Consider the following 72,089-nt stretch of genomic DNA (forward strand, 5'->3'; position numbering starts at 1 on the left):
AAACGCCTGGCCTCCATATAAGCTAGCTTTGCTTTCAGGAGTAAATGAGAAATCAATAAAAATTAATAGCAGAAACATAGAGCCTCTAAAAAGATTTTGAAGAGATAGTAAACATTGCTCTATATTCAAGGAAAATGAATATCTCTGAAAATTATTTTCTTTTGGAGTTGAATAGCCATGCCAGATAATGTAGCCTTTATGACAAAGGAGGAGGAAGCTATAAGAGTATAAACTAATATTAAAAGTAAATTTTTAAGCATATAAGTCCTGAAAGAATTCACAATGGAAATGATAGATATATTTGATATTATAAAAATTTAAAAATTATAAAAAACAGCACTTACATATAGCATGCTGTATGTCAGTGTTTTAAAAACTTTACATTGATTAACTCATTTAATTTTCACAACAGCATTATGAGCAAAGCACTGTTATTCTCTTCATTTTACAGATGAAAACACTGAGGCAAAGAAGCATCAAATAACTTGCAGTTATTTTTTTTTTAAGATTTATTCATTTAGTTTAGAAAGAGAGGGAGAGAGTGAGCAGAGGGGAGGGGCAGAGGAAGAGGGAGAGAGAAACCCAAGCAGACTCTGTGCTAAACCCTCCACGGGGCTCAATCTAACGACCTCGAGATCAGACCTGACCTGAAACCAAGAGTCAGACATTTTAATCAACTGTGTCACCCAGCTGCCCTGACCAGCAGTTATTAAATGGTGGAGGTGAGATAAAACAGAGGCAGTGTGGCTCTTGGTAATGAAAGAGATAAAAATTAAAGCAATAATAATTGATAGTAATCTTCAATGTTGCTGAAAATAGAGGGACAAGAGCACTCAAACTCTGAAAAAAATGAACTCAAAAGCTCAAACTCAATATATATATATATATATATATACACACACATATACATTGACCTACCCTTTCTGACAAGATTCATATTATGATTTACATATGATGAAAATTGCATAGCTGTTATCATTGTTTCTGGACAAATTCTCAAGGTAAAATGTTAAAAAAACAGAGATTAAAAACTGTGTCTTTAGTATACTCCCAATTTTGACAAAACCATCAAAATTGGGAATGTATGTATGTATGTATGTATATATTTTCATATGTATAAAACCAGAAGAGACTATAGAAGAAAATAATACATTTATTATAGAATTAAAATTTCTTTTAAAAAATACTCCTCTCCTGTTTACTTTTCCCATGAGGAAGTGAGGATCACTTATCAGGAAAAAAATTAAATGTAATTTTAAGAGAAATATATTGAAATACTGATTTTACAATATTAATTTTATAGCATTACTTAGGTTGCTTTTCCTATTTTCTAGTGGAAAATACAGTCTAATCTTATAAATCACAGGTATGGGCAAGCCACTTTGAAATTTTCACCAGCCTATTAAATAAAGCTACTTCTACCTACAATGTGGAAGGCACTATGCAAGATGATGTAGGGATTACTAATGAGATTATAGAAGGATCTTGCACTGGAATAGTGCCCATAGCATAGCAAGGCTCAGAAAGTAATTGAGGGAGGGATGGATGAAGGTGGGGGCTGGTGGCAAGAAGACAGGAAAGGAGGAGGGGGAGAGGCAGAAAGGGAGGCAGGGAGCAATGACTTCCTGAAAAAGAAACAGAGGTCTTATTCACGCATGGTCACGTGAAAAAGACAGTGGCTCTGTCTGTAACACAAGGATTACAGGGGAATGAACCGGGATAGTTTATGAGGATGATGGCTGTTTTTTCTTTTTGTGTCAAAACTGAGATTCTGGCAGGAAATCCAGTTTTGAGATATCCACAGGTGTTTGGAATTAAGAGGCAGATGCTCAGGAAGGGCTGTAAATTAGAAATCAGTTGGATACTGAGCACTGAACAAGTGAAATGCCCTTAAAGGTAACTAATGTAGTTTAATATGACTCTATTAGAGTTCAAGAAACAATACCCACTGGCTTGTATAGAATTACAGGCTTATAATATTTCTGATCCGGTTGACTGACTCTAGAAGTTCTGTGTGTTAATATGTGTATATGTAAAAACATCACTTTTAAAATTATTTTTTGCATTTGCTTTGGCAGGAAATATGGGAAAACTGAAATGTTTACGTTAGCTATTCCTAAAAAGTTGGATTTGAGTTAGAGGATTTGGTTTAATGCCCACATATCATCTTTCTTATTCCCTTTTGCCAATCTATGGATAAATGAGTCACTCTTCAAAACTGTTCAAAAGCTGACAGTAGCGCTTGCCAAAGAGATATAAAAAGATGAAAGACTAAAGATGCTATGTTATGCACTAGTAACAAGGAAAGGGCATATGTTAATAGTAAAATGAGTAAAATGTGGGCTCTATTAGGGGATAATTGAGGTCAACAAAGTCAGCTTGCTTCAGAGTATGGCAAGGACCTGGGAGTTCCCGCTGCTTCCTGAAGATACGTCAGACTCAGGAAGAAAATTCTATGCATTTTGAATGTTCTTACAACTCAGCGAAGCCCATTTTCTTATGTAGAGCAGTTCTCCATCTTGTTGAAAAAAACTAAGATAGAAGGGACCAGAAAGAGCGGTTTAAGGAGGAAATTACAACAGAAAAGGAAAGAGCAAAGAATTTGGCACTCATGGAAGACCACCTCTTTCCTGTGTAATCCATTTTGCACCAGCTTTGTCAAAACTGAATCACCATATGTAACTGGTAGGTACAGAGTTGAGAGTGCCTTTTGTGTGAGTTTGCTAACATAAAACTAATTTTTGTGGAGCCAGGTGCTGTAGGGCACCTGCTTACATTTATTAATAACATGTAACTCACTTGGACATGGGTAAAATAACATTTTTCTCTCCTTTCTTGTTAGGCTTATTAATTCAGGTCCAAAAGAATGGTCTTGTTTATATTCTGTGCTTGCTGATATGCATGAGCAGACCATGTGTCGCATTTTTCCTCTACCTGACTTTTTTTTTATATAACTGAAACTCAGTTAAGTAAATGTGGTTTGTTTGCCCTTTCTTATTACTGTGAAGTCCTTTCTGCCCCTGAGTCTGTTAAAATATTTTCTCTTAATGGCTCTTCCCTGTTGTAACTAGCATATCCCTCCTGTGTACCTGATACTTACATTTTTTTTTTCCCCTTTGAACTCAACAACTCCGAGGGTTGGAATGCAACTGAACTGCACTAAAGGCCATATTTTCTTCACCCTTTCGATACATTACATCTGACCGTAATTCTGCAAGGCAATATGAAAGCACCTTGCAAGTTATTTAAGCTCAACCCTAAGATAAGATATAGATGTCAGTTTTCTTTTGCTTTATTCTTCCTTCTTTCTTTCTCCTCTGTACTTAGATCTTTATTTTATGATCTCACTTTTCTTGGAGATTAAGCCTACTTCATTTTCTTTTCTTAGAGATTAAAACCTTTGGATTCTACATACATATATATTTTTTTCATTGTTATGTTCTTAACTCATTGTCCAAGCATTCAAATTGAGGCACATTCCATTCCAGCCAACTCATGACAGGGGCCAAACAGAAAATGTTGTTCTTGGTTTTGACGGTTAGTTTATATTTAGAAATATAAATATATTTGGATAAATATAGGGATAAATGGAAGTCTTTTGGAGAATTTTATCTAATGCCCTCAACTGAGGCTTCTATACTTGTTTAGCCCAGTTTTATCCCTCAGTGAACAAAATCTAAGTCATCTTCAATAGAAGCCTGAAAGTCTCATGAATTCCATACATGTTATGCAAAGAAATCTGGGGCTCAGGGTTTAGAACTCCTCCTGAGGCTAATAGCCCCAGCGGGTTTCATAGTGTTATTATATTTTAATAAATGTTCTGTTATCGTCATCATTTTTCAATCCAATTTTTTTCCACAACTGTTCTGCTTTCTCACCACCTTACTGTCACATTATTTTTCCACAGTTAACTTCCTGGACAAATAAATATGGTGGATTTATGCAATTGTGCTTTGGAGCAAGACCGGCCATTTTGGCTATGACTATACCCTGTACTCACTCCTCATTCTGTGAGAAATGGCGTATTCTTTGGCAGGGGTTTCTGAGGCTTTTGTGATTCATCGCTCTGACTCAGTATGGTCTCCATCACCCTGATTGCTTTCTGATGATATAGAATGTTGAAATGGAGAAAGAAACAGATAACTAGGGGAAAAAAATGACAAATTATAGAACCCTGTACAAAAAGCCTTATGCTTATGACACTTCCATATTTATTATCATTTAATTAAGACTATTTCACTAATAAAAAATCTTTTAAAGGTGGTCTCAGTTGGAAAATACTTTCAGCAAGCATTTTGGGAAATCTTTGGCATTATCATTATTTAGAGAAAAATTAACCAGGGCATGGATTTAGGAGATAGAGTGTATTCCATTTACATGGTCTAAAGATAAAACATCTGCAAGATCATTTTCTAGTTTTCTTGAATGTCATTGCTCGAGACCCTGCCAAGGTTTAATATAAATTTCTTTTAAGACAGAGGGGCCTTAGCTCTACCTCAGAAAGACATAAATTGAGCTACATCATTTAAAAAAAAATCAAGGAATATTTTTCTATTCAGATCTATTATCCATTACCATGGATTTGTTTTGATTTTTATCAAGTAAGAAAAAGTCTATCATGAGGCTAGACAAATTTCAAAACATTGCAGTGGTTCTTCATCCTTAATATGGACCTGGGAACATGTGTTGCTGGAGCCCTGATGGTGACAGTTTGCACTATGGGAAAAGATTAATGACACTAGAACCCGCCAGCATGGTGCTTGCTGTGCATTTTCTGTATTAAGGGACAAACCATTTGTTTTCCCTTTTGCATTACTCTCTGCTTCTTGATTTCATTGACAGCATAGTGAAAACAGGATTTGAAATAGCTGATGTGACTACCATTTCTCCTTCATGACAGATGTCCAGTAAACACAATATTTTCCCTTGAAGGGAGTAAAAAATTTCTATTCCCTGGGAATCTTTAGGAACATGTCTTCTTATCTTCCCTTATAAACCAGATCATGAGTAATCTCTGAAGGTACCTTTGAAATCAGAGAGAGGAATGAGACAAGGCTAGCCTTACACAAAGATGCTAGACCCAGTCTATCCTTCAGTAGACGCAACCAAATGGGTTTGTATCCCTAAGAGAGTTCCTATGGGAATTAGTTTTGTTTTGTGTTTTGTTTGTGTGCCACACTGAAAATAAGGTAAGATACAAAGGGGTCAATGGGAGCAGATAATCATTGGAAAGAAACGTGGAATGTTGAGTTGTGTTCAATATAAAGTTACAGGAGATGCTCTCTAAAACATTCTGGTTATTGGCTGCACTCATGTCTAAAACAAACGCTGGCCCATTTAGCCACATATTTGCACTTGTAATGGATTTGGTGAGCAGAACAGCATTCCATCTGTATAAACTGACTAGCTTGACAAAACACTGCACACTTGTCACTAACCACCCTTCAGAATTGTAATTGGGAGAGAAGGTTGTAAAACCAACATGACTTTAGATGTCTTAACAGCCAGAAGATGACTGTGACATACTTTATAATAAAGTGTCATCTTCCAAGATACATAAAAATCAGTTGTATTTACTGTGCACCAAATCTTTTTTTAGAACCAGCTAAATGACAGTGTCATGCCTGTACCACTGCATGCATAATTCAAATCATTTTCCACAATGCACTCCTCTAGTCAGCCCGAGGTGGGTGGTCCCTCAGGGAGCACTGCTCTCTCTTTGACCTTGGCCATGAATTACCTATCAAAGGTGAGACTTGATATTTTAGCAGAGATTGCACAAGCTTTTCCACAAATAAGATCTGGAGAAATTGAAACCATGCCTTTGCATTTCTAAAGCTTTCTGTAAATTGAATTTGGAATTAATCAAAAGGATCATCAGAGCTTCTATAGATAAACAAGAGAATGCTGTGCTCTGGGGAATTTTTAATACATATATGGATCACACTGAATGTCAGTGGCCTGTACAACTGTAGAAAAGAAAATTGGAAAGGAGTGTAACTTACCTTAACGTTATTCTGCTCATTTCCTCGTTTTTCTCATTAGTTGTACAAGAGAGTGTTAAATGAAAGTAGGCAATGTTAAATGACCAACTGGTTGCAAATAGTGTAGTTCTGATATAAAAGTCCACTGCATGAAAACAAAAGATTTTCATTAGTATTCTTGATGACATATTTTGGCTTTTAAAAATTTTATTTGTATTTTCAAGAATTTAACAAATTCTTTGTTGTTCCTGAGTGTTTGATTGATGATGACATGGAAACACTTGGTACCAGAAATCCTAAAGATAAGTGGTCCCAAGGTAATGGTACCTTTTGACAGGTATCTACCTCCTATATACTACTAGTCCAAACTGTTTCCTAAAATGTAAGAATAGGAGTTTAAAAATTCGTTGTAGATTAAAAGGACAGTACCTTATTTTTTACCTGAAAATGTTATAACATCATATTAAAATTTTCAATTAATATAAGTTAAATGTAATTTTTAAATATTTTAAGTGCTATGAGATTACACTAATAAAAGGATTAGAACTACTGTATCTATATATAATGACCTGATGACTGATATATGTTTTTTTTTGATATATGTTTTGATGTGTGTTCATGTTAATATTATTCCATTGTTAATAATTTTATTGGTTGGAAAATATCCATATGGATTAATTAGTAGAAGATTCACACTTCTGTGTTTAACAAATTAGGTTATAATGAAATAGCATTTGAAAGTTCAGGTTTGTAAAGAAAAAGACACTATGTGAAAAGCTGCTCAACCCCACAGGTTATAAAGGAAATGTGAATGAAATTAAGGCAATGCTTTCACCCATGAGACTTGAAAAATATAAAAAGTATATATGACAGTACCAACTTTTGATGACTAGGAAGAGAAGATCTTTCATAAACCAGAAGAGTAACTTTAGAGAGCAATTTGTGAAATTCATAAAGTTAAAATTTTGCATTCACCACTTAACCCATAGCAATTTTAATTGTCCATATATAATATTATCAATTTTTCCAATCTTGCCCAATTTGATGGATGAAAAGTGATTTTACAGACTAAATGCTTATAATGACCCCCCCACATTCATATGTTGAAACTCATATGATTGTATTAGGAGGTAGTAAAGATTAGTTAAGGTCATGGGGATAGAGTCCTCATGAATAGGATTAGTGTCCTTCTAGGAGTCATGAGAGAGCTTACTTTCTTTCTCTGTCTCTGTCATGTTAGGATACAATAAGAACTCAACCTTCTGCAAGAGGTTCCAGAAGAGGACTCTCACCAGAACCCAACCATGTTGGCATCATGATCTCAGACTTGAAACCTCCAGAATTGTAAGAATATAATGATTCTGTTTTAGATCTCTTAGTCTAAAGTAAGAATATTAATTTTACACATTTGTCATATATTAGTGTTTACTCTTATTTTTTGTCCATTTTTATATTGAGCTTTGCTTATAATTTCTTAATCTTTTTGAAAATTTCTTTTCATAAAAAAATAGCAAGGAGCAATCTGTCAGATACACACACATTTTCTTTTTTTTTTTTTTAAGATTTTATTTATTTATCTGAGCGAGAGAGAATGAGAGATAGAGAACACGAGAGGGAAGAGGGTCAGAGGGAGAAGCAGACTCCCCACCGAGCAGGGAGCCGGATGCGGGACCCGATCCCGGGACTCCAGGATCATGACCTGAGCCGAAGGCAGTCGCTTAACCAACTGAGCCACCCAGGCGCCCCACACACATTTTCTTGTGATCACCTTGAAAACTTAGTTACACTGTATCTTTTTCATTCAGAATCTTTATTTTTTTAAAAAAAATTTTATTTTCTTTTTCTAGAAAATCTTTTCTAGAAAATCTTTCTAGAAAAATTCCAGGCATGAAAAAGTGATGTATTATTTAGAATTTTACATAAATAGAAGCACACTGTATTTTCTCTGTTTTTGCCTGATTTCTTTTACTCAGCTGAAGTATTCTCAGATTTATCTATTGTCCCATGCAGCAATAATTCATTCCTTTTTATTGCTGAGAAAAAGTCTGTTGCATGGATGTATGACTCTTCGTTTACTAGTTCAGGTGTTACTGAACATTTGAGTTAGTTTTGGTTTCAGGCCATTACGAATAAAGCAGCTATCAACATTATGTACAAGTCTTTGTATGGACATATACTTTTATTTCTCTTGGATAAATATATAGCAGTGAAAGGACTACATCAGATAGAAGGTGAATGCTTAACTTTTAAAGAAACTACTATTCCAAAGTGATTGTACCATTGTATGAGCAGTGTATGAGGGCTTGAGTTCCTCCAAATCTTTGCCAACATTTGTTATGGTCCTTATTTATCTGTAAGCATTCTGATCAGTGTGTGTTACATAATAGTTTTAGTTTGCATCTTTTAAAATATTGAGCATATTTTCATTTGCTTATTTGTCATCTGTGTGTCTTCCTTGGTGAAATGTTGATTCAAATATTTTGCCCATCTTATTTATTGGCTATATGCTTTCTTATTGTTGAATGTTAAAGTTCTTTATATATGCTGGATACAAGTCTTTCATCAGATATGATTCATAATTTTATACCCCAGTTAGTGAGTGGCTTGTCCTTCCATTCTCTTAATAGTGTCCTTTGAAGAGCAGATATTTTTAATTTTGATGAAATCAAATATATTCTTTTTTTATGGATAGTATTTTTGATGTCTTAAGTACTTATCCAACACATGATCACAAAAATTTTATCCTAAGTTTTCTTTTAACAATTTTATAATTATAGGTTTGACACTTAGGTCTATGACTCATTCTAAGTTAATTTGTGAATATGACATGTGTATGGATTAAAATTCATTCATTCTTACGTGGAGACCAAATTATTTCAACACAGTTTTTATGCTTTCTCCATTGAATTGCCTTTGCACCTTTGCCTAAAATGTTATGTATAAATATATTGAACCTATTTCTGAACATTCTATTCTCTTCCATTAATTGATGTATCCAGCTTGTCTCCTATACCACACTGTCTTTATTACTGCACTTTTATAATAAAACCAATCCAAGAGCACATTAAAGTGATCATACACCGTCACCTAGTAGGTTTTATCCATGGGATGCAAAGAGGTTCAACATATGAAAATCTTGAAACCAGGTACTATTAATTCCTCAACCTTATTATTTTTCAAAGTCGTTAGGCTATTCTAGGTCTTTTACATTTTCATACGAATTTTAAAATCAGTTTTTCAATTTCTACAAAAAAGAAAGCCCACTTGGATTTTTATTTGAATGGTATTGATTCTATAAATCAACTTATAAAGAACTGACCCTAATAATATTGAACCTTCTGATTCATGGTTTTGATATACCTCCCCATTTATGTAAATCTTCTGTAATTACTCTTAGGAATGTGTTGTAGGTTTCAGTGAACAATATTTGCACAACTTCTGTCAGATTTATCTTTAAGAACAGTGAAAAGAAGTGACGGAAGAGAGATTACAACTGATGCCTAAGAAGTCCAAAGGGTAATAAGAAATGGCAGTGAATAAATTTATACCATCAAACTAGATAACCTAGAAGACATGGATGCATTTCTAAAAACATACAACCTACCAAGACTAAATCGTGAAGAAAAAGAAAGTCTGACAGACCTATAACTAATATGGATATTGAATCAGTAATCAGAAACCTCCCAACAAAGAAAAGCCCAGGAACAGACGGCTTCACTGGTGAATTTTATCAAAACTTTAAAGAAGAATTCATGCCAATTTTTATCAAAATCTTCCCAGAAATCAAAAAGGAGCCAACATTTTCAAATTAGTTTTACGGGGCCAGCATTATTCTGGTACCAAAGCCAAACACACTACAAGAAAACTACAACCTCCCTTATGAACATTGATGTAAACACCTCAACAAATTGCAAAACTAAACCAATAGCACATGAAAAGGATCAAAGACCGTGACCAACTAGGTTCTATTCATGGGATGCAAAGATGGTTCAACATATAAAGATCAATTAATGTGATATACCACATTAAAAGAAAAAAGGATAAAAATGGCAGAATTTTTTTCAATAGATACAGAAAAACCATTTAACAAAACTCAGCACTTTCTTATCATGCATTTCTGGATATTTATCCAATAGAATTAAAATCAAGATCTCTAAGAGATATTAGCACTCCTGTGTTCATTAATGCACTGTTCACAGTAGCCACGATGTGAAAACAACCTCAATGTCCATTGACAAATGAATGCATAAGAAAATGTGGTATATGCATACAGTGGAATACTGTCCAGTCTTTAGAAAGAAGGAAATTCTGCAATAGGCAACAACATGGTTGAAACTTGAGGACATTATGCTAAGTGAAATAAGCCAGTACGGAAAGACACATATTGCATGATTTCACTTATATAATTTATCTAAAATAATCAAATTCATACAGAGTGGAACTGGGGTTTCCATGGGCTGGGAAAGATAGATGGGGAATTACTATTCAATGGGCACAAAGTTTCAGTTAAGCAAAGTAAATAAGCTCTAGAATTCTGTAGTCAACAGTACTGTATTGTACACTTGAAAATTTGTTAAGAAGGTAGATTTCATGTTAAATGATCTTACCACAATAAAATTATATAAAAAATAATTCAGTAATACCTTTAAAAGAAGTATATAAGGGGTACCTGGGTGGTTCAGTTGGTTGGGGTTGGGTGGCCGACTCTTGATTTTGGCTCAGGTCATGATCTCACGGTTATGGATCAAGCCCCGTGTTGGGCTCCATGCTGGGTGTTGGGACTTCTTGGGATTATCTTTCCCTCTCTGTCTGTCTGCCCTTCTGCCCCTGCTCATGCTCTCTCTCTCAAAAAAATATATATATATAAATTAAATCATACATCATGTGACATTATAAGATTGGCTCTTTTCACTTAGCACAATGCCCTTGAGATCCATCTAAGTTGTTGTGTGTATTGATAGTTTGTTACTTTTTATTGCTGATGAGTATTCTATGGTATGAGTATGTCATTTTTTTTCAGCCATTTACCTGCGGAGAGCCATTTAATTTTTTTTTCCAATTTGTTATTACAATTAAATGGCTGTGAATAATTATGTACACATTTTTGTGTGGATGTTAAGTTCTCATTCCTCTGGAATAAAGGTCTAGGAGTGTAATTGCCAGATATCATGGTAAGTGTAGGTTTTGTTTTTCTTAGAAATTGATAAACTACATTCCAGAGTCACTGTACCACTTCACATTCCCACCAACAGTGTATCCAAGATCCACTTTCTCCACATCCTTTGGTATTGGCCAGCATTTTGTATTATCACTATTTTTATTTTAGCTCTATCTGGTTTTGATGTCAGGATAATTCTGGCTTTACAAAATGTTTTGGAAGGTAATAACCTTTTATCTGTTTTCTGGAACAGATTATAAAAGTGTAAAATTGTTAATTCTTTAAATATGTGATAGAATTCCCCCATGAAATCATTGAAGTCTGAAGAAATTGAATTCACTTTTTGAAAAGTCCAGAAAAAATATTTTTTACACCAGGTGACTATTCACATCTTCTATTTCATGTTGAGTGAGTCATGTAGTTTTTACTTTTCAAGAATTTGGTTTATTTTAACTAAGTTGTCACATTTATATGTATAGAGTTATTCATGGTATTCTCTCTTACTATGTTTTAATGTCTGCAGAGTTTGTAGAGTTATCTGCTATTTCATTCCTGATATTGGTTATTTGTGTCCTCCTTATCACTACTGGGTGGGGTTGGGATCCCTATTACCCATTAGGACTCTGTGGATACCACCCTATCTGGGAAGGGCAGGGGTGATGTGTTACTCTTCCCACATGGCTTCCACTGATAAAGTGGGGGTATCTTTGTTACTACTCAATAGTGGTGCATGTGCTGACTCTCTACTGAGCTTCTTCTGATACTACTCCAGTGTGGGAGGAAGAAGTGTGCCTTATTATCACCAGGTTGGAGTAGAAGTCCAGGTTTCCCACATGATCTCCAATGACATCATGGTGTAAGAGGAGGTAACCTCACTAAAACTGAGTGGTGACAAATGTACTCAACCTTCTCTGACATCATCTTGGAAGGAGGGTTTTGGTACTTGGTTACAGCTTGGAAAAGGAGGAAATCATCCTTTCCTGTCAGAAGGATCACAGTCTCTTCTGTGGTGTTTGGCTGATATAGAATGGTTTTTATCTAAAACTCTTATTAGGCTTTTCATTTCCTAATCCTTTAACTACCTGAGGTAAGTAGAATTTTCTTGGGACTTCTTTATCTGCTGCTGTTTGCATTTCAAGATTGGTGTTGTTTTTCAGTACCCACCCTATCATTTATGAGGCCAAAGGAAAATACAGATATTATCACTATGTCTTTCCTCTGGTCCCAAGGTCCCTAGCCAATCTTCCTCCTTTTCTCTCCCTTTAGAATCTTCTTATGCTTGTTTTATGTATAATGTACAAAGTTTTTAGCTGAACTGAGAGATAGAAATAGGGAAATACATATCTACTTCATATTTCCCTAATGAAATTCTTCTCTATTATTTAATTCTTCTTTCTGTGTTTTATTTTGGGTAATTTCTATAGCTGTGTCTTCAAGGTCATTAATCTTTTCTTTTGTAATGGCAGTTCTGTTATTCTCAACTAGTATATATTGTAGTTTTTTATTTCTTAAAGCTTGACTTGGATCTTTATAAAACATTTTTCATGTCTCTACTCAGCTTTTTGAACATGATGTACAATTATAATTGTTTTATTTTGTGTATTTTTGACATATATAATAATTCTGTTCAGTTAGTTTTTTCTCCTCATTATGGGTCATATATTCCTATCTCTTTAATGAGTGGTGATTTTCATTAAATGCTTGACACGGTGACTTCAACTTTGTTGGATCCTGAATATTTTTGTGTTCCCATAAATATTCTTGAGCTTTTTTTGGAATTCATTTAAGTTACTTGGAAACAGTTTGATAATTTTCTGTCTTATTCTTAATAACAAAACCAGAGCCACGTCTGATCTTCAGCTAGTTATTCTCCACTACTAAGACAAAACCCTTTAGAGTACTCTCTCCAGTTGTGGCTGCTGGGAACAGGCACAGTTCCATGTCTTTGTTGATCTGTATGATTTTGAGAGCATGTCTGGTGATAGTTGGATTTAGGTGGCATTCGTTGTTCTACAGAAACATGGTTATTATTTTGTGGTGGAGAATATTGATTTACAATATTTTTTTACAGGGACATGTGCACAATGAGATGCCCTAACTTGTGGTTTCTAGTAGTTGCAATTGTAGTATTTTAAGGATATACAGATTGTGTTTATTTGGATTTTATGTATTTATTTGTCAAAGAGAGAGACAGAGAGAGAGAGAGAGAGCTAGCACAAGCAGAGGGAGTGGCAGAGGAAGAGGGAGACTCTCCACTGAGCAAGGAGCCTGATGAAGGACTCGATCCCAAGACCCTGGGATCATGACCTGAGCCAAAGGCAGATGCTTAACAGGCTGAGCTACTCAGGCGTCCCAAGATGTGTTTAAAATATACGTATTTACAGACGGCTAACAGACATAGGAAAAGATGCTCAACATCACTCATCATAAGGGAAATACAAATCAAAACCATGATCAGATACCACCTCACATCTGTCAAAATGGCTAAAATTGACATAGGAAACAACAGATGTTGACAAGGATGCGGAGAAAGGGGAACCCTCTTACACTGTTGGTGGGAATGCAAACTGGTGCAGCCATTCGAAAACAGTATGGAGTTTCCTCAAAAAGTTAAAAAATAGAACTACCCTATAATCCAGCAATTGTATTACTAGGTAGTATCCCAAAGGATACAAAAATACAGATTTGAAGAGGCACATGAAACCTGATGCTTATAGCAGCATTATCAACAATAGCCAAACTATGCAAAGAGTCCAAATGTTCATCAACTGATGACTGAGGAAAATGCGTATGTATACATACATATATATGTATACACACACGAAATGGAATATTAGCTATTAAAAAAGAATGAAATCTTGCCATTTGCAATAACATGGATGGAGCTAGAGTGTATTATGCTAAGTGAAATAAGTCAGAGAAAAACAAATGCCATATGATTTCACTTGTATGTGAAATTTAAGAAACAAAACAGACGAACATAGGGGAAGGGGAAAAGAGAGGGAGAAAGAGGGAAGCAAACCATAGGATACTCTTAACTATAGAGAACAAACTGAGGGTTGATGGAGGGAAGTGTGCGGGAGATGAGATGAATGGTTGATCAATGTTAAGGAGGACACTTGTGATGAGCATTGGGTATTATATATGAATCACAAAACTGTACACCTGAAACCAACTTTACCATGTATGTTAACTAACTTGAATTTAAATAAAAACCTGGAATTAAAAAAATAAATATACTTATTTAAATACTATACATATTTTAAAACACACACACACATACACACACACACACTTGGCCCTTGAACAAATGAGTTTGAATTGTGTGGGTCCACTTTTATGCAATTTTTTCAATAAATACAGTACAGTACGTAAATATATTTTCTCTTCCTTATGATTTTCTTGACATTTTCTTTTCTCTAGCTTACTTAATTGTAAGAATACAGTATTTCATACATATAACATAAAATAAGGGTTAATCTATTGCTTATGTTTTCAGTAAAGCTTCTGGTTGACATTAGGCTACTAGTAGTTAAGTTTTTGGAAGTCAAAACTTATACATAGATTTTTGACTGTGCAAAGGGCTGGTGCCCCTAACCCTGTGTTGTTCAAGGATCAACTGTAAATATATATTTTTAAATGCTTTTATGTTCTGCTGTAAATATTAGGGGGCACCTCCCTTCTGAAAATGGGAGATATATATACATGAGCCTAAGCAACTTTTTGTTCTAAGTCTTTGATAACATTTAAAGAAGTATTTGATTTTAAAAGTCATTATTATATAAAGTTCTCAGGTGGTAAAGATCCCACCACTTTATTTGGGAGATTATTGCATTTTATTGGGACAATTTCTGTTATCCAGCTTAATTTTGTCTTAATTTCTTTTCCAGAACATTATGCTACCTCAACCATCATAAATCATTCTGCTCCCTGCTGAGCATTTAATGCTTTCAATATAGGTAGAAAATTATATCTCTTCTTAGTTTTAGCAAAACTAGTATGTAGTTCTTTTTCACTTAACTGTCAAGTCTAGTGCCTTAACCTGTATCACGTGGAATTCTAGGTTATTATTTATGTGCCATCTGCTTATATTTTTATGTCTCTATTTTTTAAAAGGTGGAATACTATTTTAATAAGTGTTTTTTAATGATTTATAATTCTAAAATTTCGTTTTTATAAGTAATCCACATATATGAAGATTTCTATTTTTTATGTGAAATTGAATTTACTGATTAGATTACCAACTGGCATGAATATATTAATCTCTGGCTTATTGCTAGTTGCTCTAAATTGTTTACCATAATTATATTACACTGTTATTTTAATGCCAGCAAGCAAATTTTAAAGGTCTATGATAAAATAGTTGTATTAGTTTTCTAATGTTGCTGTAAGAAATTACTGCAAATTCAGTGGCTTAAAAGAACACAATTTTATAGTTTCGTAGTTTATAAATCCAATACTTCCTGGACTAAAATCATGTGTCAGGAGGGGTGCCTCCTTTTCTGGAACTCTAAGGATAAGTTGGTTTTCTTACCTTTTTTACCTTGTTAGAAGCAATCCACATTCCTTGAAAGGTAGCACCTCTCCTCCGTCTTCAAAACAAGTAATATTGACTCTGTCTGACCCAGCTTCTGTTATCAATCTCTTTGTCTGACCCTCTTCAGTCTCAGTCTTCCACTTCTCAGGACCCTTGTGATTTTACTGGGCCCGTGTGGGTGAACCAGGATAATTTCTCTATGTTCAGGTCAGCTGATTAGCAACTTTGATTCTGTATACAACCTGACGCCCCTTTGCCACCTAACCTATTCACAGGTTCTGAGGATTAGGGCATGGCTCTCTTGGGGGGGGTGCATTATCTTGTCTATCAATAACTAAATAGAAAACCATTGTTTGAAGAGTATTGGTGAATCAGGAAGCAGCCTATATGTAGCAATTTATGAGAGATTAATGCTGTGGAAATTTCTTTTGTTCTTAGGTATACGTAGTTTTGTTTTTTTGCTTTATTTAGTTTTAGTTTTATTATGAATGAACTCTAGTTTATTGCTTAATGATTAAGCTATATCAGATCAATTCTTAGTATTAAAATAAATCTCAGTCAAGTTAAAATAAAACTTCTGGGGGCAGAGCTTACCTTTTTACATGATTCAAATGTGCAGCCAGGGTTGAGAATTGAACTGTATGATAAATAATATGGTGGTGCTTCTCTATTTATCCAGTCTTACCCTTTGCATCAAAGGAGAAGTAATAGCATAAGTATACAAATGAAATATATTATGGTCCCCAAATGTGTAGAGTATAGATGAAATTAGGCTAAGGACTGCTGTATCTACCTTGACATATGATTCGTGAAACTGTAGAATTTTCTTTTGGATTTCGTGGCAATGCCGTAAGATGTTTTGATATTTTGGGGAGATAAGATGAACAAAATCACAGTCGAAGCATAAAATTTTAGAGTGAAAAGAATCACTTTTTTGTGTTTTTGTTTTTGTTTTGAATCACTGAACGTCAGTAGAAACGTCAGCTTTACCTATATTACTTTCCTTATCCAGGAGTCTTTGCTTCCTCCTTTAGAAAAATTTTACCTACCAGTATATCTTTTTCCTTCCTTGTTTGACAAACAATAAGGAATTACACATGCAAATGTGAATCTATTGTAAATAGAGATCTCTGGAAGCTTTCAGAAATCAAACATGCAGGATAAGGTATATATGGTTCAAGACGAAAACAGGCAGCCTACCAACATGCAGCCAAGAGAGCTGGCAGTCCAAATGCTTGATGGAAGGGTGCAAGTGAGAGGAAATCTTGCCTGTGGTAGACAACTGAATGGTCAGCAGATTAAGGCAGAACAGCATTATGTGATGTGATGGGGAAAGTATGTTGGCTATGAGGCAGCGATTCTTTTTTTCCATTTTAAAATTTCTTATAATATGGAGGGGTTCTCTGTCTCCTGTACACAGAGGGAATTCGGAATGGAAATTTATTTCTAAAATATCTACATTTAATAATCTCCATCATCTGAATATTTGTATACTTCTTACAATTTTTTTTGTTCAGTTATTTTGGTTTGCTTTAGAGCCCTAGGAATACAGGAAATCATTTGTGAAGAATACTTTTTTTTTCTTTTTAAACTTTTATATAGCTATGTGAGTGCTTGTACCTCTCCTCTGATTTTCTTCGTTTTAAAATTGTTATCGAGTCTCCTGGGAGTAAGTTAGATTTTAATATGTTTACTTTTCCTACAACCAGGTTTGTGTGTAGCAAGCACAGAAGTTATTTCTACAATGTAGGGGAGAGTTTCTCCCATGAGGTTTACGACAGCTCAACTCACCAGCAGAAAGGTGGTTGTTCTTGAGATTTTCTACAGAACAAATGGATATATATATTAGTGTTTGGCACATATCTTTTCTTGGCGTTGAGAAACCTAGCGGGATGATGAAAAAATTTGAGAAAGTAAGGAAATGTGGTGGACCTCAACACATAGACACAGAGCTCAAAAAACAAAACAAAAAACAAACAAACAAAAAAACAAACCCAACCAAACAAACCAGCAAAATTATATATATATAATACATGTGTATATATGTACACACACACACACACACACACACACACACCCACCCCTCTCTCTAGGTCTCTAGGTATAGATATAGATGATAAAGATATGATTAATCATCTCCTAGCTGAATATTTCTTATTCTTTATGGATAACCATACTTGTTTTCAAGTTATAGACTAAAAAATCAAAAATTAATGTGCAACCCTTATTATATATGACCCCTGGCTTAACTTTAGGTCCTAAATCATGGTATCTTAGCTTACCTGCTGGGAGATACCTTAGCTCTTTCCTTTCCTTTTATATCCACATTTTCTGACCTTGGCACTCAGGAAGGATCCAAGATTATCCCACTCTTCTCTTCCTTTTTCTTGTTTCAGTGGGAAGAGCTCAGAGAGTGGAGTGAGGGATGGCAGCTCTTCATTTCAATGCAACTCCTGCTAATTTCACATCCCTAAAATTGGTAGTATTGTGCAAAGAAAATGCAGATTCAGTTAGAATGCCTGCAGCTATGGGTCAGGTAGGGTTATTACATTAATATTAATACAGATTGGAGAAGTAGATAGAAAGCTTGCAGCTGAATGTCAAAGAAAATCTATCTGAGCATAATTCTAATCATCACTTTTTACTCATTGCAAGGAGAACATGGTTTCTTTAGGATTACAGGCACAGTCAGTAATGGAATTCTGAATGTCACATATATCTTCGTAATACTAGCTTTGTGTAATCTCTTTAATGGATAGATGAATGGATGGATAGAGGATAGATAGATACATAGATTGATAGATATCAGTTATGGCTAGATAAATTGAAAGTTAGAGCTTTTATGATATGAGCTTATTTTTATATATTCTTTAGCTTAAAAAAAGTTAATTGGGTTACGAATTTTTCTCTACCCTATCTCACATATAATGATAGTTTTATACTGCCAATAATCAGAAAAACTTTAATCTCCTTTCTCTCTTAGTCAAATAATATACAACTTTGAAGAAGATCAGATTTACCTGTGGGTCAATTCTCCAATTGTCAATTCATCAGTTTCGGGATTGACTAGAATTCCCACATGATGAATGTATAGTTTTGGTTGTTTTCTTAGTAGGCAAGTTGGAGAATGATCCTCTCTTCTGCCTGAGGTGTGAGCAGCCTCTGTCCCTTTCATCTGACCCCACCTCTCTCGGAATGCCTCAGGTACCCTGAGAAAGAGGGTGCAGGTCTACACTCTTAGGCATGGTTCTCTCAGCTGATGTGCCTGGATCTGGAGAAGATCACTAATCTCTCTATCACACATGCATCACATCATTATCAAGGCGGGTGGAGAAGCCTACAAAATCTCAGTAATACAATGCTTAGAATTTTCCAGGAAAAAAAAAGAGGACTTAAATTATTTCGATGTATTTTACTTTTTTTTCTTTTTTTGTAGTCTGATCTAATCTTCAGACCCTAATCATGTTAAAAATTGTGATATTTTAACCTGTGGGTTCCAGGTAAGAATGGATTCTAAATGAAATACATATGGATAAGAAAACAAGAAATACTTATTAAGTAACCATGACATACAAGCTATCTATATTTAGTGCAGTTTTCTGAAGTTTTTTGGTTCTCAGTGTAAAGCTGTATAAAGCCTGTATGTGAAACATTGACTGTAATGTGAAAGTAGTAAATGTCTTCTATGTGTATGTTTCCATTAGGACTATATTCTGATCTAAATGTTAAGCTATGCTTTTGTTGGATCTGAGATTCACTAGAATATAGGATGTTGTGTTACTTTCAGGACTATTTATGTAAGATCAGGGTATACGTGGCATGGGGAGACATAAAACAAGATCAGCTTGGTCGATGGGAAAATCACCTTTGTATCTTCAACAAACTCATTTATTAAGAAAATGTCCATTGTTTGTGGTCCTACATGCTAGGAACATTACAGAAATGTCTAAGAATCCAAAATATCACATTTTTAGTTTTAATTAGGAGGCAATGACATTTCCTTTCTCTACTATTTATATGAAGTGTTCTCAATTTTGTATTTTTGGTTCACACATCACACATATAGCTCTAATATTTTTTATTTTATTTCATTTATTTCTCAATAGCCCTTTTAAGTATTTCTGGGATAGTCATCCTGAAGGAAACCAGTTTAATGAGTAAGCAAACTGGTATGCTCCAATAGCATGGGACTTTCATGCAACAAGAATTTATCGACCAGCAGTTGTCCTGAATGCATTCGAGAAATTGTGATTGGGAAAAGATGGCACCAAGAAGACAGCAATCACTAAGTTCAGGGAAAGTTGCTCAACAAATAAGCGCAGTTAAACATTTTTTTTTGTTTTATTGGTGAAGAAAAAATTATATTTAAATGTCAATGAGAACTTCTCAGGGCCAGAGAAAAAAAATTGTTTGATTAATGTTTAACATCTGAAGCCAAACAAGTATTTCATGAGTGACTATCTTTACTCACAAGCAGAATATGTATAAACACCAACTATATTTTACTGACAGTAGATGAGTCATTTTATCTTTATTAATGAAGGCTATCATGTTTATATATCACTTTGTGGACCATTGTAGCATTCTATGCAGAGCTAGAATTCCAGGCAAAAGGTTTATCCTAATACGATTATTCCAGAGGATTTGCTACATTGTGCTTTAGAATTTTTATTATCTGACTTAATTCTGAAGGGAATGCAATTGTGCTACCTTGTGCTAATTCAAGCTTGCAGACAAATTCAAAGTTTATGTAATTATTTAATTGTCAGGTATTTTCAAAAAAATTCTCATTAGAAAGAGTTGATTAATATTTTCTCATTGAGTTTTTATTTCTCTGAAGAAACATCTTTGAACAGCGATGTTTTCATCCTCTCATACACATTGATTGAGATGTATAAATGTGAATTCCTCTCAATATTATTGCTGTTTTTAAACAAAATAGATTTTAATGGTAAATCTCTGCTGCAAAATGTCAATGGCCTCATCATACACTTTTTAATAATATTTAAAGTGAAAGAAATGAAGCTCTATTTATTTTGTCCTAGGAAAAATGCATTAATTCATGTCATATATATTTATAAGACATTCTGCATGCCGGTCATCATGCTAGGTGCTGTGGTGATGATTTATTTCATCCAAAAACTTGAAATTAAATAGAGGTCTTAAGATATATATGCAAATAATTATAAAGCGGACTAATATGTTATAAATGATATATTAGTTGTACTGAAGTAAGTTCTAAAGCAGCTCAAAGAAAACAATCTGTAAGGACTTCAGACATGGGGAGGCACTTTGACTAGACTTTGAAAAATGGGTGGAATTTACATTCAGACTGTTGTATGTGGAGCGGAGTGTTGAAAAAATAAAAAAATAAAAAATAATGAGTATGAGGAAAGTCATGGAGGTATAAAAGCAAATCCATGATGGTGCCTGGCAAATAGCTTGTTTGAAGTGGTGAACTATCAAAAAAAAAAAAAAAAAAGCTAAAAATTAGACATGCTTTGCTTGTCCTTGAATGTCAAATATAAGAGTTCTGTTCTTCCTCAAAGTCATAGTAAGTGACAAAAGTTTTTGAGGAGGAGAATAAAATAATCAAAGCAGCATTTTAGGACAAACAGGTGGCATCATGAAATATTAACTGGATGGGATGGAGGCTTTGGTCAGAGAGGCCAGCCAGGGTGATACTATAGTAGCCCAGATAGTAAGTAAAAACACACAAAGCTAAGATAGGAGTTAGGAAGAATAGAAGGGCATTTGTAAAAAACAAAACAAAACAAAAACAAAAACAAACACAAATATCATGAGAGGTTTTTTGTTTTGTTTTGTTTTGTTTTTTTTTTTTTGAAAATGAAGGATTTGGGAAAGGGCATTGATTCATAAATCATAAATCATAAATTCTGTTTGCAGAATAGTTTAGGAATCACTTTATACTTCATTGAATTAAAATCTCTAATTTTCCCTTTCCAATAACTGAAAAGGAAGAAACTAAATCACATGCCAGGGTCACACAACTTATGCTAAAGTTAGATTTGAGAACAATTTTATTTTTTGTAACAATCTTTTGATTCTCATTTTAGGGTTAATTCCATTACACTATAACATTTCCCAATGGTGATAAGACATTAAAAGCAAAAAAAAAAAAATCAAGTGGAACTATGAAGGAGGCAGATGGAAATATTGAACCCGAAGTTAGGAGACATCAGAGATGAAAATAAAGATTTTGTGATGACTCACAGGAGGTGAAACTTGACAGCATGAAAATTAATGATAGCTCTAAAAGACTGAGCATAGCAATATATTAGTAATAGCTAGCATTTATGAAACAGCTAGTATGTGTCAGTCACTATCTTAAATCCTTTATGTGCATAGCTCTTAACTTAGAAGAAAACTGCAAGCTATTAGCATACCCATTCTAAAGATGAACAAATATAGATTTTGGATGAGTATATAACAGGGGCAGAGAGGCTGTACCCTGGAGTTAGTTCAAACTGCAATTCAACCTTGGCATGGGTTTCCGTACCTCATATTGTATGAGTTCTTATATGTTGGTTCTACATTCTTGGAAATTGCTCCACCTTGTACTCTAATCCTTTTAGTCAGCAAAGATTTTAAGTTTTTTAAGAATATTTTTGTTCTCTTTCTTTTTTCATAGTATCCCATTCTTATTTTATGGATATTGTGCCTCGAATGATCTGTTTTACCCCTGTGGTAGAATTTCTGGTTGCCTCCATCTTTCTCTTTCCTGTGTACTCTGACCACATTACATAAATGACACACCCACAGCACCTTAACCTGCATAATTTTTTCCTTATAGTATTTATCATCAGTTTACATTAGTTTGTGTGTGTGTGTGTGTTTTTGTGCACACACACACATTCCCACTAGAATGTAAGCTTCATGAGGAAAGAAACTTGGTTTTGTTCAACATTTTATTTCTGGTAACCAAATGAGATACTGGCAGAAAATAGATATGCTGTAAACATTTGCTGAATGAATGAAAGTATCCAGAAAGCCCTATTTTTCTATCATAATTTTAATCGGTATTTTAGAGAAGAGCCCTTAGGGTTCTTCCCAGGGGACAAATGCTTGGAGCTTGATGTCACTCCAAAGGTATGTTTGGGCAGGGTGGGGGAATGGGGCCTGGCTGCCTGATGAGGCCCTCTGTCCTCCCTAAATCTTCTGTGTTACCATTGCTCCTTGCTGCATCTGAGTCTGAGTCATTCCAGCATTTCACTACAGGTGCTCAGTCACATATCCCCAATTTCTGTTACCTACATTCTTTATCATCTGTCATCACCCTTTCATCTATAGTCTAGCCTCAAAATATCTGTTGAATCCTCTCATTGCCATTGCCTGTTACATTCTTGGTAGAGGTTGCTCCCTTTTTTAAATATTGATGTCTGGTGGGGTGAAGGAACAAATGTGTTCAATCTGACATCTTGCATCGGCGCTTCCTTAAACACTTAAAATAAATATCATGCTTTATACGTCTTGGATACTAGCCCTTTATCTGTAGTGTCATTTGCAAATATCTTCTCCCATTAAGTGGGTTGCCTCTTAGTTTTGTTGACTATTTCCTTTGCTGTGCAGAAGCTTTTTATCTTGATGAAGTCCCAAAAGTTCATTTTCGCTTTTCCCTTACCTTTGGAGATGTGTCATCAAAGAAGTTGCTGTGGCTGATGTCGAAAGGTTACTGCCTGTGTTCTCCTCTAGGATTTTGATGGATACATGTCTCACATTGAGGTCTTTCATCCATTCTGTGTTTATCTTTGTGTATGGTGTAAGACAATGGGAAAATAATAAATAAATAAATAAATAAATAAATAAATAAATAAATAAATAAATAAATAAATATCATACTTTTCACATTTTAGAGTATAGGGTGGCTAATCTAAAACCCAAGAAGTAATCATAGAGAATAACTCCCATGATATAAAGAAGTGATCTAGGAAAACAGGTAAAGAAGGTCTGGATAGAAAGGTATGAGAAAGGAGTAAGATCACAGAAACATGAATCAATGGAATGAGAGTGTTCATAAGGCAGTAATGGTGAGGTCAAAAGTTATACCAAGCTCTAAGAGAAAGAGGGCTGGTGACATGCACCATAACTCATTGATCAGAACACTGGGTTTCTAACTTTAAACCAGAAGTAAAAGTAGGAATGATGAAACTAGGTTTAATGGGTATTGAGCATTCCATAGATAACTTCTGTACTGAAAGAAAGGGAGTGACTATGTAATAAGTAATGGAAATGAAAATAGCATATCTGAGGTTCAGTTTCTTAGAACTTTGACAAAATCAGAGGAGAGGTAGAATGTAGAATTTTAAATTAAAATTAAGCATATTGTATAGTAAGTTAAGCTAAAGATCCCGACTTTTTTCGTTTTAAGATTTTATTTGTTTGAGAGAGAGAGTGAGAGAGAGAAAGCACGAGAGAGGGGAGGGTCAGAGGGAGAAGACTGCCTGCTGAGTGGGGAGCCTGATGTGGGACTCAGTCCTGGGACTCCTGGATCATGACCTGAGCTGAAGGCAGACGCTTAACTGACTGAGCCACCCAGGCATCCCCAATCCCGAATTTTCTTAATTATTTTAAACAGCAAAATTTTGCCTTGGGCTTTTTTTTTCTTCTATCATTTTTTTTATCAGACTGTGTCCACTTGTTCTGAGGTTTAAAAAAATGAAATAATAATTTGCCTCAGTGTTTCTTTTAACAGTCAACATTTATTTTTCCTTTAAAATAAGATCTAAACAAGGGAACCAAAATTATAAAAGTCTACCCAGTTCCTCGTTAGGATGACCAACCTATCTATAATGGTTTAAATCCGTCTGTCTTTTTTCCAACCTTCCACAAACCAGGAAATCAAGACAATATACCTGAAAATGAGTACTATAGGTGTGATAGACATTATGAGAAAAAAAACTAAATCATGCTTAGGTATATTTGACTCTTTTTCTATCACATCTTCTACATAAAATTAACAGATAAAATTTTCTATCATTCAAAAATCCAGATCAGAGTTTGATCTAATTTTTTTTGTAAAATAGAAGTCTCACTGAATTTAATGACTAATACACAGTTTTGTTTTCCAGAATAAGTATTGTACATTTATTGCCTCATTCAATTTCCATTACTTGCAACATGGTGGTAATTCTTAAAACAAGCATAATAAGTGAATTTTAAAAAGTTGAATATGAGAAGTGATATTCTATGATAGCTGAATAATGATCTTCTTGTAATTATTTTACTTGAGTTGAATAATTCATTCTGGCCCCCAAATATGTTAATTTAACTTGTTTATATTTTAGGGTGTGGTAAAAATATATTCCTAAATTTGAAAGGAAATATACATTAGTAATTTACTTTATGGATCTAGAAAAAAATTAATTTTACATTGTTAGTCAACTTGAATTTTGAGTGAAGTTTTGATGCTTAAATTATAAAAGATATCAAAAAAAAGTGATTGTAATCTATTATTCAAAATTTCATTTAGCTTTGCGGTAGATACAGGTAGAGCGACAGAGCTCAACCACATAAACTTTGAGTCTATAATGCTATAATGAAATCACAGCAAAATTGAGATTATCTGGTCCCATGTGGATGAAAAAAAAGTTATAGAAAAATGTAAACTAGTAATTTCATAGTAGGTGGAGAAATCAGATTCTTGGGTTTTCAAAAAATATTTCGAATTATAAAGTAATATTTGAAGACATTTTGACATTTTAAATTTTCAAGTAATAAGGAAGCATATTAATAAAAAAGTAAAAGTTCCTTATTACCCATTTTACTTATATGCAACACACACACATAAATGCATAATCCATATAACTTTTCATTCACATAGCTCACTCTTCTCTCCCCATCAACACACATCCTAGAGGCAGTAACATTTGTTACTTTGGTATGTATCTGTTCTCTTTTTATATGCATGTACATGTTGGAAACTTCTAGGTTGTTTTGATAGGGGCAGGATGGGAGTATGTGGTGGGGAATCAATAGTTCTATTTGAACATACTGTGTTTGAAATGCTTTATAGAAATCCATGTTGTAATGAGAATAAAGCATTTGGATATACGTTTCTGACTTTCAATGTGGAGATGAAGACCAGTGATATAATTTATGCCATTAGCATTTGGATGATATATAATGCCATGGTCTCAGATGAGGTTACTCAGGGAAAGAATGTAGGTATAATCAAGAATGGGGTTCATAACAAGGCCCTGGTGAATTCTAATATTAACAAATCAAGCAGTATGGTAGAACCCACAAAAGGGGATTGAGAGGGACTGGCCACTGGGAAAATAAGGTGATCAGAGCTGGTAGAATAACAGAAACCAGGACAAAAAGATGTTTCTAAAAGAAGGAAGTGTTCAACTGTTCATGAAAGCTCTTGAAATATGAGTATAATATAAATTGGGGACTGGAGATTTGATTTGGCAACTTAACTGTCACTTGTGGTTTGGACAGATTATTTAACTTCATTGTCTCATTATCATATGGAAGTAATAACATTCTATATTATGACACAATATGTTGTTGCCCTCCTATGGACCTCATAGCATTCATATGGACTAACTCATGTAAAGCACTTAATAACAGTTCCTTTCATATAGCATTCACCACATGTTAATGAAGTGAAAGGGTAGGGGGCAGCCAGGAGTGTTGTGACAGTGGGTATCTCTATCCACGGAAGGAATCATGAGAAGAGAGGAATGAGTATTCTTAAACATTTCCAGCTTTGTATTCTGTTATCAACTTGGACTTCACCATTAAGTCTAAGAAAAATGACAGGTATTTTTCCTCTTCCTAAAAAGGAGAAAATCAACAAAGTGTGGAGAGAGTCCTTCTCCCACCTTCATCAAGTGTCTCCCTAATATCAACTATTTTGATCAATGTTGAGGTTATGTAGACTTCAGCCCTAGGAGGCTCCAGAGTGGGTCAAAAATATAGTGTTGATTAAATTACCCAAGGCTGAAAATCCATTCCCTGTTATATGTTTCATCACAGATTGTATCCAGTCAAGTTAATCCAGTAGGGCCTCTCAGAGATACTAAAATGAAATTAAATGACAACATTAAGATACTCCAAATGCATAAAGGCTCTTCAATAATAAAATGCCAACAGTGTAAATTGCTTCAAATTCAGATACAATGTCCTCAAATTAATTCCAGGAAGAAAAAAAAAAGTTTAGAAATTAAATTCTCTTTTGAGTGAAAATTCAAAAACATTAGAGCCAAAGGAATTAAAGTCTAAAATCATAATACTCTCATTCTTATGAGATCAAGTTCAAAGAAATTAAAGACCCAACATCTGTGTCCCAATTTCTTCTTCCTCTATTTTTAATCAAAGTGGTTTGGGATGTCTGGGTCAAGTTATTCTTTATAGGAACGTGCATGGTTCCTTCAGTGCTCTTAGAATTGTATTAACCCAATATCAAGTTATAAGTGAATGAGGTACATCCAGGATCACAAGAAAGTAAGTGGTATAGTTTGATATCATGGACTATGAAAGTTGGGAGTTTTTGAGGAAAGTTGTTGGAAAAGTAGTTTGAAAGTAGCAAAGAACACCTACCTTCGACTGCAGGTCCTGAGATTCTCTACGTGGGAGGCGGTGAGGGGTAAAACAAAACAAAACAAAACAAAAAAAACCATGGCTCCAGGAAACTTCAAGGAAATTGTCTCACTGGGCGAATAGTAGGTTTAAGTCATGGCAACACGTGAAACAAACAGAAAAGAGTTTAAGGATTCACTGTAAATTTCAAAGAGCACAGGGAACAGTTTGGAGAATGAAGTATGGAAGATCTAATCACCTTTAGGGATATATATGCGAATACAATGTAAGAAAAAGAGTTCAGGGACCCGTGATAACAGGTGACTAGGAAAGCAAAATGGGATTATATAGAATATGTCTTAGAGGAAGATCAGTAATTATTTAAACTAGAAGCTTCCTGGGCATTGGATAAAGTGAACATAGGTCTCATTTTCTCAGGAAGGTACTGTTTTATTCTTATTGTCAAAGTTTCTCCTACCTTTTAGCATCTGTCTAGATTTTTCATTTTTAAAAACAATAGTTTTATAAAAGTATGTCAAAGAAGTATTGTTGTGATATTTTACACTTTCAGTTTCTGCCATGATCTCTTCTATCAGTGTGTGCAACACTGTAGAAAGTGTGGTATATTTCACTCTGCAAAGTATGACTTTTATTTAGATCAAATGACTTCATAAACTTAATTTCGTCCATTTTCAATTTCATGTTTTCTTATGCACGTATAAAAAGTGAGGCAATAGCTGTGAATAGATTGTCTTCCTTAGCAGAAGAACTTCATAATTAAATATTCCAGTTGTTTATTGTGGCCTCAGACACTCAAACAGAAAAACCAGGTATATTGATTCTGATAATGATTTGATTTTTTTAAACTCAAATGAGAGAATTACAGCAAGGCTTTTTGAAATCCATTCTGTTGAAAGTGAATGTTGAAATTTTCCCTCCTAATATTTCTTGCTTTGGAAATAAGCTCTGAGTGAAACCATCTTATATGTTTTCCTTTCCATTTTAGTAATTAAATCCCTTTATATGGAAACATCTATCTTGTAATAAAACCTCTACTATTAAGAAAATAAAGACCACAGACACAATTTAAGAATTTTGTTTGTTTGTTTGTTTTTTACCTCTAATGGTATGTAAAAAGAACAAAAGAGAAAGCAAATGTATAGGAGTCACTCCACTTGCCCAATCTTGTTGGTAACTTGAGGTTAAATACTTTACACAGATGGAGATTAGTATCTTGAGCAGAGGGTCAAGGTCTCTATGAGAGTTCTCTTTATGGTCAAAAATCTTTTTCTGACAATTACCTTTTCATTTTTTCCTTTAGTGGAGGAAATGTGAGACATCATTAGACTCCTATAACCTGGGTACCGGAGGGCATAAACATTTCTGGAAGGACTGGGATGAAAGGGTCATCATCAATGTTCATTACCATTATTGCAATGTCCCATATACCTTCATTATTAAAATATTTTATTGGTCTCAAGCCAAGAATATATCTCTAAGGAATACTTTATTAATACTGGATAAAAGTTGATAAGAAATATGCCATTTGTACTTATCATTTGTTTATATAGACTGTCAGATTATTGTTTTAGAATTTATAGACAAGTTACCTGCCTCTTAAGTGTAAAAAATTAACTTACTCCTTCCAGTGCAATATAGATAAATAAAGCCATCAGAATGATTGAGTTACATTTGTCTACTTGACAGAGCTACATGACTTGACCCTGAAAACTGATTTCCTCTACAGTGATATAAACTGGTTAAATATTGTTGTTCTTCCAATTCCTTATGACTGTCTTCATCAAAACTCAATTTGTAAGCCAATTCCAACTTAGTTCTAACTTAAAGGACTTCTGTATAACATGAATAGAATAAATTTATGCTATTGTCAATGAAAATAAATGTGTAAGCAGTAGGATTTACAGAATGTGCATAAGCAACAAAATGGGTTTTAATATTATCCAGAGGAAGCCTTTTTAGTGCCCTAAATCTAAAGAGCATATTGAATATTTTGTACAAGAAAATCAATTGTATTCAATACCTCACCTTAATTATTTTCATGCTCAGGTATTTAGAGTTCAGGGAACTATTCCAAAATAAAGTATAGCAGCAGATTTCAAACAATTATGTTACACTTATTGAGCGATCAGCTAGTGTGAGATATAAAAGAACATAACCAAATTAGACACAGCCTGGAACACACAAGGTAATACACTTGGGGAAAACTAACCTAAAGGAAAGAGCTCAACTGGGGGTTGAAGCTGGGAGATATATAAGGATATAGATGAGGCAGTTAAAAGAGTAGATAGCAAATTTGATACAAACTTGATCCATGGTAACAATAAAGGCAGTGCAATTTGGAGCTACAAAAGGCAGACGTTTTCTACAAAGATTTAAAGATAATAGCTTTCTTTACACAGCATTTGGAGTGTTAGCTTGAACTAAGTCTCAGCCAACAGCCGGAGACAAGTAACTAAATATGTGGAATCCAGGGAGTTAGAGCAATAGTTGTTTAGGGCTTGATCTGGCAATGCACAATACCAGTGGCTATGGTAATAGGCTTTAATCAGATGGCATATGCTAAAGGTTTGCTTTTGTTTTCCCCCCATGAGGCTCTCCCCCGCCAACTATATTTGACCTGCTTATGGCCGGATTTGTTCACAGCCCTCACTGTTATCCTTTGAACTATCACAACACCCAGATTTTCATATCCACTTTATACCTAGGAGGGACTTGAACACTTTGTAAGTTTTAAGTGAAATATTGCTCAATAAATTAATTTTTGTGCTGGATACTTCATTTATACTTTTTGACCAAGGGTTTTCACTCCTGGGAATTTATAACAAGGAACTAATTTAACAGAAGCAAAAACCGGAAGATGTTTTTTGCAGTATTAAATGAAATTGCAAAATAAACTAGAAATAATTTGGATAGCAAACAACATAAAGAAAAGTATTGTACTTTTCTTTTACTATGTATGTATGTATTTCTTTTACTATATATGTAAGTACTAATACTTACCATATTAGTATGGTACAAGAATACGGAAATAGATTGAAAATCTGAAGGCATACATTAATTTAAAGTGGAAAAAGTAGAAGTGATGCTAAAAGTGATGTACATAAAGGGTATGTTTATGAATACCCTATTTAAAATTTTTGTCATATTATTAGATTGCTTCTTCTGAAATATGCCTGATGATTCCATTATAAAAGTACTATATGTTGAATTTAGAACTAGAAGATAAAATAATATTTAAAAAAATCCAGAAAATAAATTCCTTACTCATAGAAAACAAGTATAATTTGAATCACTCTATATACTGCTTTAAAAACTAGCTTATCATTTAATGTTTTAATTTTAAGATTGTAGTCAAAAAATGCTGTCTGAATGCATCAATTTAAATGGCTTTACACTCCATCAATATCCATACCATGACATATTTATTTAATTCCTATGTAATTAGTTTATAATGTCTAGATCTAGAAATAACACTGGGTAAAATATTCTTTTACATACAGCTATTTTTCATATCTCTGATTATTGCTGTAGGAGAAAGTCCTGGAAATTGTGTTATTTGATAAAAGGGTCTCTATTTTTTTAAGCTTTGCTAGATAACATCCAACTGTTTCTGGAAAATCTACATCAATTTCCATTCCATTAGGTGACATAAAATATTTCCTGCTTCATTGCTAACTATGGATATTGTCCTGCAAGAAAAAAAAATGGTCTATTTGATAGCTGGAAAATTGTATCCAATTGAATGTTTTTCCTTTTATTAAATTGAAATATGCCAAATTGCATGCTTATAGGTCCTTGAGTTTTACAAAGTGAATACACCTGTGTAACCACCATCCATATCAAAAAATAAAACACTATTAGCATCCCAGATGTCCCTTTATGCCATCTCCCAGTCACTTTACCCCAAACTAAAGGCTATTCTGATTTCTAACTCCATTAGTTTCAATTATTATCGAATCTAAGGTTATATGAAATGCAGTCATACAGTGTGTTCTCTTGTGTGTCACTCTTTTCACTCAACGTTGTATTTATGAGATTCTTTTGTGGTGTTAAAGGTAGTAATAGTATGTTCATTCTTGGTACTCTAGAGGATTTCAATTGCAGGAAATAATACAACTTATTTATCTTCTCTACTGCTAATAGACATTTGTGTTATTTCTAGATTCTGTCTGTAATAAATTGTGATGGTATGAACACTCCCACATATGTCATTTGGTGAACATATGTATACCTTCCAAGTATATAACTTGGAGTAGAATTGATAGGCTACATGTATGTTCAGACAAATTAGACAATGCCTAATAGCTTCCTAAAGTCCTACAAGCAGTGTATGAAAATTCTATATGTTCCACATCCTTGTCGACCCTTGGTATTATCTGTTGCTGTCATTATAGACATTCTGGTTGGTATGATGTAGTATCTCATCTTGGTTTTAATGAGGATATCCTTTTAACTATCAAAGTTGAACTTCTTTTCAATAAGCTTTTTGGACATTTATATATCATTTTGTATGCTACATCTGTTCAAAGCCTTTTCTCTATTGGATTGCCTGCCTTTTTAAGTTGGTTTATGGGGATCTTTTTGTAAATTCTAGATGAGAGTCGTATGTCAGATATTCATTGTAAATATCCATTTTATGGCTTTTTATTCTTATCCATGTCCTTTAATCAATAGAAGTCCTTAATTTTAGAGAAGTTCAATATATGATTCTTACTTATCCTTTGTGGTTAGCATTGTGTTGTCCTTAATAAATTTTAATTTACTTCTGGTACATACGGATATTCTTTATGTTTTCTTCCAAATTTTTATTGTTATATTGTTCACATTAGATTTAATCTGTATGGAATTTATTTTTGTGTACTGTGTGGGTAGGTTAAGACTCAGTCTTTTTTTTTTTTTAATTTGTTGATGTAGAGGAAGAAATTATGGTAATTCAAATTGTAATGTTGGCCCAGCACCATTTACAAAAAATGTCATTTTTTTTTTTTTTTTTTTTACTGCACTACAGCCTTACTTAGTAAAAAACAAAACAGAACAAAACAAAAAGACAACAAAGAAACTCAGGTGACTGTATAATTGAACCTTTTCTGTTTTTTGTTCTTTAGTCTATTTTTTTCTCTTTTTGCATCAGTACTGCACTCTTAATATATTTTTGAAATAATTCTTAGTACCTGGGAACATAAATCTTTAAGTTTTGTTCTTTTTCTTTAAGTTTGCCTTGGTAATTGCTGCCTCTTTGCATTTCCATATAAATTTTAGAATCTCCCTGTTAATTTATGGCTTTCATTGTTTACATTTCCAAGACAGCTGTTACTCCTATTGCTGCTAATTTGCTGTTAATGTGCCCCTCCCCCTCCCTTCTCCCCTACTGCCTGAAAATCTTCCTTTCCACTTTGATTTTCAGCAGTTTACAATGACAAACCTAGTTTTTTAGATTTGGGTTTCTTTGATTACTAGAAAAGCAAGCATTTTATAACTATTGATCATTTGGGTTTCCTTTATTTGAATTGCCTATTGGAACATTTAATTTTTTATATGTAGGAGTATGTTATGGTGATTAAAATTTATCATAGGTATAATAGTATGTTAGAAATTTTCCATTTGGATTTAATTGTTTTGTCTAGGATAAATACTTATTTTATAACTTATACTTCATATAAAACTACTCAACTATACAGAAAAATATAAGGGATGGGGCGCCTAGGTGGCTCAGTCGTTAAGCATCCAGCTTCGGCTCAGGTCATGATCCCAGGGTCCTGGATAGAGCCCCACATTGGGCTCCCTGCTAGGCAGGAAGCCTGCTTCTTCCTCTCCCACTTCCCCTACTTGTGTTCCCTCTCTCGCTGTGTCTTTCTCTGTCAAATAAATAAATAAAATCTTTAAAAAAAAAAAGAAAAATATAAGGGAAAAAAACAAAAAATAATCCACAACCCCACCATCCAGAGATAATTACTATTAACTCATGTGAACATTATTCCAAGCATCCCTTTATATACAAAGACTGAGAATAAAATACAGAAGGAGGTCCTGGGGCTGAATGGTGTTATCCATTAGTTCCTACTGAAAAAGAAAGCCAAGGACTCCATAAACATGATTGAGCTTCTGTGTAGGGCTTTTGAATTTTCAATTGCCTTCAGAACTGCCATTCCATTTGAATTTTACTATGACATGCAGAATATGCAGGGGACTTATTATCATAAATCAGAGATGATGAAACTGAGACATGTAGGGGTCGATGGCTGGTCTATGGGTGTGCAGCATGGCAGGGGCTGATTTGGGATCAGAGTCGAGCATTTGGTTTATGAATCATTCTCCTACTTGCAAAACATTCCTATAGTGTAAGGGGTAGCAGAATTTGCCACCCATAATGTCACTTTGGCATATTGATTACTTTGAAAATAGTAAATTCAGGGAGAGGCTTTTTCTGAGTTCTCATCCACCTAAAGACAGATCCTCCAAAAGGAACTCAATTGCCATACATCCCCTCCTCCTTCCATGAGAGTTTCATTAGCCAGGGAAGACTGGTTCATCACAGGAGAACAGACTAGAAGTCAACAGCAGGACAAACTTTATCACAAACAATCTTGCCTCCCATCTCTTCTTCTAAGGGCCCATTGTCTTTCCTAAAAATCATTTACTCTCCCCTAAGAGTCCTAAATCTCCCCCCCACAACCTTTCCCTATTAAGATGGTATTTAATCCTGACTTCTAAACTATCTCAGGTATCTCATGTATAAATATGGTTTATATATTAGTAAACTTCTGTTTGTTTTCTCTTGTTCACCTGTCCTTTATTACAGGGATCTCAGTTAAGAACTCAGAAGGGAAAAGGGAAAAATTATTTGTCCTCCCCTACCAATGACATTACATGTTCTATCCTGGGCCACTGATTTTGTTATCAACATTCAATCTCTTGACGATTAGTTTTGTAGTTAAAATAAAAATTAGACATCTGTATATTTAGCCATCTTAACTGTATTTATATTTTGTTCCACTTTTTTTTTAAGGTGTATAGGGGGAGAAAAATGGGAAAATGACATTGAAAAGGTCTTTGTAAATATTTTGGTTATATAGTTTTCTGACCCTGGAAAATCATCCCTGCATATGAACTGAAAGTGACATGTTTCAGGTAACAGTCATTGGCATTTGATGCAGCTGAAATAATCTTATTTTGTGGTCTACTGGTATAATTTATCCTAATAGCTATGCTAGTTATAAAAAGACTTCTTTTTGCCAAACAATAACTACAATTTTGGGAAGAATTACACTAAAGGAAAATTTTATGTATTTAGTTTGACTTATAATACTACTTTTCAAAGAAAATATAAAAGACTTTTTCCTGAAAACATTTCTGCTCTAGCAATGCTTATATTTCTCATTGTTTATTAATACGTACATATATGCCTAGAGACCTTTGTACTTACTGACATAAAACACACTTTTATTCATTTACCTTTCCCAATTCCAAAATAATCTGAGGCAAGTTGATATTCATCACCAGATCATAGAAGATTGTTTTCTCTTCACTTCATGCTTCTAAACAAAAAGAAAACAAACTCTCTATACACGTATATCTTTTTAATATCCAGTTAGAGAATGAAGAGTAAATTGTAAAAGAGAAGGGGTGGTTTCTAGCTGCCTGTAGTGACAATAATGATTTTTCTTTATTTTAAAGGAATCACACTGCATTTCATCAAATGTCATCGACTTCAGGAATATTTTTGCCGATTCTTTATTAATCTGGAGATTTCCTAGTAGATATGAATTTTTTTAAATAAAAGAATAAATGAATGTCACAGAAAATTAAACTATGACTTGAAACCTAAAGGAACCAAATTCATTCTGACTCATGTCTATATTAAGAAGCACTGAGGTTATTTTTGTTAAGCTTTGACTTTTCACCCTTCACACTTATTTAAGAAACACTTGAGGGTAAAGCATCTGTAAATATAAACTGGGATGTTACAGTGTTGTCTTTGTGACACACATTTTAAATCAGTATACTATGCATTTAAACACAAGAAAATGTGGACCTTTCTTCCCTGAGGTAAACAGATGGTGCCGGAAACACTGAGAATACTTTGGAAATGAATTATTGCTGAAAGTGTCAAATTTTATATTGTCAAATAACCATATTTCTACAATTTTAAATTTAAGTGATTGCAGTTTTACTGCTTTCCATTTTCTTTTTGTATTAATTAAAATTTTTGTCAAAGTCTCTATGGCAAAAAGAAAAAATGCCTTTGTAACAGATTATTTTCACATTGAAGTTGGGAATTTTATAGGTTGGAGAAACCTGAATTGGGAGAATAAAAAGATGATCTTTTCAAATAATCTTTCTCCTCAGGGACTGCCCAGATACAGGAGCTTGGAGCAGAATCCAAGTAATGGTAGAACACAAATAAGGTATCTTTTAACACTGTTGGGAATTTGTGTTGGAGAAGGATTTTATTTATTTATCAGAGAGCATGAGCATGCGAGAGAGCACAAGCAGGGGGAGCAGCAGGGAGAGGGGGAGAAGCAGGCTCCCGCCAAGCAGGGAGCCTGGTGTAGCAATTGATCCCAGGACCCTGGGATCATGACCTGAGCCAAAAGCAGATGCTTAAAGAAGGCAGACACTTAACTGACTGAGCCACCCAGGAGCCCCAGGGTTTCTTTGGATTTACCTCAAAAGGAAATACCTGATCCTGTGTAGAAATATAAGGAACAGATTTGAGACCCAATGGAAAGAACAGCAGCTAATAGGAAGTAAAAAATACAGAATGAAACACTCCCCTTCTCCAACACACATTCCCAACAGTGTTAAAATATGTAAGGCTAAACAATAGAGGATGAGCTTCATCCAACCAAGATAAAATTGAGGCATCTTCAGCAAAAGAGCTGGTGGTAAGCATTAATTAATGTTTAATTCGTAATCTAAGACTAAAATAAATGTGGGTATACAGATGGGAAAGTAATATGTTATTTGGTCTAAGGTCCAACAAAATAGAAATATTATAACAAAAAAAGAGAATAGGAAGAAAAGGGAGAGAAGAAAGGATAAACAGTATTAACTGTATTTGATTGTTCCCGAGATAAAGATGGAAATAATGGATGTACTTTAAAGCTTAGAAAGCAAATAGAAACCTAAGTAAGGAAGAGGTCTACAAGCACTAAGTAAAGACATTAGCATAAAGGTAACAATTAGAATAAAAATATCAACCTTCCTAAATACCAGAAGAAATTCAAGCAAAACCAGGCACATTTAACAAAGAGAGGGAGAGAATAAAAACAGACCGCATAGAAGATAGTAAATATTAAAAGGAAAAACAAGGGGCGCCTGGGTGGCTCAGTCGTTAAGCATCTGCCTTCAGCTCAGGTCATCCCGGGGTCCTGGGATAGAGCCCCGCATCGGGCTCCCTCCTCCACAGGAGGCCTGCTTCTCCTTCTCCTACTCTCCCTGCTTGTGTTCCCTCTCTTGCTGTGTCTCTCTCTGTCAAATAAATAAATAAAATATTAAAAAAAAAAACCTGAGGTCAAGGACATGCATCATGTAACTGTAATTGGCTTAACATACCTGAGAGAAGAAGGATTTCAGGTGGATTCAAAAAGCAAAAGTCAGCTGTCTGCTTTATAAAATAAACACTTTCCTACAGGTGATTTCAGAAGCCTAATAATAAAGAGATAAACCAAGGTCACGGGATAAACAAAATGAAACCAGGGCTTGTGATCTTGACACCTGACATTCAGCAGAAAGAGTACTAAACAAGATAAAGGATTCTTTATAATGCAACAAAGGCAACCTTTCACAATGAAGATATAAAATTTACGAATCTATGCACCAAATAACATAGTGGTCATCTCGATAAAATTGAAACCAAAGGGGGTGCAAGGAAAAATAAAAACAGACTAAAGAAAACATGACTTTAAAATACATCTCTCAAACAAACTGAGGGTTCTAGAGGGGAGGGGGGTAGGGGGATGGGTTAGCCTGGTGATGGGTATTAAAGAGGGCACATTCTGCATGGAGCACTGGGTGTTATGAACAAACAATGAATCATGGAACACTGCACCAGAAACTAATGATGTAATATATGGTGATTAACATAACAATAAAAAAATTAAAAAAAAATAAAATACATCTCTCAAGTTGAGATACAAAAGTATCTAAAAGTAATTGAACATGTAGAAGACCTAAATAGTATGATCAGTAAGGGAGGTTACACACACACAACATTGGGGAACATATGTATAAGTAATGAATATACCTTCTTTCAGGTGCTCATGGAATATTTGTAAAAATCCTATTTACTTTCCTATGTGCCTATCTTTTTTATAGCACAAAGAAAACTTCAATAAGATCTGCAATATAGAAATCATACAAACAACATTCTGATGCCAATGCAATAAAACCCAGAAATTGATAACAACATAAAATTAAAAAGGTACTTTCACCTGGCAATTAAAAAAATTAATGTTTCTTAAATATTTCTTAGGTCAAGGAAAAATAACACTTGGTTAAAAAATACAAACTAAGCTTACAAAATTTCTAGAAAATAATTGTGTACTAATCTATAAAAATTTATGGGATAGCTAAAGCAATGCTCATAGGAAATTGTATAGATTTAAGTAATTGTATGAATGAAGATGAAAGACTGAAAATAAACAGATGAAACATAACAATCCAAAAAAACAAAGTAAGCTGAAGTTAGGGTTTAAAATCTGAGATCAGGGAGGTCAAAAATGTAGAAGCAACAAAACTAACACATAGGTTAAAAAGCTGATTCTTTGACGAGATAAGCAAAGTAAAACAAACTACTATTGATTAGTTAAACAAATCAATAAAAAATAGAATACAAAAAATGAGAAATAAAAGGAGATGATATTTGAAATAGAACAACTAAAAAAAATCACAAAAGTCAGCTTTATACAGTCTTGGGCAAATACATTTTAAAACCTAAAAGAAATGAATAACACTAAGATGGTGGTAAGAAGAAATATCACATTGGAACTGGGTAAAGAATATAGTGATCAAGCAAGAGTTCTTGGAGTAAATTTTATGTACTTTCTACTTTTTAACTAGAGTAATGTTTCACATGAGAAAACATGAAAATATTAACATCTGTAATAATGAACAATTATAACTCTCTCTAAAACATGGAGTAAATAAAACTCTGTGAGTCTTGGGAGAAATTCCAAAAAGAGAGGAAGTGAAGGAGAGCTATCAAATGAACACCTTGAGCCAGCTAAGCTTGAAGACAGAAGTCCGTCCCTGGACTTTTAATTATGTGAGCTGTTATTTTCCATCTCTCACGTTGAGCAAGTTTGCATTTGCTTTCTGTAAATGCAACTGAGAGTGTAGATTAACAGGAAGGTTTATTTCAATAAATAAGGAATTGTATTTACACCTCTCATTTTCGTGTATCATGCTTATGTTTATATATAGAAAAAAAGATTATCAAGATAACAGTTTATTCTCAGAGTGAACCAAATACCTGAAGGTGGAATACTGAACTTTTATGTACATATATATACAGACATATATAAAACAGTGCTGGATCATTATATTTTGTAGCCAGCGTTTCACAAGGGAGAGATTTTCACAAGCACCATGCAATTCCCTGCAATTTCAACCTATACCTGCTCTGAGTAGCTCGAAGGGTTTGAAGGTATTTCATAGTTGACATATAAAAGCAGCTGCTGGTATAAGAGATAGCAGCAGACATGTGGTCAATACTAGCAGATTTTTAGAAGATAGATTTCCCCAAGGTGTAACTTGGGATTTTCATGTCATATCAAAAACTAACTCTAGATCCAAATTGCTATTTCTACAGAAGTGCCTCTACAAGGCACTTGTAGTAAAATATGTGGTTGCCTGAGCAGGGAGAAACCAGCTGTGTACCTCAGAGCAGTTAACACTAACCGCTCTGGGGAGAGGTAATAACAAGGACACCTAGGATGGAAACTCTCAGACACTTGCTGCCGAAATCTACTCTTCAAGATGGAGTTAAATAGCGGGTAGTAAACAAAGTTTCCCTTTTTTTCTTCTCATATCTTAAATCAATTAATTACTTAGGCAATGGAGCTGTTTTTGCTCCATTTCCCTCTCAAAGAACGCTTTGCCTGCAATACTCCAGGCAATTTCAGCCCAGAATTTCTCCTGAGAAGATAGTTCATGCTGAGAAATGCTGCACTGTCGGCATGTTCAGTAATATAGAAAAATAGATACCAGAGTCACACAGAATCACTGGATCAATATATAATATAAATTTAAATTGCAGAAGATCCCAAACTTTAATATGAAGCTCTACTATGAAGCTGCCTTTATAAATAAAAACGGAATAACGCAAGTAAAGCTCAAAGTCTGCCCCACCCCCATTACAAGGTAGTGAGGGCATTGGGGCATTATCTAATGAACTTTGTACTCATGACAGAAAAGGAAGAATGAAGGATAAAGGAGTGGAAAGCAGGAGGATGGGAAGGAAGGAAGGCAGAAGGGCAGGAAGGAAGAAAGAACAATAGGCAGGCAGGAAGGAAGAAGAAGAGATGGAAAACAAAAAGAATTTAAAAATTCTTGAATGATCTTTATTCTTTCTTTAGCTTAGGAATAAACTAGGGGAAGAGGTTGAACAATCCCACTTTAGGAAAAAGATTTAGAACGATATTATTTTAAATTTAAAGTTAAAAATCATTTTGAAAATAAGAGCTCATACGTTAGAAAATGTTATTTTGTGGCAAAAGAACTTTCCTGGATTATTTAGTTCCTATAATATATGGTAATTTGCATAATATCTGCTGAAAGTTTTAGAGTACAATAATCACTTACTTTTAAAAGCTAGAACTGTAGGGACACCTGACTGGCTCAGTCATTTAAGCATCTGCCTTCGGCTCAGGTCATGATCCCAGGGTCCTGGGATCGAGCCCCACATTGGGCTCCTTGCTCAGCGGGGAGTCTGCTTCTCCCTCTCCCTCTGCCTGCCTCTCCCCCTGCTTGTGCTCCTTCTCTCTCTCTCTCTCTCTAACAAATAAATAAATAACATCTTAAAGAAAAAGATTTAAAAAAGAACTGTAGTGGAAATTCCCTATCAAATGATTTTTATCGTTCAGATGTGGTTGAGTGCATTTTGATTCCTGGAAGTCATAATTCCAGGGAGTTTTTGAATAACCAAGTAACAGTCAAACAGAGGCATTCTATGCGTTTTTAAAAAATTGATTCTTGTGTACTCTGAAGGAGTTTTGATGCCAGCAAGACAAGACTTCCTTTTTCTGAAAGAACAAGATTCCTTCTTGAAGACACAATAATATAAATGTGAACATAAAGCTACAAAAATCATCCAGTTTTATTCCTTATGTTACTGTAGACAGTTTTTTGAGGATAAGACATAAATTAGAGACACACAGCTCCTTTACAATTGACTGCTTGAAAGATGATAGCTGTATTTGTGATTTAATCTATAAAGAATATGGTAGGTTGCATTTTTTCAAAGACCTAAAGGATTATTTACTATTCAGATAACACCGTCAGTAATGCATTTTTACAAAGTTTCCCGGTAAATTGATAAATTGTTTATGTCAGATTTACAACGTTGTTAATGTCAAATATTTGAGTATTTGATGTTGTAGAATTCTCCACCGTCTTTTCACTGTCTAAGAGAATTCTATTCTAAACAATTACACTCTAAATAAGTGACGTTCTCTGGCATGGTAAAGAGCAACAGAATATTAACCTGATTAAACATTTATAAGCACATGACTGTTTTCTTACTCTATAGAGTCATCTTCCCTGAGCAACCAAGCTGTAACAACTACTTTGTGCAGAAAAATTCTATGATGTTCCTAATAGAGTATATTTCTACACTTGAAAATGTCATTATTACCCATCCATCAACCCTAGTGAAGTTATGAAACTTCATTTCACTAGAGGCCTTGACATTACATTGCTCACTGTTTGTTCTGCTTGTCAGCACTTTATGTCACTAATGGACAGGCAGTCGAATCCAAAATCTCAATATTTTTCTTAATGGAGATTTTTTTTTTCCCATTCAATCATCTGCTCATGTGGTTCATAATATGCCTGAGGGTACACAGCCAAATCTAGGTAATAAGGTCTGTTGAGCTTGACTGAAGAACGGTATTGGCTGATGGGGCTCATTTCTGTGCCCCTGATAATGCAATATTCTGTTATATTTATGCAGTTAATAAAAAAGATGAATCTGGGTATGTGCTAATGTATTTGAATATAACACAATAAATAGGTACATAATCACAATTATTCATTTATTTTGTATACAGAATTTGGATACCATTGAGGGAGAGTCATTTTATCACTGCAAATAAATGAATATTTAGAATAAGAAAAAAGATCTCCAAAACTCTTGCTGCAATAAAGACGGGTAATATTCAGTAAAATTGCTCCTAAATAATTGTTTTAAACTTTGAACTATTTTATGGCAAAGTAATATTTATATTACAACTTAAGAAATCAAGAGTGAGTATGGTATGCACACATACTCATGAGGTGTTCCATCTAAGTATCTGAATATTTTGATTTTATGCAACTAAAATTCCATGTCCATTCAGATTTCCTTTTAAGATGGATTCTCAAGTATTTTCTTTTGTATTCTCAGTTAAGGGATACAATATATGATTTGAATACCAAAAGCACAGAAGGAAATGGTATTAAAATGATGTATTAATTAACAGTGGTTAATATTTAACCACATAATATTTAATACTTATATTTTTTAGAACTATAATTTAAAGGAAAAAATAAAATTTCTTCAGCAGGACAACAGTCAGAGAAAAGGGGTATAGATTACATGCCTTATACTAATATAAATAATTTAATTTCATGTTATATTTCAATGCTTCTATTGTATATGGGTCTATGAGAAAAGTGACCTGCTTCAGAAAGAATGATAGCTGGCGTTACCACATTGTCCCATCCAACACCTCCTGCTCCTGATTGGATACAGGAATTTGTGTCATCACCTGTGCGACTTTTTAAGAAGCACAAACCTGGATAATCTCATTCTTTTTAAGGCATCTTTTCTTTTTGAATGTACTTTTTTGGAGGAAGAAGAAGAAAATAATAATGATGAGGAGGATGGTGGAGGTATTTGTTGCAGATGGTGATGATAGTGTTATTGAGCACTTTATACATATGTGTTCTAAATATACTAATTCTCTTCATCCTCACCAAAACTTTATAAAATAGGAGGTGTTCCTATTCATTTTTTAATAGATGAAGACATTAAGGTGTATAGAAATTAAGTAACTTATCCTCCTAAAAAATCTTATCACCAAGAAGCAAATCTTCCCTAAACATACTTCAACCATATCTTACATACCTTGTTGCCTTCAGTTGCCTAATTTATCAGTCTGAAACTTTCTCTTCTTTTTTCAAGGTCCTCCATAATTTGGCTGGCATTTTATTTATTTTATCTTTTTTTAAGATTTATTTACTTTGTTTTAGATAGAGAGTGCAGTGGGGAGGGGCAGAGGGAGAGGAAGATTGAGAATCTCAAGCAGACTCCCTGCTGAGCACAGAGCACGGAGCCCAAGGCAGGGCTTGATCTCACAACCCTGAGATCATGACCTGAGCTGAAATCAAGGGTCAGACATTTAACCAACGGAGCCACCCAGGTGCCCCATTTTGGCTTCATTGTATATATTGAAATTTTTCTTAGACAACTTTCCAGCATACACCCTCTGCAGAGAAGTCCCTTCTTTTGCTTATTTATTAATTATAAAACACAAAGTGTGAAATATACAGTTCTTTAGCTTCATAGCACACACAGATATACATATACACAAAACAAACAAAAAAATGAAAGATTGTGATGTTAGAAGAAAGCAGGTGTGGAAAAATGGTGTTTCACTGGGGAGATCACCACTTTTCTCAGTGTGACAAAGTCCTTGTGTGACACAGTGTGGGACACCCAAGGTAGACCTGGGTCCCCCTGCCATATATACCACGCATGCATGCAGTCATTTACCCCAAGGCTTATACAGGATGGCTTGGTTGGGAGAACTTCCAAAGAGATCCCGTCTTTATAAGAAGGACCTTCCATCTATAAAAGTTCATCTCTTAAAATTGCATCAGAAGGACTAGGACAGACTTCCCTCTCCTTTATGGTAAGTTTTGCTGGTGGGTGGGAAAGAGCTCTTGTCCTGTTTTGTCATCTTTAGAAATGTTCTAAAGTCTTGAACCTCAAAGGGAACAGCTCTTGACCATACTGTTAGAAAGTCACCCTAGATAAATGTGCATACAAATAGATGTAGAGTAAAAACGATCTGCCTTAAGTTATCTGCTACCCATAGTTAGTCCTGTGCTTTCCCGGGAAGCAAGAAGCATCTTGATGTTCTCAGTCCTCTAGAATATCCCTGTGAAATTGTTTTACATCTCAGAACTAAAAAGGGACAATAAAGATATTTTCAAAATAGATAAGTTCCTCTTCTTTCAACATGCTATCTCTATTGCTATAAAGAGGAAAAGTTCAGGGGTGCCTGGGTGGCTTAGTTGGTTAAGTGGCTGGTTCTTTATTTTGTCTCAGGTCATGATCTGAGAGTCCTGGGATGGAGCCCTTTCCCTCCCCCCAGAGCTCCCTGCTCAGCAGGCAACTTGCTTGAGGATTCTTTCTCTTTCTCCCTCTTCCTTTGCCCCTCCCCCCTCCACACACACACACACACTCTCTCTTTCAAATACATAAATCTTAAAAAAAGGAAAAGTTCAAATTTTTAGTGGCCAGAGGGTAGTAAAATGATAGGTAATTGATAGAGATTGAATATTATTAAAGGATTGGATTAGAACAAGATGTGGTATTTCATCTGGGGTCACTCACCTCTATTTACTGGGATCAAGATACCCAGTTCACAGAGACTACCATACAGGGATGGGCCAAGAAGAGGCAACACTGTTTGTAAATATCACATTGTTTATCATCCTCAGAGTGGCGTTTTTATAGAAACTTTAAATGTGAAATTAAAATATTTAATGCCAAAATAAGGGGAAAAGAAAAGTGAGGGGTTGTATTACACAATCTGGTGACTGTGTGAGCACAAAAGGAAGTGGGAAAGGGTCTTTGGAGAGTTTCATGAGAATGGGGTTGACGCTATAACATAACTTTCAGACTTTTCCCATTTCTCAGAGTGTTTCTTCAGTGTTTTCAAATCCTGCGGTATCAGAGTCTGGGTTGAATTTGTAGATCCTGGCTGATGGAGGTATTTAAGCATAAGGCACTGTTTGTATATCTTTAAATCTTATAGTACTCTAGTGTGTATGGTGGTGACCTTGTGGGTTTTCAGCAAAAGGCTATGTATTCATTAATTTAGTACATATTTTCTAATATTTCTGTGGCTCCCAGGTAAAGGTAGAAATTTTATTATATAATGTTAGACTTTTTAAATGGCATTAACATTTGAGTAAATGTTCTTTTCTTTTTAAAGATTTTATTTGTTTATTTGACAGAGAGAGAGAGAGAGAGAGCACAAGTAGGCAGAGCAGCAGGCAGAGAGAGAGGAGAAGCAGGCTCCCTGCTGAGCAGAGAGCCCAATGCTGGGCTTGATCCCAGGACCCTGGGATCCTAACCTGAGCTGAAAGTATACGCTTAACCGACTGAGCCCCCCTGAGTCAAGGTTATTTTCAATAAAATAAATACAAATACATATTTGTAAATATTTTTCCTTTATTGTAATCCTTAGAAGTTGCTTAATAGTGAATTTATTACTGTCCAATTATAAGTTAATCAGACATTTCTATCATACATTACTAAAAATAACCACCTTGATGATTTTGCTCTTACAATTACTAAATCCAAGAATTTGATTACATTTTGGCTCTGGGTACTTCCTAATATTTATAATGCGACTCTAGGTCAGGGACTAGGGAGACTAGCTTCTCCGCTTCTAGCATGTGCTACATTGCCAATGTGTATAAACATAAACTAGGAAGGTGATAGCTTCAGGAAATGAGTTAAAAAACAAATTAGGTAAAAAGTAGAAAGAATGCTCCTCTGTATATGATGTAACTTTGAATCACAGTTGTATTTCTATTTATACTAATAGCAATCTCATTTTCTTGGCCATGAGATGAAGAATGCCAAATATGACCATTGTAAATGACATGGAGGTTCATGAGAGAATATCTATGCAGAATTACACACTATCCTAGAATTACCATGCTTTTCTTAAAACATTTATTTTTTATCCTGAAAAGACACCAGATCTAGGCTGAGCTTGTAAATTAGATTGGCATAAGGGGAAAATGGACTCTGAATGCCACTACAAGAATCTCCACCTGAATGTTTATCAGGAAACCTCTGGAGGATGGAAAGCACAATGGAACAGAAAATGAACGCTTTTCATTCTGACAGTAAACTGCTTTCTGAGAAATGAAAGGCATTACTGCTGATAAACCCAAACACCATCCGATGAAAATCAAAATAAGTACATCGAAGTGTTTGTGAGTAGAAAAAAGTAAGTGGTTCTGCCAAATTAATGATGGGGAAAAGATGGCAGACACCAGAGTAAGAAAGTCAGAGTAGACCGCCCTTCCTTCTCTCTCAATTCCTGCCCTCAGTGGCCACTGTTGAAGGCCTGGGTAAAGAAGCTAAGCCCCAATCACCACTTGCTCGGTAAACAAACCAGGAAGCAAGGCAGTTGGTATTGGATAACAAATGCATTGCTCACAGGCATGAAACAAAATTGGTAGAGCCAAGGTGATACTCTTACAGTTGTAAGGGAACAACTGTTCTATAACTTTCTTCTCACTTCACTTCTTGTGTGAGACTTCGAAATTTTTTCTTGTTGATCATAGAATATTTGGGGGAAAAAAAATAGATGGCTTCTGCCAAGGGAAGTTTGCCCAAATTGGATATAGTTGCATAGTAGAAAGCCCTCAGAAGACTGGGGTTGGATCCCAGATGTGCTTTCACTTACTGTGGAAACTGAAACAAATAATAAAATCTCTCTGAGGCTCAATTTTCCTATTTAGAAAATAGAATAGTATAAATACCTACCCCATAATATTGTGAGAAGTATGAAATGGGTTAAGTGCCAATCCTGGCAGGTGCCTTAAACCTCCCTCTAGTTTATGTCAACTGTACATTGAGTGCTTAACTTCTCTAAATAATAAGAGGGCATTTGAACATCCTCTGACCTACTTTTGGGACTTAGTCATCATTTTCATGATATGAATTTATACTCTACTCTTTCTTGTATTCATCCCAATCCCAAAAGAGATTCATTTCACTACTTTTACATGGACTTTTCCCTGCTTGACCAATCAGCTGTAATTCTGTGCTGAGTTCAGAATTGACAGATGATACTGCTTTTGATATTGGAGAAATTATTTGTAGAATCTTTTTAAAATATATATTTAAGAAAGTGTTGTTTGGAATTGGAATCCCAACTTTGGTGTTAAGGTAATAAGTTTGAAATGTTAAATTGGTGAGCACAATTCACTGAAATAAACTGAAATTTTGCTTTTATTTTTCACAGAATCATGCTATTTCTTGTAAATATTTTATGTTCTTTTTAGTTATTGCTAATTTGTTTGATGATGGCTTCATATTACTACTAAGTATTGGGGTTAAATTGAGCATTTTATGATTAGTAGGTACATCCTTGCTTTCCCCTATCCTGATGAACAGCACTAGCTTATCACCTTCCTATTTTTCCAGATACATCTTCAGTCCACCCAAAAATGAAAGCCAATAGCTGTTAAAGACTTTGTAGTTAACTTTTACTCACAGAAGGGTATAGACAAAAAGGATGCCAGATCTTTCTGGTGTATTTGATATTTTTTTTCAGGAATAAATACAATTTAATATATGCATTTAATGTACTATTTAATTATAAAAGTATGTGCAACCATTAGAGTAAACTTTTTGTTCTAATAGAAAGCAAAAGATTTTAAATGAATTCTTTCAAAAGCTTTAAATAGCTTCAGTTAAAATTTTGGTATAAAATTTTACTGAAGATTCATGCTCTTTTATTAGAGAAAAGAACAAACTATATTTTATACATTACTCAATTAAACCAATGAAGTGTTTCCATTGTTCATCTATTTAAATTGAAAAACTATCAAGTATGAATAATTATTCCATTTTGGTCCTCTAACAGCCTTTTAGGTATCATTTTTATTATTCTTTTAATGGTTGCCCTAGAGATTACAATATGCAGCCTTGACTTATTACAGTCTACCTTAAATTAGTTCTTTAACTACCTCCACAAAATGCAATCCCCTTAGAAGATTAAGTACATTTTACCTTTCCCATCTTTGTGCTTTTCTCATATATTTTATTTCACATTTAAACTCCTCAGGACATGATTATTATTGTTTTAAGCATCAATATTCATTTTTTTTCACCTGCATCATTACCTTTCTCACTGCTCTTAGTTCTTTCTAGTGACTCCTGGCTTCTATTTAGTATCATTTTCCTTCAATGTGTAGAACAAGCTTTGGTATTCTTTGTATTGCAGGTTTGTTGGCAATGAATTATAGCAGATGGTGTGTGTCTAAAAATATCCTCATATTTACATCAGTTCTGAAGAATATTTGCCAGGTATAGGATTCTAGATGGGCTGAAGAGCTGTGTTTCTTGAACCATTGTAAAGATGCTGTTTCTTGTCTTTTGGTTTTTGTAGTTTTCATTGGAAGGTCAGTGATCAATTTACTCTTCCTCCTTGGAAGATAATGTGTTGTTGTTGTTGTTGTTGTTGTTGTTTTAATCTTCTGGCTTATCTTCATTGCCTTTGTTCCCCCAAGAAGTTTAATATTATGTGGCAAGATATAGTTAATCTTTGTGTTTCCTGCTAAGAGTTCATAGTTTAAGTCAGTGAATTGACGCATCTTCTTGATGTAGCAAAATTGTTAGCTATTATCTTGTCAGATATTGCTTTTTCCCATTCTCTTGGCCTCTTTCCATGGAAGTGGAATCTCATTATTTTAGAATTATTAACTGTGTTCCATATATTTATTTTGTTATTTTCATTCTCTTCTCTTTCTGTACTTTAGCTTTGATATTTTCTTTAAAATTTGTTTCCTGTTCACTAATCCTCTCTTTTACTGTGTTCAGTTGTTGTCAAGTTCATCCAATGTATTATTAATTTTAGATATTTAATTTTTCAGTTCTAGGCCATTGATTTTTTTCTATAGAGCTACATTTGCCATTAAGATTTTCTATCTTTACATCTACTTAATTTTCCCTTCCAGTTTTCCAAATATATTAATCATGGTTAAAGTCCCCATCAACTGCAATATCTATTTCCAATGCCTATTTTATTTTATTTTAGTTTGTAGTCATGTGTTAACTGATATTTAGCATGTCTCTCATATTTCTATTCATTATTGGACATTGTTGATAAAAACTGAAGAGGTTTTGGATGATGGTTAATTTTTCTTTTGGCTAGCAGATAAAATGCCAGTGGAATCACTTGATCCTGTTAAACGTTGGTTTTAGGCTTTGTTAGAGTTGGTTTACTTTAGTTTTGCCCTTATTCCTAAGACATGTCCCTTACTCTGGATTCTGGTTCTTACTTCTAGGGTGTAGTCTTTATCCTTAATGCTTAAGCCTCTGAAATTTAAACTGAAAAATGAGGTATTCACCAAGGTCATGCCACCCTGTTGGAATTCAAATTCCAGAATTTCTGCTCAATATGCAAAAGGTGCTGAAATCACTGCTCAGCACACTAATTTTACAAATGGTTTCTATTGGGCTTTGGAGTAATACCCATGAGAACGATTTAGGCTCCACAAATGATTTTAGGAACATTATATGTAGACTTATGGACTACTTCTCTGCTAGTCTTTCCTTCTGACATATTGCCTCTCATGTCCTTGCCCCTTTACAATCACTGAACATAGTCCTCTTTCTACTGAGAATTCTGATTTTACTTGGGCTTTTCTTTCTTGATTTATCATTTGGAAAATGCCCTTGGGAAAAAAAACTGTGCTCCAAGCATGTGCTTCTTTTCTATAAAAAAGTACAGCTTATCTAGTTCTTCCTGTGTAGAAGTTGTCCAGTTCCATATATATATGAAACTTTGCAGTGTTTGTCTGAGGTGTTAGACAGTCTGATACAAGCTACACTATAATAGATGGGACAAAAAATTACTCTCAAGTATGAATAACTTATGTACTCATAAATAATTATTTTCAGTACATTTTATACATTTCCTTACAACACTTATTCCAATAATGTGCTCATAAATATTTTGCTCTTATAAACTGAATTAAATGCAGTTTTGCTTCTGTCTTATAAACTCTAGAATCTACAGCAATTTAGGCTTAATTTCATGTTTTAAAGGTAATAGGAGTGTGCTTAGATTTGTTTACTTAAGTCTTAAAGGCCTTACATTTCTATTTTTTGGAACAGTTACAGAAGAATAGGTATTAATTCTTCTTTAAATCTTTGGTAGAATTCCCCTGGGAAGCCATCTCGCCCTGGGCTCTTGTTTGTTGGGAGATTTTTGATTACTGCTTCAATTTCCTTAGTGGTTATAGGTCTGTTCAGGTTTTCTATTTCTTCCTGGTTCAGTTTTGGTAGTTTATACACCTCTAGGAATGCATCCATTTCTTCCAGATTATCTAATTTGCTGGCATATACTTGCTCATAATATGTTCTTATAATTGCTTGTATTTCTTTGGTGTTGGTCATGATCTCTCCTCTTTCATTCATGATTTTATTTATTTGGGTCATTTCTCTTTTCTTTTTGATAAGTCTGGCCAGGGGCTTATCAATCTTGTTAATTCTTTCAGAGAACCAGCTCCTAGTTACATTGATCTGTTCTACTGTTCTTTTGGTTTCTATTTCATTGATTTCTGCTCTGATCTTTATTATTTCTCTTCACCTGCTGGGTTTAGGCTTTATTTGCTGATTCTTTCTCTAGCTCCTTTAATGTAGGGTTAGGTTGTGTATTTGAGAGCTTTCTTGTTTCTTGGGAAAGGTTTCTATTGCTATATACTTTCCTCTCAGGACTGCCTTTGCTGTATCCCAAAGATTTTGAAGAGTTATGTTTTCATTTTCATATCTTTCCATGATTTTTTTAAATTCTTCTTTAATTTCATGGTTGAGCCATTCATTCTTTAGTAGGATGTGCTTTAGCCTCCATGTATTTGAGTTCTTTCCAACTTTCCTCTTGTGATTGAGTTCTAGTTTCAAAGCACTGTGGTCTGAAAATATGCAGGGAATGAATCCAATCTTTTGGTACGAGTTGAGACCTGATTTGTGACCTAGGATGTGATCTATTCTGGAGAATGTCCCATGGGCACTAGAGAAGAATGTGTATTCTGTTGCTTTGGGATGGAATGTTCTGAATCTATCTGTGAAGTCCATTTGGTCCAGTGTGTCATTTAAAGTGTTTATTTCCTTGTTGATCTTTTGCTTAGATAATCTGTCCATTTCAGTCAGGGGGGTGTTAAAGTCCCCCACTATTATTGTATTGTCGTCAATGTGTTTCTTTGCTTTTGTTATTTGTTGGCTTATATAATTGGCTGCTCCCATGTTAGGGGCATAGATATTTACAATTATTAGATCTTCTTGTTGGATAGACCCTTTAAGTAGGATATAGTGTCCTTCCTCATCTCTTATTACAGTCTTTGTTTTAAAATCTAATTTGTCTGATATGAGGATTGCCACCCCAACTTTCTTTTGGTGGTGTTCCGAAAAATAGAAATGGAAGGGAAACTTCCAAACTCATTTTATGAGGCCACCATTACTTTGATCCCCAAACCAGAAAAAGACCCTATCAAAAAGGAGAATTACAGACCAATATCCTTGATGAACATGGATGCAAAAATTCTCACCAAAATACTAGCCAATAGGATCCAACAGTACATTAAAAAGATTATTTACCACGACCAAGTGGGATTTATCCCTGGGCTGCAAGGTTGGTTCAACGTCCACAAATCAATCAGTGTGATACAATACATTAATAAAAGAAAGAACAAGAACCATATGATCCTCTCAATAGATGCAGATAAAGCATTTGACAAAGTACAGCATCCTTTCTCGATCAAAACTCTTCAGATATAGGGATAGAGCATACATACCTCAATATCATAAAAGCCATCTATGAAAATCCCACAGAGAATATCATTCTCAATGGGGAAAAGCTGAGAGCTTTTTCCCTAAGTCAGGAACGCGGCAGGGATGTCCACTATCACCACTGCTATTCAACATAGTATTAGAAGTCCTAGCCACAGCAATCAGACAACAAAAAGAAATCAAAGGCATCCAAATCGGCAAAGAAGTCAAAAATCTCAATCTTTGCAGATGACATGATACTTTATGTGGAAAATCCAAAAAAACTCCACCCTAAAACCGCTAGAACTCATACTGGAACTCAGTAAAGTGGCAGCATATAAAAATCAATGCACAGAAATCAGTGGCATTCTTATACACCAATAAGACAGAAGAAAGAGAAATTAAGGAGTCGATCCCATTTGCAATTGTACCCAAAACCATAAGATACCTAGGAATAAATCTGACCAAAGAGGCAAAGGATCTGTACTCAGAAAACTATAAAATACTCAGGAAAGAATTTGAGGAAGACACAAAGAAATGGAAAAAAGTTCCATGCTCATGGATTGGAAGAAATGTTGTGAAGATGTCAATGCTACCTAGAGCAATCTACACATTCAAAGCAATCCCTATCAAAATACCATCCACTTTTTTCAAAGAAATGGAGCAAATAATCCTAAAATTTGTATGGAACCAGAAAAGACCCCGGATAGCCAGAGGAATGTTCAAAAAGAAAAGCAAAGCTGGTAGCATCACAATTCTGGACTTCAAACTCTATTACAAAGCTGTCATCATCAAGACAGTATGGTACTGGCAAAAAACAGACACATAGATCAATGGAACAGAATAGAGAGCCCAGAAATGGATCCTCAATTCTATGGTCAACCAATCTTCAACAAAGCAGGAAAGAATGTTCAATGGAAATAAGACCGTCTCTTCAACAAATGGTGTTGGGGAAATTGGACAGCCACATGCAGAAGAATGAAACTAGACCATTTCCTTACACCACACACAAAAATAGACTCAAAATGGTTGAAAGACCTCAATGTGAGACAATAGTCCATCACAATCCTAAAGGAGAACACAGGCAGCAACCTCTTCGACCTCATCCACAGAAACTTCTTCCTAGAAACATCACCAATGGGAAGGGAAGCAAGGCAAAAACGAACTCTTGGGACTTCATCAAGATAAAAAGCTTTTGCACAGCAAAAGAAACAGTCAACAAAGCCAAAAGACAACCAATAGAATGGGAGAAGATATTTGCAAATGACATATCAGATAAAGGTCTAGTATCCAAAATCTATAAAGAACTTATCAAATTCGGGTGCCTGGGTGGCTCAGTTGGTTAAGCAACTGCCTTCGGCTCAGGTCATGATCCTGGAGTCCCGGAATCGAGTCCCGCATCGGGCTCCCTGCTCAGCAGGGAGTCTGCTTCTCCCTCTGACCCTCTTCCCTCTCGTGCTCTCTCTCTATCTCATTCTCTCTCTCAAATAAATAAATAAAATCTATTAAAATAATTTAAAAAAAAAGAACTTATCAAATTCAACACCCAAGGAACAAATGATCCAATCAAGAAATGGGCAGAAGACATGAACAGACCTTTTTCCAAAGAAGACATCCAAATGGCCAACAGACACATGAAAAAGTGCTCAACATCGCTCGGCATCAGGGAAATCCAAATCAAAACCTCAATGAGATACCACCTCACACCCGTCAGAATGGCTAAAATTAACAAGTCAGGAAACGACAGATGTTGGCGGGGATGCGGAGAAAGGGGAACCCTCCTACACTGTTGGTGGGAATGCAAGCTGGTGCAACCACTCTGGAGAACAGTATAGAGGTTCCTCAAAAAGATGAAAATAGAGCGACCATATGATCCAGCATTTGCACTACTGGGTATTTACCACAAAGATACAAATGTAGGGATCCAAAGGGGTACGTGCACCCCAATATTTATAGCAGCAATGTCCACAATAGCCAAACTATGGAAAGAGCCCGGATGTCCATCAACAGATGAATGGATAAAGGAAGATGTGGTATGTATATATAGAATGGAATATTATGTAGTCATCAAAAGGAATGAAATCTTGCCATTTGCAATGACATGGATGGAACTGGAGGGTGTTATGCTGAGCAAAATAAGTCAATCAGAGAAAGACATGTGTCATATGACCTCACTGATATGAGGAATTCTTAATCTCAGGAAACAAACTGAGGGTTGCTGGAGTGGTGTGGGTGGGAGAGATGGGGTGGCTGGGTGATAGACACTGCGGAGGGTATGTGCTATGGTGAGCTTTGTGAATTATGTAAGACTGTTGAATCATAGAGCTGTACCTCTGAAACAAATAATACATTATATGTTAAAAAAAAAAAAAGTAGAAGATAGCAGGAGGGGAAGAATGAAGGGGGGAAATCGGAGGGGGAGATGAACCATGATAGATTGTGGTCTCTCAGAAACAAACTGAGTGTTCTAAAGGGGAGGGGGGTGGGGGGAAGGGTTGGCCTGGTGATGGTTATTAAAGAGGGCACATTCTGCATGGAGCACTGGGTGTTATATGCAAACAGTGAATCATGGAACACTACCTCAAAAACTAATGATGTAATGTATGGTGATTAACATAACATAATAATAATTAAATAAAATAGAATGAAGGCTTATCATAGACCTTAACTTTATTCCTGTGGTTAACCTTGTGGGAAGCTGAGAGTGATGGATGAAAGTGATAACTTTCAAGGCTGGAAAAAAAAAGAAAAAATATATATATAAGTAATACAAATATAAACAAAGTTGAGGAGAATATGAGCAAAATTGTGTTTTCAGTGTCACCTAATTACTTACTCTCTTGAATTGGAACAAATGAAGTATAGTTCTGCCTTAGAATTCTAAAAAAAACCCAAAAATCCATCATGCCTGCCCTAAGACAACTCTTAACCTAGGCAATGAAATATTTTGGCTGAGGAGTGAATTCACTGTTGTAATAGATTATTCTGCCCTTATTATTTGTAAGTTAGATTGTACATGGTGTATCCCTTTCTACATTATTTGTAAAATATTTGTTTATTGAAGAGATTTAAAGTACACAGAAAATACCCTCACCCAGGATTGTAGATGGTGTACTTTTTTATCCCACAATGGATTTTATGTGTTATTGGAATTTATTAGCATAGGAAGCATCATTGGTCATTGAAATGCTGGTTTTTTTTGTTGTTTTTTTTTAAAGATTTTATTTATTTATTTCAGAGAGAGAGAGAATGAGAGATAGAAAGCACGAGAGGGAAGAGGGTCAGAGGGAGAAGTAGACTCCCTGCTGAGCAGGAAGCCCGATGTGGGACTCGATCCTGGGACTCCAGGATCATGACCTGAGCCGAAGGCAGTCACTTAACCAACTGAGCCACCCAGGCGCCCTGAAATCCTGTTTTTTAATTAAAAAAATTTTAGCTCCTAAACCAAACGATTTTTGCTCAAATATTTGTTCTGATTTCTCCCTTCTTATTCTCCTATCTCATAATTTTTATACACATGACAAGCAATATAGTGAAATGGGAAAATGATTTTTTTAAGATTTTATTTATTTATTTGACAAATAGAGAGAGAGAGAGAGAGAGCCCAAGCAGGGCGAGTGGCAGAGGGAGAGGGAGAAGCAGGCTCCCCGCAGAGCAGGGAGCCAGATGTGGGACTTGATCCCAGGACCCCGGGATCATGACCCAAGCTGAAGGCAGTAGCTTAGCCGACTGAGCCACCCAGGCACCCGGAAAATTATTTAAATTATAATCAGGGGAGCCTGGGTGGCTCAGTTGGTTGAACATCTGCCTTTGGCTTAGGTCATGATCTCTGGAATCAAGCCCCACATCAGGCTCCCTGCTCAGTGGGGAGTCTGCTTCTCCCTCTCCCTCTGCCCCTCCCCCATATTCATGCTCTCTCTCTCTCTCGAATAAATAAATAAAATCTTTAAATTATAATCAAATCACATGTGTAGTGTATATACTTACATATAAAATATATATGTGCATCTATATTTTCACACATAAATAGACACAAACACATATATGGATGTTTATGTTTCTATCAATATATAACTTCAGTATGATCTTATTTATTTGTTTGGAAGTTCAAGATGAGTTTCTACTTTCCTGCTACATTTCTCTTTTTATATTAATTAATACCTGCATAAGTTCCCATATCGCTTTTTTTTGACAAATTCCTTTCTTTTGCATGGAGCCGGTACTCCATGGAAAATACCAAGTACTCACTATGGTACTTAGAGTAGTTAATCCTGCGGTCCTGGTTACTGACCCCTCACCATTTTAACCAGAACTGAGGTGAGATAACTCCAGTGTAGATAATGCCCCAATCAGCCCCTGTAGCTGGTTGCTCTGGTCCACTGTGGGGTGTGCTATCAAGGCTGGAGTGAGTTTCTTAACTTTCTGTTTTATTTTGACATCCATGACCATTATTTTTAAGGCACAGAATGGACCTAAGGAAAACCATATGAAGACAAATGTATTAATAATTTTAATAATAAATAAGCAAACTGTTATGCATATATAACTCATACTTTTTATCCAAATGACAACCTATTCATTATACATATATAACAGTTGGCTTCTCATTTCTCAAGTGAATTACTTTTGAAAAATTATCCCATAGTCTTGATGAGGACAATAGTCCCTAGAATCATATAAAACTTTCATAGTCCTGTTTACTCAACCAGCCTTTGGGTTGAATTTGAAGGTCATAATCCAGAAGTATTTTATCAATAAATTAAACTTCACTTAATGAAATATATTATAGTACTTCTGCCAAATAGTCTCTTTGTTTGGATAATTGTGTTTATTTCTAAAACTGAACCATCCATGATTGCATTCATTAGTTGTTGAATTCCACAGTGGTGGTTGAAGCATAGACGTGAATACATTTCGAGGAGAAGGGCTCAGGTGAATACTGAAAAGGTAGATCTGATCAGTTCACCTCAAAAAAAAAAAATGTTATGACATAACATCTCATAATCTCAAACATCTTGCTTTTTTTTTAGTGATGAATGATTCCACTAAACTATATAATTACTTTCTGATTGCATTAACAGAATTTTTATTGTTATATTATCTCTATTGTAGTTACTTGAAAATCTAAAGCGACATTCTAATGTATAAGCATGTAACAAGAATTAAGTATCAATTTTAGGGATTTTGCTTCTCAGTGTAGAGCTAATATCCTTCAGTGGGTGAATGGATAAACAAACTGTGGTATACCTAGATAATGTAGTATTATTCAGTACTAAAAATAAATGAACTATCAATCCATGAAAAGACTTGGAGGAAGCTTAAATGTATATTACAAATGAAAGAAGCCAATCTGAAATTGCTACACATTATATGAGTCCAACTATATGACATTTTGGAAAAGACAAAACTATGGAGACTGTAAGAAGACTGGTAGTTATCAGGGATCGGGGAAAAGGGAGGGTGAACGGGCAGAGCATGGAGGAGTTTTAGGGCAATGAAAGTTTTCAGAATGATTCTGCATGACAACAATTTTGGATATATGTCATTATACATTTGTTAAAACTCAGCATGTACACCACCAAGAGTGAATCCTGATATCAGCTATGGACTTTGGGTGATGATGTTGTGTCAGTGTGTGTTCATTGATTATAACAAATGTTCCATTGTGGTGTAAGACGTTGATAGTGGGGGAAGTTGTTTGGGTTTAAGGGTTATGGGTATATGGGAAATCTGTGCTTTCTGCTCAACTGCTCTGAAAGATAAAGTCTATTATTTTATTTAATATTTGTAAAGGAAACTTCCTTTACATTTTAGATAGTATGTAATTTTATCTAACAGCCAAGGTTATATTTCATAATCAAATTCTAGAGCTTACCACTGAAAAATGACAAAGCCCCACAAAAACAACATCAGTCAAATGAATCGATATTTTTAAATAAAGGAAGGGGCTATCATTTTACCCTTCTGTCTCTTAACAAAACTAGGATATAGTAAATAAGCCATGTGATGAATTTTTATAATGGATATGTGATATATTACCTTTCTATAGGCACCCTATGGGACAACTGAACATGGGAAAATAAACTTTTCCTTTTAAAGGCTCTTAATTTTGTGCTAAATAAAACTGAGGCCTTGTAAGTCAAACAGTGACAAGTATAAGCCTAAATTTTGTTTTTAATCTGGCTAAAGTTTAAGAAAAAATTATGATTAACCCTTAACTTTTAGAGTTGAATCTGTACTTTTTACTCAAAATAAAATTTGGGTATTTTTAATCCATCTATATTTAAGGGACAATGGGAAACCAATAGAAATTTATTAATAAAATGCAAATATTAAAAGCTCAGTATCCTGAATCACATATTTCGGCCACAGACCATGCCTGAGAAACACTTGAATTGTTCAATGATTATAAGACTCTCATAAATGTTATCTGTCATTTGGAACATATTAGGTTCAGTTAATGCTAAAGTATGGTGACAAATAATTTTGCCACATATAACATATATTCAAGTAAAATTTATTTGGTATTCATTAAAGGTTTGCTCATCTAAAATTTACCTCAAAATCAATATTTGTGAGCATGTAATAATTTGTTTTTCAGGCATTTGTATAAACTTTTTGACATAATGATTGTTAGATTTCTTTTTTTTTTTTAAGATTTTATTTATTTGACAGAGAGAGACGCTGCGAAAGAGGGAACACAGGCAGAGGGAGTGGGAGAGGGAGAAGCAGGCTTCCCGCAGAGCAGGGAGCCCAATGTGGGGCTCGATCCCAGGACCCTGGGATCATGACCTGAGCCGAAGGCAGATGCCTAACGACTGAGCCACTCAGGGCGCCCCAATGATTGTTAGTTTTCATTAATAATAATAAAACCATGAGCATGCTATATCTAAATTTTTAAAAATGGATGTTGTTTTTTTGATGAAAATAATGAAAATTAGACAGATTTAATGATATAACTGATAGTTGAATATGAAATACACTACCAGAAACCAAAAGGAAAATTCTGATTCTTAATTTGTTGTAAGCATAACTACTTTTGTTCAAACAAATAATGAACAAAAGCAGAGGAATTGATGCATTGCCAAATACAGCTTTTCCCCAAGATGAAAATAATTTTTTACATAAAGAAATTACATATTCTAGGCCGCTCAACTCCAGCTGTGATAATATCAGTTACCCATATGGAGTAAACCCAGAAAGAAATGTGTTTTGTCTTTGTTGTTGTTGCTCCTAATTTGAAAGATAAAAGTTCACTCATAACATACAAAGGCATATGCTGCTCTGGAAAAGCCCAGGCTGTGACTTTTCAATGCCATAACAAGTGAACGAAAATGAATGATAGAGTCAATTAAGTAGTTGTTTCACCTATATGAACCCAAACTACCTGTCTAATCTGTTGACTCAACCCATTGCTTTTATTTTCCTTGTATAAGTAAGGCTCGTGGGGAGAACAGTTGGTAGAGGCTATAATGAAGGTATTTCTACACCCCCTGGCAATGACTAAATTTAAAAAAGAAGGCATAGTTGTTTGTTTCTATAGCCAGCCAAGCTCCCCAGAAGTAGTGTTTTTTGTTAAACCATGCATAAATTCCCCTGAGATAGAAATTTAATGAAATCGCTCCCAATGCTTACGTTGTGTATTAACTCTAAGAAACTCAGACACTGAAGCTAAAAGAGAAAAAAAAAATACATAAAAAAGGAACAGAAATCTGGTGGTAAAATACAAAGACGTTCGTTTCTTCTCTATTCTTTCCACTAATATTTTGATTTCTAAGCATAGTTGAAGACGGTCTTCAAATTCAAGCAGTACCACAAGTAGGGTGTGAGACGTGAGTCTTGATGAATTAGTGCATGGTTCATACACACATGTCTGACAGCAAGGTACTCATATTTGAAATAAAAAAAATCTTTATAGGATAAAATTAGAAAAAAAATTACTAATTAAAGAGATTATTCACGTGTAAGAAGTTACCACAGAAGATCTATTTGTAGAGTTTTAAATAATACCAAGATTCAGTGATTTGGGAATCTTCCTGTAAGAGAATATGAGTAAATTTTAAGGTGCTGTCAACAGTGACTCACTGGAATCTGACTGCCTGGGCTCAGACCTTGTTTTGTCACTCACTAAATATGAAACTTTGTAAAACTATTATGATCTGTCTGCACTTCGTCAGTTTATTCATTAGAAGGAGAGTTATAATGGAAATACCTAACATGTAAGATTGGTGAGAAGCTTAAATGAGATATTGTCTGTGAAGATCCTAATACAACACCTGGTAAATAGAAAGCACTTATGGACACTCAGTGACTATTGTTAAATCAACCTGTCTGAAGCTAGAGTTTAGTACATCCCAATGTAGTCCCTTGATCGTTTATTTGACGAGGGATTTTCTTAACAAAGCTTAAAACCAAATCATACTAACACCTATGTTTTCTTAATATCAACCTCAAAACATAGACACTAACTACTTATTTTCTGCTAGCAAATCTGAGAATAAAACTGTGCTTTAGATTGATCAGATTTTCTGAATTTCAAATGTTTGGGGCCCAAATCTGAAAGAGTATACCCCCAACTAATTCTCATTGTATTTGTATATTTATTCAATAAATATAGTTATTTTTGACAAATGACATTCTCTTTTACCTTATTTATAATAATAACTAACTTCATACTCACATTACATTATTTCAATCTTCATTACTGCTCCTATATACTATGACTCACCTGCTCCTGATGTCTCTAATTCTGCCTAAAATAAACACTTAGGTTTCACGAAAACTGTATGGCTAAAGTTTACTTTCTTCACCCCTTATACACTTACCATTATCTTCCTATGCTTTCCCACATGGATGGCAATTCATGTTTGTTATATAACTCAGCAATCTCAAAACTTTTTCATTGAAATGAAAGGAAGTCAGTTTGATTTTTGTACTTTTCTGAGTGATTTGATTAAAACATTTCACTCTAGTGTGTCTGAATGCCTATCTCATTTAATTTCATTTGGTGATATATAATGGAGAATTTATATCTGATCACTCAATTTCCTTTCAGGAGAGATTTCTTCTATAATATTTATAATATTCTTGATTATCCTTTCTGTTCTGTTTGCTTTTGTCAAGTACAACAAGTATACTAATGTTGATTGATCTGTTTACTCTCCTCTTCATCTCTGATTTTTTCCACTTTTCCCCATCTGTCTCTTTTTTAAAGATTGTATTTATTTATTTAAGAGACAGAGAGAGGGAGCATGAGCGAGGGGAGGAACAGAGGGAGAGGACCAAGCAGACTGCCCACTGAGGGGGGAGCCCGACGCAGGGCTTGATCCCAGGACCCTAAGATCATGTCCTGAGCTGAAGGCAGACGTTTAATCAAAGGAGCCACTCAGGCGCCCCTTTTCCCCGTCTCTTTTATCTTGGGACATCCTCCCAGATCTCATCATGTATTTAAGTGTATGCATGCAAATTCAGATTTAACAGTTTCTAATGCAGTTGACAATTCAGTAATTGAGCTTTTTTTTTTTGCTCATTATGTTCCCATAGTTACAGTTTCACCTTCATTTTTCTTGCTTATTTCTTCAGCTCTCATTTTCTGTTTGTGCTTTTTTATCATCTTTTATTTCTTATTTTAGATTTATTTTATTTCTTTTGAGACAAGGAAATGAAAGCTATAAATTTCTCTTTTTATGTATTAACTCATTTTTCAAAATTAAGTGTCATAATTAAAAGTGACTCCAGAAACTTTATACCTATTGAATAACAACTTCCTGTTTCCTGTACCTTCTAGTCCCTGGCAAATACTACTGTATTCTCTGCTTCTATGAGGTTGACTATTTCAGATACTTCATACAGAATGGAATCATACAGTATTTGTTCTTCTGTGACTAGACTATTTAACTTAGCATGGTGTCCTCCAGGTTCATCCATGTTGTTGCAAATGGCAGGATTTCTTTTTTTATGACACTGATTGATATTCCATTGTATGTATATATCATATTTTCTTTAGCCGTTCATCTGTCAATGGACACTTGGGTTGTCTCCATAGTTTGGCTGCAATGAACATGAGATTCTGTTTCATTTCCTTTGGATATATACCCTAAAGTGGGATTGCTGGATCATATGGTAGTTCTGTTTTTAATTTTTGGAAGAAACTCCATACTGTTTCCCATAGTAACTACACCGATTTACATTCCTGCTAATGGTGCTCAGGGTTTCCCTTTTCTCTACACCTTCTCCAAAACTTATTTCCTGATTTTTTTTGACGATAGCCATTCTAACTGCTGAGGTGATAACTCATTGTGGGTTTGGTTTCCAGTCTCCTGATAATTAATAATATTGAGTATCTTTTCATATATTTACTATTTGATACCTTTTTGGAGAAATGACTGCTTAAGACTTTTGCTCATTTTTTACATCAGGTTGTTTTGCTATTGAGTTGTGGGAGTTTCTTATATATTTTAGAAATTAACTCATTATCAGCTCTATAGTTTGCAAATATTTTCTCCCATTCTATAGGTTACATTTTCATTCTGTTGACTGTTCCCTTTGCTGTGCAGATACTAAGTTTGATGTAGTCCCCCTTTTCTATTTTTACTTTTGTTGCCTGTGCTTTTGGTGGCAGATCCATGAAATCAGTGTCAAGACCAACGTGAAGAAGATTTTCCTTTATGTTTTCTTCTAGGAGTTTTACAGTTTCAGGTCTTATGTTCAAGTCTTTAATACATTTTGAGATGATTTTTGTATGCTGTAAGGTACGGTTCAAATTGATTTCTTTGCATGTGGATATCCAGTTTTCCCAATACTGTAAACCTATACCTCACAATATGGTATTGTGGACCTCAAAATTTCTGAAAAGAGTAGGTCTCATGCTAAGTGTTGTTACCACACACAGGCAAAATAAGTGACAGAGAAACTCTGGGAGGTGTTGGATATGTTTATCACCTTGACTGTGGTGATGGTATTACAGGTGTTTTCGTATGTCCAAACTCATCCAACTGTACACAAGAAATTGTAAAATTCTTTGACTATCAATTATGTCTCAATAAGGCTGTTTTTTTTTTTTAAGATTTGAGTTGTAAAATCAGATTTATTTTTAAATCTTGATTTTATCACTGACTGGACTTTTCATTTAATCCCTCTGTGCTTATTTACCCACATGTATAATAAATAGAGTCATAACAATTAAATTAGATATCATAAGTCAAAATGTTGGAGCCAAGCCAGGCAGATAGCAGTGCTTCATAATGTTAGCTCCTGTGATACCGATGGCGACACTGAAGATGATAATGATGTTCTTCGACACATCTTACTGTGTCCCAAAGTCTCTCAGAGGCCTTACACTGCTCCTGGATTTTCTGTTGCTGGCTTTCATTTCCTGTCTACTCATTCTTAAACATTGAAAATCTAACCAGTTTTTGTATTTTTCCCAATCTGGGGTGACATCCAACCCCACTTCCTGAGAAAGCAATGATGGCATAATGGAAAGTAAATAGAACAGAACTTGATCTCACTAAACTGCTTGAAAAATCCCAAGAGGCAAGGGCCAGGAGGAGATAGATGGGAAGTATTGTACTTGCAGCATGTGACCATTGCAGATGGAAAAAAAAAAAAAAAAACAATTGAAAAATGGCTGAGAACTCCATTGTCAGAGTTATTGTCCCAAACAAATGGGTGGCAGGTATGGCTATTGTAACTGTAGGGACCGGGAGGTTTCCATCGGATGCTTGTAGTTAGATTGATGGCTCTCAGAGTAGGTGCAACATGTAAACACATTATCCTACTTAATGAGGGCATTCTCTGTATATGGGATTAAGTTCTTCATAAAATGTCCTGTCCTTTCTATATAAGGTTTTAACTTTGAATCTATTTTCTATCTTTGAAACAACTTTCATTTGTCTTGTTTATGTAGCATTTTAGTCACCCTTGCTTTGAGTTTGGTTTTTGATATCTGTCAAATTCCAAGGACTTGAAAATATTAGACTCTGATATCTTCTTCAGACTGCTTTAATCAGAACCCAAGCTTCATCTAGATTTTGTTATATGATTCTTTTTGCTGATGGCTACAACCGAAGGACAAAGTTACTCTGTCTCCTGAACACAGCATCACCCAGGGAGATCAAAGCAGAGGCCAGAGTGTACTTCACTCCTCCAGAAAGTGATGTGAACACTTTTAGTCAAGTTTAGTTCGGCCCAGAGTGACATGGGTTATAGGGCTATACTGTCTTCAAATATCTGGAAAGTTATTATATAAAATAATCACCTAAGAGAACAAGAATAAGATAATGGGGAAATGTGACTTGGAAGTTTAATATAAGGGACACGTTTTATTTTATAATGATTGCCACATTTTTCAAAAAAAAGAAATGGCCCCTCTTATAAAATACCATGTTTCCTGTCCCTGGAAGTATTACAGAAGGGACAGTGTGATTATCTGTCAAAAAATGTTTTAGAAAAGATCCTGAGCAGATTGGGCAGATTGGGCCGACCAATAACCATCAGACTGTGCTCTGGGGAGCATCAGAGTTCTGCTGCAGGGTATGAGGATGAGGCCAAGCTGATTTCCTCCTCTTAAACCAGAGCTGCCACAGTTTCCATCTGTTTCATATTTCGGGGTTCCATATACAATGTTATTTGGAAAAAGGAGTTTTGCCAGTGTAATAAAGTTATAACTCTCTGAGTTAGATGACTTTTAAATGCTCTTCCATTCCAGTAGTTCTATGATAGGATTTTAAGTGCGTATGATTCAATGTGCTATGTGAAAATATAAAGTTAAGGAACAGTTACAAAGGTAGGCTTTCTACTCGCCATTTATTATTTAATAGCACCTCATTTCAATAGTATAATACAATAAAAATAGTTAATAAAGTTTTGAGACAGTGCACTATCCAGAGTAAAGGAGACTTAACCTAAATTTTGCTTCTATGCCAGCAGGTAAGTTAAGATTAGTAAGAAGTCATCAAATTTATACAGTACAAAACTTGTTCCCTAAATAATTATCTATATGCAATATATCCCATAGACACTCAATATATTACTTAAAACATCTTTTATAAGTATTTAGATCCATTACAATTAACTTTTAAAATAATGGGCTTGTTTTCAAAGGAACCATCATAATATTTGTGGTATTTGTGGTAAATACATTTTCCTTATAATCTGAAATGCTCGTAAACGATGCATTTATACATTCTATAACAGCAAGATCTGGTGTGTCTTTACAAAGTTCTAAATAATAAAAGCTAGACTCTCATGCTGGTATACTTGAGGAATAGAAATTTCCATATGAAAAGCCATGATTGTGGATTTCAATATGAGTAAAATTCCCAGTTCCATGAAATGGAAACATCCAATTACTTAAGTATATTTGTCATAAGGAAAAAATAAAACAGGAATTTGACTCAGTATTTATTGAGTACAGATGATATAGAGGAAGTATGGATGCTGGTTTCCATTTTCCCATTTTCTGTTGGTAACATGAAACACTCTCAGTGGCACTTGAGCTTCTGTGTGTTACAGAATTTATACCATTCTGTTACCAAATAACTATGGGAATCCTATAGAGATGAATAGCCTGTGTTCTTGCATGATCTTCTTTCACTGATACTCTCCATTATGGTTCTGGGACTGTCTTTGCATACTTGGAAGAAACAGACTGGATTAAGAAAGTAGTTATGTGTCCCTAGAAACAAAATTCTATTCTGTGATCCTATGTGATTAAACTAATGCTGTAGCAATGAAGGACCATGTCCAAGGTAAGAATCTCAATATCCCATTTCAGTGTAATTTCCGAAGACTCAATGTTGAAATGTCTATGATTTTAAATAAGTTTAAAGTGGATTATCTCTTGCTAGAGATCCATAACTTTCAGTAAGTACTAGCACTTATTAAAAAATAATTCTGGTACTTCTGGTTTAATAATGATTTAATAATCTCGGGTTTTTTTCCATTCTCTTAATGTGAAACCTTTGGAATTTTTGGATCAGGCCACAGAGTATATGAAACATAAGACCAAAAGTAAGATTTGCCTGATGACCACTTAGTTTGTCATAAGTTGTTTTGCACCAAAATATGTTTGCCACAAAACAAAAATATGCAGCAAACTTGGCAAGCCTGGATTTTAATATCAATCATGTTTGCCCTTCTTAAGCCAACTTGACCTTTAAGGGAACTATTCATATTGCTATGAATAAAATGACCAAATAGTGATAGTTATTTTATCAGTTGCAGTGATCAAATTAAATAACTGTCCAGCTGATCTTGTCATCAATAGGAAATTGTTAGTACTATAACTGATTGTATAAGTACATGAATACCTGCAATTACCTTTTGCTATTACTTTATTATTACATATTGGGATAATGCTGTATTCAGGCAACATTTCCAGAACACGTATTTGTTGAGTACGTACCATATGGAAGGTATCAAAGCATTACCTGCCTCTGAACATCCCAATAAGGATGTTATTATAAGGCGCTCAAATGGTTTCTATGAGAGTAATAGATACTCTAAAAGGGAAAAATACCTGTGAATAACTAAAATAAATAAATATGTATGACTGAAGTAAGTTCAAAGAGGTTTCTCTGAAAGAGATGACATTGGAATTTAGCTAGAAAGAATAAAAGAATTTGGAAAAAGGAAGATAAAAGATGAGGGAAGAATTGAGGGTAATAAAACATGGTAGGTAAAAAGGTACAACATGAAGAAAAAGCAGTAGACACATGGTAGAAGCTGTTCTCCAAGAAAAGTCCGAAGCTGACAATGCTACATGCTCACTCTATCATCCACAAAACCAAATCCAATAAGAGGCGGATAGGGAGTTTTTTTTTTTTTAATATTTTTTTTAAAGATTTTATTTATTTATTTGAGAGAGAGAATGAGAGATAGAGAGCACGAGAGGGAAGAGGGTCAGAGAGAGAAGCAGACTCCCTGCTGAGCAAGGAGCCCGACATGGGACTCGATCCCGAGACTCCAGGATCATGACCTGAGCCGAAGGCAGTCGCTTAACCAACTGAGCCACCCAGGCGCCCCGGATAGGGAGTTTTTAATATACAGTTTTCAAATAGGGCTGCTTTCTAGGACCATTTCCTGCCTGTTGAAAGGAGCTTCTGTACAATGTCTCCAGGAGCTAGTCTACTTTGGAAACACACCACTCTAGATATGGCACCAAAACCTGAGTGCAACACCCCAAATCTGACGAAATTATACAAATAAATCTATTTTAATTTCATGTTTATATGGAATTTGCAAAATAAAACAGTACACTATTTAAGAGAGAGATTTCATAATAATAATGCTATAAGCAAAAAAAAGAAAGAATGCTTTCTGTCAGTTAGTTGTAAGCCATTTTAACAACTGTATTTGGAAATGCTCTAAATTCTTAAGGGGCAAACATTGGTGATCATAAGGATTGACTTAGCCAAAAAGTCATCTTGATTATTCTTAGTAAGGGGAAAACATTAAGTGATGGCATAAGCAACTCATTTAAGTGGACTTTGGTTTGATTTATATTTGTAATTGCTATTTTTCTTCAAACACAAACATCTGAATTCTACAGTCAGGTAGCCCTATGACTCACATGCTTTATTCCTACTCAGTTTTTGCTTGCTCTAAGAGTACTTTACACAATTAATCTTAAACTTTAAGATGAAGGTCACCTTATCAACATATCTGTGCTTTCACTTATTTAGTTATAATCAGAACCTGTTCTGACACATGAAAGATGTTCTCATTATGCCAAAAAAATCTGGACTGGCATATTAATTTGAAAGCTACTCAAAAATCATATTTTTATGCATAGCACTGCAGCATGGTCTTTTCCACCCTCATGATTGACTCGGCGTACCTGAAATGTGGTATATACCCCACACTTCTCTCTTCTTTCTTTCTTTGTTGCTTTCCTCACCAGAAACCGACCAGGAGTTCATCAATAGCCAGATCAACACAAAGCATTCTTTATATAGAATTTTATTTTTCTAACAGAAAACAAATGCAAAAGTCGTTAAAATAGCATTGTGTACAATTAATCTTTTAATAGTTCTCAAATTCTTGTTAGGATGGCAATTTACCTTTTTTTTTTTTTTAAATTGCTGAGCTATGAGGATTGAAAAAAGAAAGGAATAAATAAGATGTAGGAGTAAAAGAATCCAAATGAGGAAAAGAATGAGAGAGAGGATGTTAGAGGAAAAAAATATGTCCTAAAATGAGGCCTGCATATCCATATACTCTTCTCAGCAGTCTCCTGTGACTCCTGATTTACTAAAGTCTTTAATTTTTCTTTCTTTTAATACTGAAGTAGTATTTGTTAGATTACATATCTATAGCATCAGAAACATTAGTAGATCTTTATAATTGCACTAAAATAGCCATGAAATGATGATTCAAAGCAGCTCATTTACTTCTGAATTTTGACACATTCTGACATTTATAGTACCATCCCCATGAATTTGGTAGATTACAGACTCAATGACCACTTTGCATGATACAATTGCTTTTCTAAACAATAATGAAGGTAAAAGGAAGGAGAAAATTTCCACACATAACAGCTTTCTGGGATTAATTTTTTAAGATTATAGAAGTCTTAAATCAGTAAATTCTTTGGGACTGCTCTTGAATGACATAATCCAAACATAATCAGAATTAGTCAACTACAGTCAAATTACAGCTGTTCTACACAATAGTAAACACACGGTTATACATTTTTATAAAAAAATGCCAGACAGCTCTGATTCAAGCTTACGTTTCCCTTTAGTGAAAGAAAAAAAGAGACATGTTTTATCTTTGGAAAGAAATGTACAAAAATTAACAATATATTTTTTAAAGATTTTATTTATTTATTTGACAGAGAGAGACACAGAGAGAGCAGGAACACAAGTAGGGGGAGTGGGAGAGGGAGAAGCAGGCTTCCCGCCCAGCAGGGAGCCCGATGTGGGGCTCCATCCCAGGACCCTGGGATCATGACCCGAGCCAAAGGCAGACGCTTAACGACTGAGCCACCCAGGTGCCCCAATTAACAATATTTTTAAAAAACATTCCCCCACTGTAATTTTCCTGTGGTTGAATAATGACTCAGGCCCTTGTTTCCCAACTCATAGCATGAAACATAAAAGCATTAGGTACCTAGATAACTAAACTGAAGGAGAAGATCAAGAAGGAATACAATATAGAGGAGAATCACTGAGGTAGGGCTTTAATTCTGCTAGAAAAAGATGTTAGCTACAATTTATTGAGAACTTACTCTCTGCTAGACATAGCCCTAAATATTTTCTATCTATGACATTGTGGAGATGAAATTAAATGGTATCAGAGCCGGTAAGTGGCAAAACGGAGACAAAACCCACACACATCCTTTGTTTGCTCAGAACCAACTGGCTTTGCTTGCTCAGCCCAGTGCTTCCTGAGTAGAATCCCCAAGGGACAAGAGGGTAAATTGTGGAACAAAGTGCTGCCCAGACAAGTTGACCCTTGCAGCTGGCTCTGACATTTTCAGAATATCTGGGATGAAGGGAAGGGAGTAGATATATGGAGATGGAATCTCCATATATTATACCCCTAGGCTAATCATTTTAGTGTTCACGTGGCTGGGATGATGCAAGCCTCACTTCCAACAAAATCAGAGCCCATGGCCCATAATCCCAGTGCTACCCCGAATAGAGTTTCTCAGCCAGAGAAACAGGCATTATCAATGACCAGAGATTCAACGGTAGGTACACCACCCAACATCATAGTCTATACACACTGACAGTATTAGACTGACTGACTGACCACCTTGCAACCATCTTCCCTTCTATTGTCTATGGATAAAATGTTCAAATATCTTTCCCCAAAGGTCAGTTGGCATGATTTCCACTTGATCACATCAGCTACTGGATGTACAAGCTGCCAGTCGTCACAAGATATCCCTGCCTGTGAATATACCAGGCAATGGGCAGGTAGTATGTATTTAAAAGACTTTTACGAATATATGAGTTTATATTTGTTTAATCTTTGAAAATTAACTTAGAATTTTCACATTAAGCATAAATATTTTGAATGCAAGTATACATTAAAATGATTATTAGTATTATTTTTACTGATGAATCAGGGCAAGACCTTCATGTTAGAATCTGCTTTAACCAACCAAAACTTTTATTTAGTCATGAAATCTTTCCTTCTTTCTGAAGAGTGTGTTTATTTCATTCATGCCATTTTATAGGGGGAGGCCATTGAAGCACAGAGGGATTAAAGGATTTTTTTCAAACAAAACCAGAATTTATCTTAGCTTCCCTTTTGAAGTCTGGACTTTGAACATGTGATTGAAGTAACTCTTGGCAGTGGGGAGAAATGGTCATTGCCACTAGCAGGGGGTTGGGATTGATGTAACAGCACCCTAGAAGTTAAACCCAAGGTGATAGTAACAATGAGCATTTTGTAAAGTACCTGCATATTCTTTTTATTTATTTCCTTTTCTACATAACTAAGCTTTAAATATTTCGGTTTTATTTAAACCATGAAGTAGGAGAGGAAAGCCACAACTCTATGCTTGTGTTGGGATGTACTGACATGCAGCCAACAATGGTGGGATGTAATTGGTTATCAAAAGGTGTCAAAAGAAGTCGAACCTCACAAGATGAGAGCTGGCGTTCTCAGGTCCTGTCACAACTCTTGCGAACAGTGCGTCTTAATAGGGAAATATTTGAATTGTGTTTTATTATGAGAAACAGCTGTGGGCACTGATACTCAGACTTTTTGTACACCCAATGAAGCAATAGACTTTGAACCTGGAAATCTATAGTCTTCGTGATGCAAGAATTTCCTTATATGGAAACAAGGCCTACCCTGAATGCTGGCACTGTCTACTCTAGCCCAGCGGCAGTAAGATAAATCATTCTCTGCTCCTCATAGCTGCAGATTGACAACTGAACTTAAAACATCCTTCAAAAGAAATAAAGGGACACCAGGTATGGGACTATTTGTTATTCTCAATTTGGAATATAACACTTGAACAAGCAGATAGGAAATTTGAGTGAAACCAACCAAAAAACGGATCTGAATTATCATTCTTGCTAATAGTGGAACCAGAGACCAGCCTTTGTGGTCTATCTTAGCCGATCAGCAGTTTCTTTTCAACTCCTATTTGAGCAGTCTGGATTCCATCCAAGTTCAGTATTTTATTATCTCACCACTATTTTGGCACTAATCTCTTGGCTTCTGATCTGGCTATAAATCAATTTAGTTCATACCTGAGTCTTAGTTAAAAGAAAATTTTTTTCACTTGGGAATTATGTAGAGACAAAACAAAACAAACCTTAGTCTGGAGGAAGAGAGGCAATATTTTCTTTATTCGTTAAAGCATCAATTTGTACTGTCTTTCTTATGAAGCTATCATTTATTACCAATACTTGAAATCTCTGTGACTCAATCCATGTGCACACCATCAATAATCTCCTGAATCAGGAATGTCATGCTACTTCAGTCTTCTCTGCAACATTTTTCTATACTTTCAGACCCCCTGGAATGCTACTGTTCTAATTACATCAGAAGCAACAGAGTTATACTTATAAACTCGTGTCATTTGCAATTCTAACAGAACTGAATCCAAGTCATTAATTGAAGGAATGAATGTATTTTATCTGTTACCATAGCCAAATCTTGAAAATCCAAAGATTATTTTGATTTAGGATATAAAGGTAACTGTGGGAAGAAATTGGACTTGTTCTCAAGTGAGCCAAGTGTTACTTACATTAAGGCGACATTTGAGAGCAATCAGGTAGCATTTCATAAATTCCTGCCTAAGTCCTGTGGGATTTTAATTTAATACTAAAGTGGATGTCCTCTCAAATTGAAGTTTTTTCAGCATTAGGTTTAGACTGAAAAACGGAAATTTGTTTTACTGCTGTAACTGAGTTTAGAATGCATAAAGAATCTGCTAATAACTCAGCCCAATAACACATTTGGTGAAGATGTTTTATTCATTCATTTCCACCTATATATTCAAAGCTAAAGATTAACGTGTGTTCTTGATAAGCAAACTAAGAGCACATAATTCTTAACTTTGATCCTCACTAGCAGGTAAACCATTTTGAGATATACTGAATGAACCACCTGACAGATGCTTGTCTTTGCCGTAACTAACAATTAAATCTACTCTTCAACCATATTGGAAAAACTTTTTATTTTTCTATTGAAGTACAGGGAATATTTAAAAAAATACTGTATCTTATTGAAAATGAACAAAAACTTTTTCAACCCAGTTTCTCCATGATAAATCTTCTGCCCAGTTAGTGAAAGCCTTGACATAGATCTTTACCCCTCTACCTAATTGTCTAACAGGATCTTTATCTTTGGTCTGTTATATGATTATCATTGCTCTTTCTTCCCCATATTATAACCTAAACTTTGGCAAAGTAGTGGTGAGTGAGTAGAAGTAAGAATTCAGGACTCAGCTGTTTGACATGACACTTGCTTCCATGGCTTGAGAGTGAAGAGGAGAAAGCCACTTTGAAGTTTAGCATAGTTGCTTTTTTCTTTTAAAAAAATAATATGAAGACAAAGAAGCATAGATTTTAATCTAAATAAAACCTTCTGAGTTGGGAAAGCAGTATATATAATTCATAGAGACTTAAGAAATCAGCGACATCAAAATATGCACAAGACATGTAGAAACTCTACAAGAAACAAAGGAGGAAAGAGGGACATTCTTCTTCACCTAAAACCTTCCCAGCTCCTCAGGGGAAATGAGAAGAACGAAGGGAAGGGGAAAGTAGCACAGTCACTTGCCTTTTACACCAAAAGGAGATAGTGGTGAATTAGTTGATATCTTGTCTCTCTCTCTCTTTTTTAATTTTTAACTTTATTTTT

This window comes from Zalophus californianus, chromosome 7 (genome assembly GCF_009762305.2).
Source record: "Zalophus californianus isolate mZalCal1 chromosome 7, mZalCal1.pri.v2, whole genome shotgun sequence".
Lineage (NCBI taxonomy): Eukaryota > Metazoa > Chordata > Mammalia > Carnivora > Otariidae > Zalophus > Zalophus californianus.